Raw genomic sequence first — 72,089 nt, forward strand, 5'->3', positions numbered from 1 at the left:
AGAAAAGATGACTGAGAGGCCCACTCTACAACCACAACTTCACTGTGGAGCACCAGCTGCCCCCTGGAAATGTCCTGGACACCTAAGTTTGGGAAGCCCAGAGCTGGATTCATCACTACCCCTCTACTTCCTGGACTTTCTCCTTGGCAGGGGTCCTACCACACTCCCAGTTGTCTGAGCCAGGAATCCAGGTATCATTTATGATGCCTCTCATGCCCTTACTTCCCACATTGGACCCACCACCAGCACCTGTCCATATTTTCACCTGGATGTTTTTGGATTCTGCTTGCTTTTAATTCCATTGTCTTATCTCTACTCCAGCGTCACTGTCTTAATTCAGGCAACAATCTCTCCCAGACTTCAAACTGATCTTCCTGTCTTTAGTCTGAGCACGATGCTGCTAGATACTTCTCTCCACCCCCCCCTTTTTTTTAAAGATTATTTATTTATTTATTTGACAGAGAGAGAGAGAGACAGTGAGAGTGGGAACACAAGCAGGGGGAGTGGGAGAGGGAGAAGCAGGCTTCCCACCAAGCGGGGAGCCTGATGTGGGGCTCAATCCCAGGATCCAGGAATCATGACCTGAGCCGAAGACAGATGCTTAATGACTGAGCCACCCAGGCGCCCCTCTCACTTTTTTGAACACTTTGGAAGCTACTTATTGTTGACAGGATAAAATAAGATTTTATCTTGCTGAGATATAGTCACTTTCATGTTCTGGCCCCTTCTTCAACATCAAGCTTTATCAGTTCAGATTCTTCAGCTGCAAGTGGCAGAAACTCCTGATGCAAAGGACTTTAATTGCTGATCTCCTAAGTGGCAAAGAGATTATCTAGAGTTTGTGCAAGATGACCCCTTGGAGTACAAGAAAAGAATATTAGAACTTCCTAGAAGTAATAAATCAAAGTTTGCTAGTATTTTAAGTAAGAATTGGCAGTGGTGGATTCATTAAGTCCTTATGATGCACAATAGCCATGAAATCTCCTACAGATATAAAAACCTCGAAGACGAGAATCCAAATTTTGTGTTTTTCGTGTTTGGCTTTTTTTTTTTTTTTCTTGCTTACCATAATGCTTTTGGGATTCATGCATGATGTCATGAGTTGGTACATGTTTGACAATTAGTTTTCCGGAATGTTTGTTCTATTTTTTACTCTCACTAGTGGTCTGTGAGAGTTAGGTAGATCCATATTTTCACTAACATCTGATGTCAACAGTTTTTTTTTCACTTCAGTCATTCTAGTGAGATGGTATTCCATTAGGGTTTACATTTGCCTGATGACTAATGATGTTAATCACCTTTCATATGCTTATTAGCCATCTGTATATCTGCTTTTGTGAAGTATCTTTTTAGGTCTTTTGCCCATTTAAAAATTTGACTATCCTTTGTTATTTGTAGGAGTTCTTTATATAAAATACATAGAAGTACTTTATTAGATATATTTACTATAAATATTTTCTTCTAGTCTGTGACTTGCCTTTACATTCTGTTATTAGTGTCATTGGATAAGCAGAAGTTTTTTCTTTAATTTTGGTAAAGTAGAATTTATGTTTTTTTCTTGTGAGGTTAATACTTTCTATATCCCATCTAAGGAATTTTTGCCTGATTGCGAAGATACTCTCTTATACTTTATTCCAGTATAGAATGAAAGTGAAAAAGGCACATAACCTTTTGGTATTATTATGAAATCAGTTTTGAGATTACAGACTCCCTGAAAGGGTCTCAGGAACCCTTAGTGGTAGCCAGATCACATTTTGAGAACCTATACTCTATATTTTTACTGATTTGGGGGGTATACCTCTTCTACCAGGAGTATGAAAATATACAACTCTGTCAGATTTTACTTCATATGTTTTAAAGCTCTGTTATTTTGTGAATGCAAATTTGGTATTTTTATGTTTCTCAATGAATTGGCGCTTTTATATGTTCCTCTTTATCACTGTCAATGCACTTTGTTTTGAAGTCTAATTTGTCTGATATTCATATAGCCACTCCAGCTTTTGAAAAATACATAAATAATAATTGTATAGTATATCTTTTGTCATTCTTTTAACTGATCTGTGGCTTCATATTTTTTTATTAATCAAAAAATTTATTTATTTCAAGCTTTTATTTAAATTCTAGTTAGTTAACATATATGATAAAATTGGCTTCAGGTATAGAATTTAGTGATTAATCACTTACATATAACACCCAGTGCTCATCACAAGTACCCTCCTTAATACCCATCACCCATTTAGCCCATCTTTAGCTTTTTAAAAATACAGAAATAGTAATTACATAGTATATATTTTTTCATCCTTTTAACTTATCTGTACCTTCATATTTAAAGTGCATTTCTTGAGAAGAATGTGTATTCTGTTGCTTTGGGATGGAATGTTCTGAATATGTCTGTGAAGTCCATTTGGTCCAGTGTGTCATTTAAAGTGTTTATTTCCTTGTTGATCTTTTGCTTAGACGATCTGTCCATTTCAGTGAGGGGGGTGTTAAAGTCCCCCACTATTATTGTATTGTTGTCGATGTGTTTCTTTGCTTTTGTTATTAATTGGCTTATATAATTGGCTGCTCCCATGTTAGGGGCATAGATATTTACAATTGTTAGATCTTCTTGTTGGATAGACCCTTTGAGTAGGATATAGTGTCCTTCCTCATCTCTTATTACAGTCTTTGGTTTAAAATCTAATTTGTCTGATATAAGGATTGCCACCCCAGCTTTCTTTTGGTGTCCATTAGCATGGTAAATGGTTTTCCACCCCCTCACTTTCAATCTGGGGCTGTCTTTGGGTCTGAAATGAGTCTTTTGCAGACAGCATATCAATGGGTCTTGTTATTTAATCCAATCTGATAGCCTGTGTCTTTTGATTGGGGCATTGAGCCCATTTACATTCAGGGTAACTATTGAAAGATATGAACTTAGTGCCATTGTATTACCTGTAAGGTGATTGTTACTGTATATTGTCTGTGTTCCTTTCTGGTCTATGTTGCTTTTAGGCTCTCTCTTTGCTTAGAGGACCCCTTTCAAGATTTCTTGTAGGGCTGGTTTTGTGTTTGCAAATTCCTTTAGTTTTTGTTTGTCCTGGAAGCTTTTTATCTCTCCTTCAATTTTCAATGACAGCCTAGCTGGATATAGTATTCTTGGCTGCATATTTTTCTCATTTAGTGCTCTGAATATATCCTGCCAGTCCTTTCTGGCCTGCCAGGTCTCTGTGGATAGGTCTGTGGCCAATCTAATGTTTCTACCATTGTAGGTTACAGATCTCTTCTCCGGAGCAGCTTTTAGGATTTTCTCTTTGTCTCTGAAACTCGTAATTTTTACTATTAGATGACGGGGCGTTGACCTATTTTTATTGATTTTGAGGGGGGTTCTCTGTGCCTCCAGGATTTCAATGCCTGTTTCCTTCCCCAAATTAGGGAAGTTCTCTGCTATAATTTGCTCCAATATACCTTCTGCTCCTCTCTCTCTTTCTTCTTCTTCTGGGATTCCAATTTTCTAATATTGTTTTGTCTTATGGTATCACTTATCTCTGGAATTCTGCCCTCATGATCCAGTAGTTGTTTATCTCTCTTTTTCTCAGCTTCTTTATTTTCCATCATTGGTTAAAAAAAAAAAAAGAAGAAGAAGAAGAAGATAGCAGGAAGGGAAAAATAAAGGGGGGAAAATCGGAGGGGGAGATGAACCATGAGAGACTATGGACTCTGAGAAACAAACTGAGGATTCTAGAGGGGAAGGGGGGGATGGGTTAGCCTGATGATGGGTATTAAAGAGGGCACGTACTGAATGGAGCACTGGGTGTTATACGCAAACAATGAATCATGGAACACTACATCAAAAACTAATGATGTAATGTATGGTGATTAACATAACATAATAAAAAAATTAAAAAATAAAAAATAAAATAAGATAAAAGAAATAAAGTGCATTTCTTGTAGACAGCATATAGTTGTTCTTGCCTTCTTTTAACTCTGACAATCACTTTAACTTTTTATAAAATTAGAGTGTTTAGTCCATTTACATTTAATGTAATTATTGACAAGGTTTGGTTGAAGTCCACTGTCTTGCTATTTGTTTTATTTGTCCTGTTTTGGGCTTACTTTTCTTCCTTTGCTGATTTCTTTTGGATTAGTTGAATATTGTTTAGTGTTCGGGGTGCCTGGGTGGCTCAGTTGGTTAAGCGGCTGCCTTTGGCTCAGGTCATGATCCCAGGTCCTGGAATCGAGCCCCACATCGGGCTCCCTGCTCAGCAGGGAGTCTGCTTCTCCCTCTCCCTCTGCCTGCTGCTCTGCCTACTTGTGTTCTCTCTCTATCTCTCTGTCAAATAAATAAATAAAAATCTCTAAAAAATATATTGTTTAGTGTTTCCTTTTATATGCTTAATTGGATTTTAGTTACACCTCTTTGTTTTATTTTGTAATGTTGCTTTAGGGATCAAAATAGTCATCCCTAACTAATCATAGTCTACTATGAATTAATGTATATACCACTTCATATACAATTAAGGATCCTTAACAGCATATTTCCATTTATCTCCTTTTTCTTTTGTGCTATTGTTGTCTTACATTTTACTTTTACGTTATAAACCACACACTGCATTGCTTTGATTTGTACTTTAAACATATAATAATTGATCCTTTTTACCATGCATACACAGATTCATCTTCAGGTCAGGAATATTTTCTTCTATGACTTATTTAATTACATTTAACAATGGCCTCAACTCCACCTCTTCTTTTTTCTCCTTCTGGAACTCTCTTGTTTTTCAGTTTGCCTCAGTATACTCTCATCTTTTTGTATTGTAGCTCAGTTTTCGAAAATATTTCTCCCATTCATCTGGCTTGTGATTTGAATCTCAGTGGTGATTCCTTTGTCCATTTATTTATTGACTATATTCATCTAAATCATGTTTTTCAGTGCTGAGAGCCATCTTTGTGTTGTCCTTGAATCTCTTTAATAACTGGTTTTCCTGTCCAATTTGTTGTTAGCCTCCTTCAGTAGCTCTATTTTGCTAAAGACCAGTTCTGAATGTTCTACTTGTTCTCCCCCAATGACTGTCAGACACCCTCATGTAAAATTGTTTTTTGATTTGATAGTCTGCTCACTTAGGCTTCGGTTCAGCTGTTGATGCATTTTAAGTAGGGCTGCCTCATGAGCAATGGAAAGCTTGGTGATCTCTGTTCCTTTGAGCCAGTAGAAGAACTTTATCATCCTCTACTGAGATGGCAGCATCAGGAAGAAGGCTTTCTGTTTCTCAGCCAACTTGGGGTCTCCTACCTTAAGAGTATAGAAAAGAAAGTTCTCTTTTTCATCTTCTCCTAAGCATCTCAGGGGCAGGGAGCCCAAACCTACTTATGTGGACCTAGTTGCCCTTCTCTTGGTAGTGTTATTGGAATGAGAGGTGGGGTGCATAAATCTCATGGATTCAGTTCTCCTTCTGTATCCTTATATTCTAACCTTTGATCTTAAGGTTTCCAACTTTGTTTCTAGGTTCTTACCTGGCTGAGGCAGAGAAAGTCCTGCACATATATTGATCACCACCTTCGCCATTGTTAACTGCATCCATAATACTTGATGCAAGAGAAGTAGCTGTATTGGAATGAAGGGAGTCAGGACATATTCAAGCTGCCATCCTTCCTGAATATTCTACTCTAGAGACAATTGTAAAGCAAAGGAAAACACCACAGAGATCACCAAGGTAACCATTATGTACTCCATTGAGTGGTGTGTGAACAGTGTGGTATAAGGGGGAGACTTTGGAGTCATCCAGCCCTGGGCTGGAATCCCAGCTCTGCTACATACTCATAGTTATGTAGGGTTGGTTAGCCTCACTTTTCCCTTCTATAAAATAAGGAAGAAGAGAATTCTTTTATAGAATTGCTGAATTTAAATTAATGAATACATGTAAAGCTTCTATCACATGCAGGTATAGGGGCCTTGTAGATTCCCTTCCTCCTTTTCCTTAAAGGTGTTTTTGCTAATGTTCTCCTATTTTTGTGTCTCATTTGCCAGCTCATAGACATGTCTCATAGCCCAGAACAAGGTACCCAGAGGATCTCAGTTCCAGCCCAAGTTTTCCTATTTTAACATTTTCCCGGTTGTGTGGCTATGTAATGCTACCACATGTTCTTGTACTGTAAACAGAAGTGCACCACACCCGGCATGTCCTGAAACAGGAAGAACTGATTTCTTACGTAAGAAGCGTGATTTGAAGTAGAGAAAGAATATTTCCCAAAGCTCTGGAGTGAGCTCTGAATATGGCCTGGATAATGTTACATGTGAAAGAGAAACTGGATCTGGACAGGGAGAGAGTGAGGGCAAATGAAAGATGAATTAGGACTGGTAAAAGGACAGGGATAAGGTTAGGGATAGAGAGGGAGAGGGACTGGAATCATGGAAAGAAGTGTGGAGCTGAGTTGCCTTCCTTTCGCATGTGCCTCACAGGGGCGCAGCACCTGCCTCAGGGGCACAGCATACAGGTAGAAAAGGCTACCAGTTGATGGCAGCTTTCTTGTAACCAAAAGCCCACCAGACCATTGGCATGCCCTGCCTTTCTGGAGAACCCAGAAAGGCAACCTGCAAACTGACTGTTAGTTTGCTCCACCCAGGGCCTCTTGACATTGTCCCAGATATTCTTATTTTGCCCTTCTCCTTATCTTTATCTAGTCTCCTGCTATCACCTCTGCTCCTGACCCTGGTGCTCAGTGACTGAATTTGGTTTCCATGGCTTGGCTCTAATGCTTGCTAAGAGGCTTAAAAGTCATCTCTTCCTTTAGCTCCTGGTGGTAACCCCATTCCAGCTTTAGCACCTGCTTTTATTTATTTATTTTTTTTAAAGATTTTATTTATTTATTTGAGACAGAGAGAATGAGAGAGAGAGAGCACATGAGAGGGGGGAGGGTCAGAGGGAGAAGCAGGCTCCCTGCCGAGCAGGGAGCCCGATGCGGGACTCGATCCAGGGACTCCAGGATCATGACCTGAGCCGAAAGCAGTCGCTTAACCAACTGAGCCACTCAGGCGCCCCAAGCACCTGCTTTTAGAATGGAGGTTGACTATCAGTCTGGCCACTAAACTAAGTTTTCCTTTCTAGTGTGCCTGATTATATCTCTTCTGTCCTTCCACGATTTGAAAATGTCCTTGTTTTAAAGTCTAATTTTTCCAAAAGATAATTCCTTACTGTCTACACAATCACCACCCTGATAATGATTACATTAGCAGCTACTGTCTATTGATCACTTACATGTAGCATTCATTATTTCTAGCACTTAGAAAAGATCATATTCTCCTATATAATCAGCAGCAGTTGTTCAGACAGATTAGCTAATCAGTGTAAGTGAATGAAAAGAAGTCAGGATGTAGACTGGAAGTGAAAAAGAAGTTGCAAAAAAAGGCTGACAATTTGTGTCTTCAGGGAAGCCAGGGTTATTAGGTAAGAAAACTGGCTAGAAGTTCACCATATGCTAAGTTTCTTTTACATAACATTTTGCTTAGGGAAGGAAAAAAAGAGCTGGGGAAAAGCTCTTCTTTTACCATTTTCTGTTTATTAATATACAAACAGTTCTTCTAGCTAAGAGACTAGGTTTACCAAACTCCAAGTTGTCCAAAATAGAATTTGTCTTAAAATCAACGTGTGTACTCCAAATTAATAACCTAAGTTTCCACCTTAAGAAACTATAAAAAAAAGGAGTGAATTAAACCCAAAGCAAATAGAAGGTAGAAGTTAAAGGTTAGGATAGACATCAATGAAATGAAAAACAACAAAATAGATAAAATCAATGAAAACAAAAGTTGATTCTTTGAGAAAATCAACAAAATTACAACTTCATCTAGACCAGTGGTTCTAAACCAGGGATGATTTTTCTCCTCAGGGAACACTTTTCAGTATCTGGAGAAATTTTTAATTGTCATACCTTGGTGTATATGCGCATGTGTGCATGCTATTGGTATCTGGTGTGTAGAGGCCAGAGATGCTGCTAAACATTCTACAATGCATGACAGCCCGCTTCATAATAAAAATTGGGCCCAGATATCAATAGTGCTGAGGTTGAGAGCCCAGAAAAAAGTGAAGTCACAAATTACCAGAATAGGAATGAAAGAGGAGACATCAGTACCAACTTTACAGAAATTAAAAGGATTATAAAGGCATCCTATACAAAACTTTATGCTAACATATTAGACAATTTAGAATAGGAAGATTTATAGAAAGACAAAAATTAATGAAACTGACTAAAGAAGAAATATAAAATCTGGGTAGACCCATAGCAAATAATGAATTAGACTAGTAATTGAAAATCTTCCCTCAAAGAAAAGCCTAGGCCCAGATGTCTTTACTGATGAATTCTATAAAATATTCAAAGAGAAGACAATTACCATATGGTTTCTCTTTGAATATTTTATAGAATTCATCACTTATATGTGGAACGTAAGGAATAGCATGAAGACATTAGGAGAAGGAAGGGAACAATGATGGGGGGCAATCAGAGGGGGAGATGAACCATGAGAGACTATGGACCCCGGGAAACAAGCAGGGTTTCAGAGGGGAGGGGGGTGAGAGGATGGGGTAGCCAGGTGATGGGTATTAAGGAGGGCACGTATTGCAATGAACACTGGGTGTTATATGCAAACAATGAGTCATGGAACACTACATCAAAAAATAAATTAAAAAATAAAACTGCCTGTGTGTTTCCTAAAAAATAAATAAATAGGTAAAATAGTCAAAGAAAAAAAAATACCAACTCTTCAGAAACTTTTCCATAAACCCTAAGCGAGAACACTTCCCAACTAATTCCAAAAGGCTAGTATTACCCTGATACCAAAGCCAGAAGACATTACAAGAAAATCATAGACCAATATCCCTCATGAATCTAGATGCAAAAATCCTCAACGAAATAGCAAAATGAATCCATCTACATATAAAAAGGATTATACACCATGACCAAGTAGGATTTCTCCCAGGAATATAAGGTTGGCTTAATATCTCAAAATCAATGTAATATCATATTAATTGAATAATACGAATAAAGGGCAAGCCCATATGATCATCTCAATAGATGATAGATGATCACAAAAAGCATTTGACAAAATGTAACACCCATTCATGATAAAAACTTACAATAAAGTAGGAATAGAAAAAAATGTTCTCAACTTGGTAAAGGATTCTACAAAAAATCTATAGCTAGCATCATACTTACTGGTGAGAGGCTGACTGCTTTCCCCTCTAAATTGGGGAAAAGACCATACATTGTATGATCCCATTTATATAAAATATCCAGAGAAGTAAATCTGTAGACACACAAAGTGGATTAATGTTTGCCCCTCATGGGAATGGGGAATGACTGTAAATGGACACAAGGAATCTTTATGGGGTGATGAAAATGTTCCAAAATTGGGTTGTGGTAATGGTTTCATAACTCCGTAAATTTACCAAAAATTAGTGAATTGTATAATTAATGTGGGTGGATTTTATGGTACCTAAGTTATATTCAACAGAACTCTTAAAATATCACTATATGGGTGTGGTGTATGTGCGTACATGTAAGTAAGAACAATCATCTGAATTTCTGAGGGCTTGGGCCCTAGGCCTGGCCTGATAACTAATTAGCTGTCTCTCTTTGGAAAAATTATGTTATTACTCTGAATCTCAGTTTCTTCATCCATAAACTGAAGGGGCAAGGATATTTGGTTTCTAAAGTTTCTCCAGTTCTTCTGACGTTGTGTGCATCTGTGTGCTTTCATGTGAATTATGGCACATAGGCTAGGTCACAGAGGAATAGATGGTCGCTTCAAAGAAAAGGTGTTACTCTGTGCTTTAGAGAGTAGGAGACTAATAGGGCAGGAGGACCTGTTGGAGCTCAGTTAGGGCTAAGGTTACACCTTCACCATATGAGTGAGAACAGAGTAAGGGATTGTTCAAGCCAAAGCAGCTACTCAAGCAGCCTGGCCAGGATGAGAATCCACATACTGGCCCCTAAGTCAATGTCCTTTCCCAAAGGAAAGCTGTCCTTTTATGTTTCTTTTTCTAGGAGTTGGAGGGAGGTAATCTTGGAGGACAAGTAGGCAAGAAAGGACTGTGCCTGTACATGTGATTTATATCTTCATGCAGGTAGATGTGAGTCTGGGTCTGAGGACAGTGGGAAGGATGTTGCTGTATATATGTCCAGTGTCTTCCTTACACAACAGTTAACACATACCTCCCTTTCCTACCATCTTTTTCCGCCTGTCTCTCTGCCACTGAGTAAGGTCACCATAAGCATCAGCTTCCAGGAAAACCCCATTCGTTATTCAACCGATATTTTATTCCTATAAAAGTCAAACAAAAAAGTAATCATATAAAAATCAGAGTATAGAAAACTCCCTGTAAATTCAGGGCCTAATTTCACGGGTTCTGCCCTGCTGTGTTTCTGGCTGTGAGCATATGGGTCCAGGTTCATTTCTCTCTCCCTTTTCACTGCTGACTGCTTTCTCATGGCTCCTCACCTCCAAGCTAGATCCCAGAGCATGAATTAAGGTGCCAATCTGTCTGCCATCTTGTACTTGCGTTGTAGGTGAAGTTACTTGAATCTGGAGAATTTGGAAAGTTTACATTTGACTATCAGGGTAATAAAAACCCCAGTACTCATGAGCTGCTGTTTATTAAGCATTGTGTGTCAAGCAGAATGTGAAGCTCTATGTACGCATAAGGCATTTATTTCTCAAAACAACCTCATGGGACAGGCACTGTTATCTCCATTTCCTTCTGAAACAACCAAAGCTCGGAGAAGTTAAGCCGAGTGTCCAGTGATTGAGACTCCCAAATAAGTCTGTTTCTAGAACTGAGCTTTTAATGCAACCCAGCACCATCCTGCCCCTGAATTCTATCTCATCCCAATCCAGTGTCATCCCTATGTTCAAATACCCTCTTCCATACACTGTCAACAAACCATCCATCTTAAGCATGGCAAGGAAACTGCTACCACCGGGGCACCCATTCCATACTTGAGTGCCCTTCTGCAGCTCATACCCAGTATTTTGTCCTGAACTTCTACACAAATATGTTATGACCTCAACACTGCCTTTCAAAATGAAAACAAAAAAATCAAACAAAGCATCATGTCCCTTTGCCCCTTGAGAACTCCTCCCCCTCAATGGTCCCAGTCCTTGAACAGTCTCTATGTGACAGGGTTTTGCATTTCCCTTCCACCTGAGTTTCTCTCTCTTGGACATGCCCCAGGTCATCATGACCCCCTCTTAAAATGTGGTGGAAAACTTACAGCACAGAAAGAAATAATAACATTGCTTCCTCTTTCTAGTTTCTATACTTCACACTATTTGGTTAGTTACTTCAGGAAATCAATTTTCATCTGTGTATGGTTCAAATAAAATAGATTTAGAAATTACAGCTGAGTACTTGGTTTGGGCTTCAAGAAATACTTGTTAAATGCCTTATGTATTCATGTCATCTAATTTCAGACTAATTGATTGACTCTATGTCTACTTAAGCTTCCTGATAATTTGATTTCTTGATCTCATAATCCAAATTTAGCCAAAGGTTTTTTTCTGGTCCTTTGAAAAACTGTCCTTTCCTTTAGAGGAGGAAGAAACAAATAGAATCTTCTTGCTGTGAAGAGTCTGGCTGAGCCGTGCGGCTGAGCTGAAGGCGATGAATCCTCTGTGTTCATTCCTCTCCTGACTGATTGCCAAGCTGCATATTTGACCACAGAAAATGTTGAGGAGCTCTGCCCACTCCAAGTTTAGCCTTGATCTTGTTGAGCAGCAAGAATGTCTCTGTGTCAATGGCTAAAATTACCTAGTCAGGCTTTCTCTACCCCTGGCCTGCATTTTCCATCATCTGTTTATTTGTAGTGGGAAGAGATCATCTTCCAAAGTGGGTCGAAGCAGATAGATTCAACCCTACCCCCTGTTGAGGCATAATAATTTTCTAAATCTGCCTGGGGATTCAAATTGGTTCTGGATGCTTTCCTGTCACTTGGGTGGAGGGCTTGTCCCTAGCATTAATATTGATGGAGATAGAAATTATTGTTGCCTATCCAGTTTTGAACTGGCACTTAGAGTTGAGTTTTACAGTCCTGCAAAGATTCAAAAAAAAAAAAAAAAAAAGAAGAAGAAGAAGAAGAAGAAGAAGCAGCAAAATGCTTGCCAATTTCTGCAGTTCTTGAAGCACTCAAGCAGTAGGGTCCTCTATGATGCCCTTAAATCGTAGGAACATTTCCCCAGCGAGGCCCCTGTCCTGTAATTCTACCTGAGAGCAACTTAAGCTCTGTTTGAGGTTGTTGCCTTCTTCCTAAGGTCCTACGCAGAAGGTGATTCAGTGAAATGAAATCTGAGCTGGGCCTGGCATGCCTGATTTTTAACACATGTCTAAAGCATGTATTTAGCTGTCACCGAGAGATCTGACAGTTTATGGGAGAGGTGCTAGGTACAAAGGACCAGCAGTGGGCATTCCCAGCACACACCCACTCAGAACATGCTGTGATCTGAGCTTCCCCTTTCCCCAGAGCCAAACACAACCTATGTAATAAAAAACAACCCCATTTACAAGGCACCAGAATAAGCCACACCATAGTTTTCTTCTGGGGACTCCCTACAAGGATATTGATGCATGTAAAAACAAGTAACGATAAGCAAGTTTGCTCATCAAAAGTATGTTTTTCCTTCTTGGATTAAAATACTGCAGGGAATGTTTGATTCTAGTCATTGCCAGAGATTCTGGAACCAACCAAATTTCTTAGCACTGGGATTTCTCATTCGTTGGACTGCTTCTAGGTGTGGCTCCTAAGACACTTCCTCCTGTCACTATTGAACACCTAATAAGCATCCTCTAAACACAGGGCGTTGCACTTTATTATCTTGTTCCATCTTCACAGATACCATGCAAGGTAGGCATTATTTTAGCCTCTTTTAGAGATGGCAGAAATGAAGCTCAGAGAAGATAAATCTGCTCCAAAGCCACACAACTAGTGGGTTGCAGAGCTGACAAAGTAGCAAAGAGGTCAACAGAGCCTAAGGCCTCCATCTCTAAAGCCTCTGTTCTTAACTGCTATGCCCTAATGCCTCTGTTGGACCTTCTCAGGCCTGCCTCCTATACTGCCCCACCCATCTTTCATCCAAGTTAAGTGTTACAATTACCCTAAATCATCTATTGCTTCCTCCAGGGAAATGAATTGTCAAGCTTAAAAAGAAATGCTACCATTTTCTTTGAGAAAGGAGAAGCCCCCGTGGGTGAGAGATGCTCACCCAGTCACCAGCCATCCCACCCAGGTCCTAGCCAGCCTGCAGAGAACACCAGCCCCGGCGTACCATCTGACCACAGCCGCGTGGAGAGGCCCCAAGTGAGCACTGCTCATTTGAGTATATCAAACCCAGAAACATAAGAAAGAAAATGAAATTGTTGTTTTAAGCCACAGTGTTGGGAAATTTGTTATGCTGCAAAAGATAACCATAGTGAGTTAATATGCTAATTCACTTAATATCTCATAGTACCTAGTGCTAATGCAGAAATATTTCCAGCCTCCCATACACAAAAATAAAGGAAAAAGTTTCCAAACCCAGAGAGGATCACTGGCTGCTGAATTAAATTTTGTTGTCATTAGGCTGAAGGGCAGTGAATGATTGGAGCTTTAAAAAAGAATCCTTATCAGCCTTTCACGCCCATGTTGTGACATAATGCAACAGAACAGGTCTGCTGGGGAGAGGGTGGGGAGTGAGGATTGTCAAAGCTCAGTTACTGTTCGTGTAGTTCATTACTGGCATTTATACTTCTGACTTGTCCAGCATGCTTTTGAATTTGACTTTTCAAATGATTTACTGGGACTACTAGAGAATACTTCACAGCATGAAGGATGGCAAGATGTACGTTCTTTGAATACCAGATGGGTCACTAGTACAGAAATGTGAGTGGGGAATCTTATTTTATAAATGCTTCCTATGTTTGAGGGACTATCCATGAATATCTCATCTGATCTTCATTCAAACACCTAGGGGAGTTGCATTTCTCCCCATTTTGTAGATGGGAAAACTGATTCAGAGAGATTGTACTTTGAAGGTGGCTGGAAGAGCCAGCCACCTCCGTCTGATTCCAGTGTCAGTTCTCTTTTCACTCATTAGAGTCAGATACACAGAGCCACCCAATGTGCAGGATGAATGGGACAGTTGCCCCTCCCACCCTTCTCTGAGGCAGGGGTCATTCTGTGACTTCTCTCCAGCAGTGCATGGCCATCATTGAACCAAATGTGTGCTGCCTGGCTATGCGCTTGTGTTATACTCTCTTCTCCCCCCTATCCAGGCTCAGAATGCCAAGTTCCTGCCCTGGGGTGGGGGGTGGGGAACACTGGTATCTGATAGTGCTGGTGCTCCCTGGGGTGGATATCACTCAGGCTTACTGGCTCTTGGGTCACCATCATGTTTCCAGGGGTTTGGTCATTCAGAGCACAGTCCTAGATGACCTCTTTTCACTTGCAAAGAAAATAGAGGCCTTTGCACATGAACATCCTGGTCTGTAGGGTGCTACTAATCTCTGCCCTCTTACTCCACCACATGTCTACTTGTCATAGCAGAAAAGTCCCAGTCACAGCTTACATGGACAGTCCTATACTTGTCATTATTTATTACTCTATGACTGGACCAGAATTTGTCACAGTTCCCCTTTTCCTCCAATGGTGACATACACTTCTTTTGCTACTTCAAGATGACTCACTTATAGTTTTAGATAAGTCAATGCTGCATTTAACTCTTTCAGTTCAGTTTAAATTCTTGGTAGCTTCCCTGGACCATGGTGGCTGTCCATGTATTGTTCTTTCTTTACTGACCATTGCTCTGCCTTCCCCTGCCCCCAGGCCTGGGCTGTGGCCCGGTGCTTTTTGCATCCTCTGCTGAAGCACTGGTGGGTGGTGTAGTGAATGGATCTCCTCCTGGACCCCATGCCACCCCTGCCCAGCAACACCTCTGCCCAGTAACCCTGAGACTCGCCTTTTCTTCCATTAGCTTCTCATGATTACCTCTGCATCCTGAGCCACCCACCGTTCTAGCTGGTAGAGTGCTCCCTTTTCCCATGGAAGACGTGACCATCATTAGTGTTGCTCCCCAAATATCTCTGAATTATTCTTTCTGGGCCCCCTATGGGTGGCTGGAGCCATGTGGTTCATTTGACCAACTAGCAAAAATGAGGTGAGTCAAGGTAAACATTTAATTGTCTGGGCAAGAGCCTCCCGAATACTCTTTCCTCTGCCAGACCACCCAGCTGTATCCAAGATGGCTATTGATCCATTGCCCTGGGCCCTGAGTGTCAAAGACGAGCTGACGTCTCTGCCAACTAGTGATGGTTGTGTAGTGTGCTCAAAAATATACAAATCTGAGGAGTGCCTAGCTGGCTCAGTCAATAGAGCATGTGATTCTTGATTTCAGGATCGTGAGTTTGGTCCCCATGTTGGGGGTAGCGTTTATTGTAATAAAAAAATTAAAGAAATATAAAAATTTGTTAAGTTTCTTAAATTTCAGGGCTGTTTGTTATAGGATTTTTTTTTTCCACACTTTTTCCCACGCCTACTGGAGGCCAGGAATACTTATGGGGTGGGTGGAGGGGAGCTATTTCAGGCCCTCCCTGCCTAATATGCCATTGCTATTGCCCCATTTTTCTCTACCATGGTGACTGAGGCACACTGGGAAGTACTGCTGTTCTCTAAGTCTATCTGGGTATTTCTGTCCTGTCTCCATCCCCTTGCTGGTTTTGACCTTGAGGGGTGAGGCACAGAGCAGGCCCACCTTGGGGCTCTCCTCTCGTAATCTCTTTGAGATTTCCTCTCAGCCAAGAAAGGGTTTTTATCTCCTTCCTGGGTGATGGGAAAATTAACATATTCTGCCTCCTTCCTATGGCTTCCTCCTGCCGCCCTATGGCTAATTTCATAGGCCTCTGCTCTCATCTCCAGGTCTGCCTTGCACGGTCCAGCCCTGGCTTTTTTCTTTCAACAAGCCCCAGCTCTTACAAATCGAAAACACTCAGCTTTCGGTCTACGGCCATACCACCCTGAACGCGCCCAATCTTGTCTGATCTCAGAAGCTAAGCAGGGTCGGGCCCGGTTCGTACTTGGATGGGAGAACACTCAGCTTGCACACATGCCTTACCAGGGACTTGAGGAACTCTGTCTTGAAGCTGAGAGCTGAGTTTTTTCACTGAGGATTGTGGGAAAGCCATTTATAGGCAGGTAGAGGAAGATAAATAAAACAGATTTTTTAAAAAGATTTTATTTATTTATTTTATTTATTTGAGAGAGAGAGAGAAAGAGCATGAGAGGGGATACGGTCAGAGGGAGAAGCAGGCTCCCCACTGAGCCGAGAGCCCGATGCGGGACTCCATCCCAGGACTCCGGGATCATGACCTGAGCCGAAGGCAGTCGCTTAACCAACTGAGCCACCTAGGCGCCCAATAAAACAGATGTTTAAAAAAAGTTGACATTGAAACTTCCTGTCCCTACATCTGCACACTCATACCTGGCTCTCGCATTCCCTATCATCAGAACTCTGCTCCAGTCTGGCCTTGCCTCTCATTCTCTTCCCAAATGGTAGTGTCTCCCTTTTTACCGGCTCTGTATCCTCAACATTTAACCACCTTTATGTTTTCCCTGTTAAATTTAATGAAGAAGTCATTAGACTGAGGTGCTTCTAATGACTTAGCATCCTACATAGCAAACCAAACCTAAGCCTGTAATGCCTCAAGGTTAAGAAATCAAAACCTAAAGACAAATACAAACAGCCAAGGAGTCTTTCCCAAATAAGGGAACTGCTTAAGATTTGGCCAAATAATTTCCTTGTTTTGCTTGCACATCTTCTCTATAAAAGTCTTGCCTCTAGCTCTTGCCAGTGGAGCACTCCTAACCACTCTGGCTTGTCACTGCCCAATTTGAATAGATTTTTGCTCAAAGAAACTCTTAAAATTTTTAATACACTTCAGTGTATCTTTTAACATCCCCATCAGTACAGACTTACAAACAAAAACTCAACAAAATTCCTGCCTAATTGTATGTCCACTTCTATCTCTATCCTCCATGACACTTTTGAAAGAGGAGCATACTCATCTAGTCTTCACTCCCAACCCCTTCCATTTTGGCTTTTGAATCCAGTGGGCATGTCTTCCTTGACCTCCCAGCAGGATTTGCTCTTCTTGACTTGTGGCCTCTTAAAGCTCTCTCCTCCTCTGGCTCAGGCTCTCCTGGGTTTCCTTCTACTTCTCTGACCATTTGTTGGCCCCCTTAGTGAGCTCGTCCACCTCTGGACATACTTTTGAGGTTGCTGTTGCCTTGGGTTCCACCTGTGGCTCTCTTTACTAACTGCATCCTCCTCCAAGGACTTAGAGACCATGAGACATGTCCTTTGCATCTGCCTTCCAGCCCTTTAGAGTTTCTTCTTTGTTCCTCTGGAAACTGGTGCTTAGACACATGCCTCTTTAGCCTTCTGATGGAAAGCAGGTTGCAGGAGGGTACTTCTTGTCTAGGGAGTGCTGCACCCTCTATTTGCTCTATAAATGATGGTAGGGAGTGCTGGCATGGGGTCTCCGTGCTCTGGGAGACCTCCCTTTGCCTAAGCACACCTTTGATCCTGCCTTTCCAATCCCACAGCTTCTTGCAGGAGTAAATGTAGAGTCTCTTTCATTGTCCACTCCATGATGGTAACAACCCTGCTGCTTCCCATGACTTGAGAGTTCTCCAGTCCAACAAGCACAAGATGTTTTGCTCTGAGGTCTCAAGCATTTCTTTCAGAAAGAACTGCAGTATTTGCCTGGGGCCGGCGGGGAGGGAGTAGGGACAGAATACAGCCTCAGGGAGGCCTTGTCATAGGAGCTGCATTTGGGCGATGGCAGCCTCCGTGTTGGGTAAGGATTGTTCCTAACCGCATCAGCCCTGGCCTCAAACCTTTGCACTAGCAGTTCTCTCTGCCAGGTACATTCTTTCCCTTCCCTTTTTCACTTTGTGTAGGGCTCTGCTTGAGGGTCGTCTTGTCACACCAGCCTGTGTTAGCTAGCACCCCTCCATCACTCTCCGGCAACCCCCATGTTTTCCTTATCAGATATCATCATCTGACACATTTTAATCTATTTGTCTACTACCCTTCTCTCTTTACTGGAATGTAACCTCCCCCGGGCAGGGATTTTTACAACTTTGTTCAGTGCTGCATCCCCAGCATCTTCGACAAGGCCTGGCATACTCAGTCCATGTTTGTTGGTAGATGAATGAATGAAGGAATGACTGAATGAATCATGACATTTCCCATGAGAACAGGTAATTTTAGGCAGTAGATTTTAAACTGCCCTAGATAAACCAAGCCAAAAATCTTGGATGCAACCTTGTGTTTCCTTTCCCCAACATTCAGTATTGTTCACTTAGTTCTACCTACTGGATGCCTCTGAATGCAGTCCCCAGATCTCTGCCCTCACCCCAGCCCACATCCACATCATCCTTCACCAGGGGACAGCCACAGCAGCCTCGTGCCTGTTTTCCTTGACTTTAGGTCCTCACCCTCCAAATCATCCTTCCCACTATAGCGAGAGGGTGTTGCCAACACACAAAACTGCTAATGGCACTCCCTGGATTAAAAGACTTCAGAGTCTTCTCATTTCCTCCAGGGTCAGCCCTACCTCTTTTGCGTAGCATATGCTGCTCTTAAGATCTGACTTCCCCTGAACCCTGCAGCCTTATCTCTAATAGCTTCTCCCCTAGACTCAGGGTTCCACCCACTAGCTCTGCAATTCTCCACACCCTCCCAAGCCCCTTCACCTGGTTCCTGAACCAGGACTTCCAGAGAGGGGAGTGTGGAGAGTGAGGGGCCCTCCTAACCAGAGAGTCTTCAGACTCCAAACCAAACACACAAATGACGCAGCTTCTGCTTCTTCCTTCCTCATCCCCCTTCTGCATTCAAAGATGACCCTCTGTTTTCCTTTGCCAATTATGTAATTATAACACTTCATTTTAATTGTCTGCTTATTAGTCTTTCTCATCCATCAGACTGTGCATTCCTGTAGACAAGGTTTTTTTTTGTTTTGTTGGTATGTCAGGCTCGGGGGGGGGGGTGGGTACTTGCAGGGGAAAGCCTGGCTGAAAAGATCCTGAATCAATATCATTTTAACAAATGTATTCATTTTGTGTGAATAAATTGAAAGGAAAATGCAGTAATCTTCTAAAACGAAGGAAATCCAAGTTATTTTAAAATAACTCCTCTTACTAATTAAACAATTTCATATTTTACATTCCACCTCCTCTGGAGTATGTGATGTTATTGAAAGTAGTATTTTGTATTTGTATACATACCCACCTTTAAAAGTGAATATTTCCAGGACAGAGTCAGAAAAATGTAACTCGGCATCCTGAAAGAAATGATCAGAATAATGCACAAACATTTAAATTGGGGGCTCTGAAAACTGAAGTGTGTTTAACCTGTTCTCTGGTGCAGGTGCAGGGCCAGTGGGGCAGCCCTTTCTCTGGGCCACCTCCCCAGCATCCCTCCTTCCTGCTCTGGGGTTGACGGCACTTAGAAACGGAAGTGGTTATACAGTCTCCAAGGTCTATTTAGTCTTTGGCCTAGTTTTTGAATTTGCCAAAAAGGAGGCCAATTAGTTCCAGGTGTGATGCTGGGGTCTCTGATGTGGAACTTCCCTGTTGGGAAATTGGCTCACACCTGCCGACAAATGGCTCCAACCTCATTAGCAAGCCTGTCTCTTGCCTATGGGCTGGGAAGGGAATTCTGTTCACTGGTTTTATTTCAGAGTCAGTATCCCATATCTCCTTGAGAATCAAGTGTGCATTTGGTAATGTTCCTTTCATAATGTGAGAATTCAAAGGTCTTTAGGTCCTATATGTTATAAGCAAGAAATGACCCCTTGAAAGATTAGATCTCAAAGCACACTTTTATTGAAGAAAAGCATTTCCCTTTAGTTCAAAAAAAGACATCTGTGTTGATAAAGCCTCTCTTGCCCCCTCATTCACGGTGTGGCTCCTTTTGCCCAAATGGGTGATTTGTCCCCAGGGAGAATGATGTAACAGTTTCTTTCTCCATGAAGGAGCATAAAGTAAAAACCGTGCTGAATTTCACGTGCTGTAAAACCCCTTACTTAATGCTTTCCAGTGTAGAATGCTCATCTTATACACCGCTGCAATGTTCCCAATTACAGTGTTCCTTTTTCCAGCCCCTGGGAAAACCAATTTTACTATTAGTCGTACATACTTATGGATCCGTGTTTTCATTCTCAACGAAGAATCATGGCAAATTCTCAGCAGCTGATATATATGTATCAGGAACTAACATTGTTCATTCTTCAAAAAGCTCCCTGTAGTGTCAAATGGAACATGAAAATCATGGGGACAAGAAGGCAGCCCCAACTCCCTAAAAGCCTGTGGCTCACTCTGTTCATTTCCCCAACTCCTGCCAGGCTCTCGGTCCCTATGGTTTAAAAAGAGACCTGTGACCTCAGACTTGAACTTTGGGGAGATTGTCCTGACCCAGATATAAAGAGCATCTATGAGCAAAACATGAGGATTTCATTAGGAAATGTGTTCAGGAGGTCGGACAGCTATGTACCAAGAAACAAACTCTCATTCTTATGTAGTGGATAAAACCGGTGAACGGTTTAGGGTTGATTAACAATTAGTGGCATTTTATAGCATATGCTATGAACTTTTCAAAATGGAAGCAAGGGAGGCACCTTATTTTTAGCAGTAGAGTCTAACTTAGGCATCAAGTGCATTTAAGAGCAGAATCATGGAGCGGTGTATGTTCTGCTCCATGAAGATCACAGTTATAAACCAGGTACCACTTTTTTATAAATGCCAAGATGAACTCCAAAGATCAGATCCTTATGGGAGTTCTAGTAAAACTGTAACACTTTCATAGCATCAACAAGGAACAATGTAACTATTAAACCACATGCTTATACTCTATCTAGGGCATTTACTCTGGGCATCAAATTTTCTAAATTCCCTAAGATCATTATATGCAGTGTGCTTCTAATAAAGTAACCCCTACCCTTTAGAATGGAGGATATATAAAGCATAAAACAGTATGGCAATGTTTGAGAAAGAAAAGAGCCCCTTTTAGAGATAGTTTTTTTTTTAAAGGTAACCGATAATGTTGGTGATTATTGGCTAAATAAAATATATGAGCTCCTGGTTCAAGATTAAATTTATTTAGGAAAGTTAGCATTTGGTCCTTTGTAAATGTTAGATGACACTAGTCCTAAGTGATATACTAAAATTCTTTTGCCTGGAAGTTAGAGATTAAAGGCATTTGCATAGATTATCGGTGTTGCTCCGAACCTACAGGAAGTTCTGGGAAGAATGGCTCAGAAATAATGGGGAGATAGTTGCTATGCCATTTTTCTTCCAAAGGCAGACAAAGCTTTAATTTCTTTTACCTTTGTACATAATTTAGGCACTTACCATTGGATAATTGATGTTCAGAAAAGACAATATCAATGGCAAGATGCATTTCAACAGTCTTCCTTCTGACTACGGAAGTCCTTCATTCAGTTAGTAGTGGTTATTGATTTTGGAAACTTCACCCTCTGGTTATGAATATCAGGGAAAAGAGTAAGACCTATATCATGGGAGGTTGGCAGTGTTTATGTCACAACTATTTAATTGTGCATATCACATGCATCAGATTCTTTTGGAATGAGGTGGAGCATTGGCACAATTTAAGAACATACTTGCGCATAATTGAGCAAAGATTTTTGTTTCAAAAATAAAATTAGTTTTCAGAAAACCTTTGATAATGTTTCTAGATTTTTACTTATTTATAAGCTTTGTTTACTTACAAGATTTTTTTCTCTTACAATCTTTCCTACTTCAACCGAATTAAAAAGGACATTAGTTGTTTGGGAAGTGTGATATGCTACAGTGATTCCCTATAGAAATATGGACAATGTCCCCAGTAGTTAAGCAGGAAGATGCATCATCTGGGGCACATAAGCCCTCCATGGATGATTTTGGACACACGTGTATTTGAGCAGATGTTCTCTTCATTTTAAATGGTCTTATGGTTAATGTTCCAGTAGAAAGCAAAGGTGTTTTCAAAATTTTATACACATTGGATGAGTCATCCTGCACGCATCATGTATGTATACCTTTAAGTCTCAGGAAAGACCTGGAAATTATTTGATTTATCCTGCATCATGTACCCTTGTTAGTCCAGAAGGATTTCCTCAAGTTAAGTTCAGACCTGTAATTGCCTTTTTTATTTCTTTCCTTTTATTACCACATTTCCTTTTCCCCTTTTGCTGTGTTGTTGTTCTTCTTTTCTTCCTTTTGCTTTCTCTCTGGACGAGGGTCTGTCTGGCTGTGGTATCCCACTAGCCACAAATCTTCTCGTTGCCCTCCTCGAATATCCTGCTCACTCTCCCTCTGCAATATTTCAGACCCTTCCCAGCATTCTTTTGGTCTGCAGAGCACTTGGCTTGTTGGAGACCAAGACAAAATGTGCTTGTCTTTGTTTTGGAAGTAATCGGAGGACAGTCTTCCAGCAAATCGGTTTCACCCTCAACCTCTTAGTCACCCACTGTGAGCATCTCCTTTCCTAAAGCAAACATAATAGCCTGTAATGTGGCAGTTACGCTACCTTCTTGATTGAGATCACAGAGTTTTTGAATTTGGTGTTAAGAAAGCAAAGCGGCAGTTCTAAGTTATTTCTCCAACCTTCCTTTAGGTGTTCTCTCCCTTTCCCTCACTTCCACTCAACAAGCAGATGACCTTAGAGGAGGGTTGCAGTGGGACTGGAAGCTCTCCTGGCTCTGCAGTCCAGACACCTAAGCACATTAACCAGTTTATGCCAGATGCCTCTGAGAGAGAGGAAGGGCTGCATCATTCCGGAGTCTCAGAGAGTAACTTCACTGATCTCTGCCTCAAGAAACAGTGGCTTCCTTCCTCCTGGTGTCCCTAGATAAGAAAATACCACCAGGAATTAGGGTGGGGCTGGCGACAGAGGGATGCTGTTACTAGAGCTCTGCAGTTTCCTGATCTATGCTCAGGGCTGGGAGCCAGAGGGGACTCGGGCCTCGCATTACTGTTTGCCTGTGTTTAGCTTCGTCTGTATCGGAGCATGCTGGGGCTTCTCCACAGGCCCACCTGGCCTGGTTTCCTGCTTCTGAGTACCGTCCCAGGGAGCTGCCAAGACACCAGGGAGGGAACTGTTCCTTGACGCTTTTAGGCAGGTAATGCCATGGTCAGCCTCACTGACGGCTGTGTGGCTCAGATGTAGAGTGGGGGAAGAGGAGAAAGCCATCAGATGACATGGGCCATGTGGACATGAACATAGGCTGCGTCAGGACAACTGGCACGGAGAGATGAATTGAGGATCAGATGATCCACCCCTCCCTCCCCCCAACCCCCATACAAATACCTCCCCTATTATGTCAGCCCACGTTCCTGAAATTATGGGAGCCTGGGAAATACATTAAACTGTGTTTAAAAAGCTTTAAAATTTTTATTTATTTATTTTTAAAGATTTTATTTATTTATTTTTTTATTTATTTGTCAGAGAGAGAGGGAGAGAGAGACAGAGAGTAAGCACAAGCAGGGGGAGCGGCAGGCAGAGGGAGAAGCGGGCTCCCCAAGGAGCAAGGAGCTCGATGCGGGGCTCTATCCCAGGACCCCGGGATCATAACCTGAGCCAAAGGCAGATGCTTAACCAACAGAGCCACCCAGGTGTCCCAAAGTTTAAAAAATTTTAAAGAGATTTATGAAATATATATACTTAATATGTTCATGTTTGGCATTTTGTTGCACTTTTACAACAGTGATTTCAATTTATAAAAGTGATAAACCCTTATGACAAAAAAAATTAATAAAGAAAAAAAGAAAAAAACCCACAAAAAACCATCCCACAGAGATAACCTGTATTGACAGTTGGTGAACTTCATTCTAGATATATCTCTATGGGTAATCACAGATAAAAAGATGAATAGATAGATAAATAGAAATTATTTTTTAAAATGGAATCCTATTATGTGTGCTATATTTAAATAAGAAGGATTATACTTAATTTTACGTGAATTTAACGTATGGAAAATGATAGTAAAGCTAAACTAAAGGAATTGCTGTACTTCACATAATTGTTTCTTTACCACATGAGATACTAGTTCATATACGATTCTTTGAAAGTCAAGGGGGAAAAAACATGAAGAGGTTGAAATCATTATGTTTTGTTTATAACAATACCTTTTGATTTTATGAAGTATCAATTGGTTCCTGAGAGAAAACATGAGATTCGTGTTTTTGCATTTCCTCCCACTCCACTGCCCCCAGGTTCCACATTTAGTTAAAATCCAGTCTCAGTGACTTTGGACTTGGCCACATGACCAGCTTTGCCAATATATTGTGATGGAACATGAAGTTTGCCTCTTCTAAGCCAAAGGTGGCTTTTTTTTTTTTTAAGATTTTATTTAGTAATTTTAGAGAGAGAGAATGTGCATGACGTGTGGGGTGGGGGGAGGGTCAGAGGGAGAGGGAGAGAATCTCAAGCAGGCTCCCCACTGAGCACAGAGAGGGACATGGGGCTAATCCCAGGACCCTGAGCTCATTCCCTGAGCTGAAATCAAGAGTCGTACCCTTAACCGACTGAGCCACCCAGGCGCCCCTAAGCCAAAGGTTTTAATGGGAATGTGTGCTTTGATTTGAGACATCTTGCTTCAGCCCTCCACAATGCAAATGGCATGTGCTCAAGAGGGGCTGCCTGGTCAGTGGGGTTTCAGCAAGGGGAGAACATGTGGAGATGGGTCCAGCAGAGCCGCAACTCAGCCCCCACCCTTACCTAATGCGAGCGAAATATAAATGTTAATGTAAGCCTGTAGGATACTGAGTCTGTATGTTACAGCATCAAAAGTGGTAACTAATTTTAAAAACTTTATAGATTTATATTCTGTTCTATAAACGCAATTACTCCAATTGTTAGTGTAATGTTTAAATGGTTTAGTGTTGAGTACCGATTCTACTACTAAGGCTCCTCTATTTCTGTGTGATTTGTTTTGATTCCTCTCTCGAGTCACCTTGATTTCATTATCAAGTAGTTTCTAGAAGAGTTCATGATTACCATATTTTGTGAATTTTTTCAAGTTTGTAGATACTTTCTTGTGGCCCTTCTCTACTTGAATACCAACTTAGCTGGGGTATAATATTCTCATATTATAATTTCTTGACCTTAGAGTTTTGACCATAAATTAAACCAGTAAGTGGAATGATGTGATAAAAACATTCCAAGGCCAGGCTGATGTTTGTCTCCCTATAGGTAACTTCTTGTTTGTTTGTTCATTTGAAGTTCAGTTAAACAACCAGAATATGTCTCTATATGGATCATTATATATCAAGGTTTTTAGATTCTTTTCTATTTTCAGGTTTTTCATGTTATGGAAACTCATTATAGCTTGAATTTTTTTTGTTTGATTTGTTAGATTCTCTATTTCAAATTATCTATGTAATAGATCATTTCTTTTTTTAAGTTTTAATTTTTAAAAGTTGTGGTAAAATATGCATAACAGGAAATGTAGCCTTTTATCCATTTTTTAAAAGATTATATTTATTCATTTGAGAGAGAGAAAGAGAACATGAGCAAGGGGGAGGGGCAGAGGGCGAGAGAGAAGCAGACTCCATGCTGAGCAGGGAGCCAGACGTGGGGCTCCACCCCAGGACCCCGAGATTATGACCTGAGCTGAAGGCAGATGCTTAACTGACAGAGCCACCCAGGTGCCCCACCTTTTACCCATTTTTAAGTGTATAATTCAGTGACATGAAGTACATTCACATTGTCATACCAACATAAACACTCTCCATCTCAGAAATTTTTCATCTCACCAAAGTGCAACTCTCTACTCATTAAACAATAATGCCCTATTCCTTCCTCCGCCTACCCCTTGCAAATACCATTCTACTTTGTCTCTGTGAATATGACAACTCTAGGTACCTCATATAAGCAGACTCATACAGTATTTGTCCTTTTGTGACTGGCTTCTTTCACTTAGCATAATGGCCTCAAAATTCATCTGTGTTGTATGTGTCATGTGTCACAATTTCCTTCTTTTTTAAGGCTGAATAGTATTTTGTTGCTTGTATATATCACGTTTTGTTTATTTATTCATCTGTTGATGAATACTTCGGTTGCTTCCACCTTTTGATTATTGTGAATCATGCTGCTATAAACACAAATATCTATCAACACAAACATGCTTTTACACAAATATCTGTTCAAGTCTCTGCTTTCACTTCTTTTGGGTATGTACCCAGGAGTGGAATTGCTGGATCATATGGTAATTCTAATTTTTTGAGAAACTGCCATGCCATTTTCCATATCAGCTTGACCATTTTACACTCCACTAACAATTTACAATGATTTCAATTTTTTCCATATCCCTGTCAACACTTGCTGTTTTCTGGGTTTTTTTGTTTGCTTGTTTTTATAATATGAAGCGGTGAGTTATTCTTGACTTATTATCTCTATATAGCATCTCTGCTTTATTTGCTATAAACTCTTTGTCATTCTCATCTACATTCATTCTGATTACTTCAAATCTTTCTTTCAAATTAATGAATTCAGCCACATCTATTTTTTTTCTTTGCTCTTATTTACTTTTTAGATATGTTATGCTCTTGTTTGGTAATCCATTAGTCTCCTTAGCTTGGCAGCATGCATTTCTAACACATTTGATAGTTTTACAATCTTCCTTTATTGAATTCAGATATTTTTTTTTCTTTCTTTTTTTTATTCTTATGTTAATCCCCTACATTACATCATCAGTTTTAGATGTAGTGTTCCATGATTCGTTGTTTGTGCATAACACCCAGTGCTCCATGCAGAATGTGCCCTCCTCAATACCCATCACCAGGCTAACCCATCCTCCCACCCCCTCCCCTCTAGAACCCTCAGTTTGTTTTTCAGAGTCCATCGTCTCTCATGGTTCGTCTACCCCTCTGATTTCCCCCGCTTCATTCTTCCCCTCCTGCTACCTTCTTCTTCTTTTTTTTTTTTCTTAACATATATTGCATTATTTGTTTCAGAGGTACAGATCTGAGATTCAACAGTCTTGCACAATTCACAGCACTTACCAGAGCACATACCCTCCCCAGTGTCCATCACCCAGTCACCCCAACCCTCCCACCCCACCCCCCACTCCAGCAACCCTCAGTTTGTTGCCTGCAATCAAGAATTCCTCATATCAGTGAGATCATATGATACATGTCTTTCTCTGTTTGACTTATTTCGCTCAACATAATACCCTCCAGTTCCATCCACGTCGTTGCAAATGGCAAGATCTCATTCCTTTTGATGGCTGCATAATATTCCATTGTATATATATACCACCTCTTCTTTATCCATTCATCTGTCGATGGACATCTTGGCTCTTTCCACAGTTTGGCTATTGTGGACATTGCTGCTATAAACATCGGGGTGCACGTACCCTTTCGGATCCCTACTTTTGTATCTTTGGGGTAAATACCCAGTAGTGCAATTGCTGGATCATATGGTAGTTCTATTTTCAACTTTTTGAGGAACCTCCATACTGTTTTCCAGAGTGGCTGCACCAGCTTGCATTCCCACCAACAGTGTAGGAGGGTTCCCCTTTCTCTGCATCCCCGCCAACATCTGTCATTTCCTGACTTGTTAATTTTAGCCATTCTGACTGGTGTGAGGTGGTATCTCATTGAGGTTTTGATTTGGATTCCCTGATGCTGAGCGATCTTGAGCACTTTTTCATGTGTCTGTTGCCATTTGGATGTCTTCTTTGGAAAAATGTCTGTTCATGTCTTCTGCCCATTTCTTGATTGGATTCTTTGTTCTTTGGGTGTTGAGTTTGATGAGTTCTTTATAGATTCTGGATACTAGCCCTTTATCTGATATGTCATTTGCAAATATCTTCTCCCATTCTGTCGGTTGTCTTTTGGTTTTGTTGACTGTTTCCTTTGCTTTGCAAAAGCTTTTTATCTTGATGAGGTCCCAATAGTTCATTTTTGCCCTTGCTTCCCTTGCCTGTGGCGATGTTTCTGGGAAGAAGTTGCTTCGGCTGAGGTCGAAGAGGTTGCTGCCTGTGTTCTCCTTTAGGATTTTGATGGACTCCTGTCTCACATTGAGGTCTTTCAACCATTTGGAGTCTATTTTTGTGTGTGGTGTAAGGAAATGGTCCAGTTTCATTCTTCTGCATGTGGCTGTCCAATTTTCCCAACACCATTTGTTGAAGAGACTGTCTTTTTTCCATTGGACATTCTTTCCTGCTTTGTCAAAGATGAGTTGACCATAGAGTTGAGGGTCCATTTCTGGGCTCTCTATTCTGTTCCATTGATCTCTGTGTCTGTTTTTGTGCCAGTACCATGCTGTCTTGATGATGACAGCTTTGTAATAGAGCTGGAAGTCCAGAATTGTGATGCCGCCAGCTTTGCTTTTCTTTTTCAACATTCCTCTGGCTATTTGGGGTCTTTTCTGGTTCCATACAAATTTTAGGATTATTTGTTCCATTTCTTTGAAAAAAGTGGATGGTATTTTGATGGGGATTGCATTGAATGTGTAGATTGCTCTAGGTAGCGTTGACATCTTCACAATATTTGTTCTTCCAATCCATGAGCATGGAACGTTTTTCCATTTCTTTGTGTCTTCCTCAATTTCTTTCATGAGTATTTTATAGTTTTCTGAGAACAGATCCTTTGTCTCTTTGGTAAGATTTATTATTATGTTGCTTTTAGAGTCTCTCTTTGCTTAGAGGACCCCTTTCAAGATTTCTTGTAGGGCTGGTTTTGTGTTTGCAGATTCCTTTAGTTTTTGTTTGTCCTGGAAGCTTTTTATCTCTCCTTCAATTTTCAATGACAGCCTAGCTGGATATAGTATTCTTGGCTGCCTATTTTTCTCATTTAGTGCTCTGAATATATCCTGCCAGTCCTTTCTGGCCTGCCAGGTCTCTGTGGATAGGTCTGTTGCCACTCTAATGTTTCTACCATTGTAGGTTACATATCTCTTCTCCCAAGCTGCTTTCAGGATTTTCTCTTTGTCTATGAGACTCGTAAGTTTTACTATTAGATGTCAGGGTGTTGACCTATTTTTATTGATTTTGAGAGGGGTTCTCTGTGCTTCCTGGATTTTGATGCCTGTTTCCTTCCCCAAATTAGGGAAGTTCTCTGCTATAATTTGCTCCATTATACCTTCTGCCTCTCTCTCTTTTTCTTCTTCTTCTGGGATCCCAATTATTCTAATGTTGTTTCGTCTTATGGTATCGCTTATCTCTTGAATTCTGCCCTCGTGATCCAGTAGTTGTTTATCTCTCTTTTTCTCAGCTTCTTTATTTTCCATCATTTGGTCTTCTATATTACTGATTCTCTCTTCTGCCTCATTTATCCTAGCAGTTAGCGCCCCCATTTTTGATTGCACCTCATTAATAGCCTTTTTGATTTCTACTTGGTTAGATTTTAGTTCTTTTACTTCTCCAGAAAGGGTTTCTCTAGTAACTTCCATATTTTTTTCAAGCCCAGCTAGTATCTTTAAAGTGATGATTCTGAACTCTAGATCTGACATCGTAGTAATGTCCGTATTGAGTAGGTCCCTGGCAGTCGGTACTACCTCTTGTTCTTTTTGTTGAGGTGATTTTTTCCATCTTGTCATTTTGTGCAGAGGAGAATAGATTAATGAGAGAACAAAATGCTAGCAGAGTAACAACGTCCCCAGAAAATATCCTCTAAACAAATCAGAAAAGACCTGAAGCAGTGGGAAAAGAAAGGGAAAGAGAGAAAAAAGAAAAAGAAAAAAAAGAAAAAGAAAAAGATAAGGATAAAAACAAACAAAACAAACAAAACAAAAAACAACAACAAAAAAAACCAGAATGTGATGAAATATGATCAGGCTGGTATATAGATCAGTGCCACACACTAGATTTGGGGTGTATTTTGGTCTTTTAGAAGAAAGTGCCTCCCAAAATTTTAAAGAAAGAAAAACTTATATATGTACAAAAATAAGGGTTGATATGATGAAGGGATGGAATATGACTTTAAAGATGGAAATTATAAAAAATTTTATAAAAGGAATTGATAAGAAGTTGTTTGAAAAAAGAAAGAAGAGGATTTAAAAAAAGAAAAAATAAAAAAAAGGGAGAGAATGTGATCAGGCAGGGGAGTAGAAAAAACCATATACTAGAGATTTAGGTTATATTTTAATCTGTTAGAAGAAACTATCTCAAAATTTTAAAGAGAGAACAACTTACATATATATGCCAAAAATATGGGTAACTACTATGAAGGGATAGAATATGACTCTAAAAATGAATAATAAAAATGTTTTTTAAAAAAAGGGATTGATAAGATGTTGGTTGAAAAAGGGAAAAAGAAAAATTAAAAAAAAAAAAGAAGAAAGAAAAAAAGACAGTGAAAAAAAAATTAACTTTTAAAGACTAAAGAATCATGGTAAAAAAGCCATGAATTCTACGTGCAGTATTCCCCTAGCGCTGGAGTTCTGCCGTTCTCATTGATCGGTAAACATGGCCTTGGCTGGCTGTTCTCACTGATCTTCTGGGGAGGGGCCTGTTGCCGTGGTTTCCAAATGTCTCTGCCGGAGGCGGAATTGCCCCGCCCTTGCCCCCTCCCAGCTAAGTAATCTGCTCCGGTTTGCTCTCTGGGGCTTTTGTTCCCTGCGAGCTTTCCGTACAGCTTTGGAGGCGGAGAGTGAAAATGGCGGCCTCCCAATCTCCGCCCTGGAGGAGCCGAGAACTCGGGGCCCTGCTCCTCAGTGCACCCCCAGAGAAAAGCCGTCAGTCACTCCCGTCTCCCCGGTCTCCGGCCGCACTCCGTGCTCACCCGGCCTGTGACCGCGCGTTTCTATCTCTGGCACCCGACCCCGGGTGGAGTCTCCAAACCCAGCAGATCCCTGCGGCGCACTCCCGCGCGGCTCCTCCCAGGGGAGGAAGGTGAGTCTCCCCGGATCTGCCGCTTGTTGGGTCCCTGCTGGAGGAGCAGGGGCCCGACTGTGCCGCGGATCACGGTTTATGGCAACCCCGAGCTGAGAGCCCGCGCCTGGGCTCCGCCTCTGCAGTGGCTTCCCTGCTCCGATACCTGGGAGCTCTGCCACGCTCAGGCACCCCCGGTCTTTCTGTGACCCTGAGGGTCCTGAGACCACACTGTCCCGGAGGGTTCCACCCCCCGCTTAGCCACCAGAGTGACGTCCCTCAGCGGAGCAGACTTTTAAAAGTTCCGATTTTGTGCTCCGCGGCTCTATCACTTGCCAGAAGCGGCCGACGGAGGCCCCTCCCCCTCTGTCTATCCTTCCAAATATTGCCTCGGATTCACTTCTCCGCACGTCCTACCTTCCAGAAAGTGGTCGCTTTTCTGATGAGAGAGTTGTTGCTCTTCTTTTCTTCGACCTCCTGTTGAGTTTGTAGGTGTTCAGAATGGTTTGATCCCTATCCAGCTGAATTCCTGAGAGGAGACGAAATCCAGGTCTCCTACTCCTCTGCCATCTTGCTCTGCCCCCGAATTCAGATATTTTTTTAAAAAGTTAACAATTTTAACAAATTTCCAAGGAGTATCATTCTGTTTTTTGGGGACAGATTTTCTTTGAGACCAGGTTCATCTGTCTTTTGTGTGCTCTGATTCTTTATTTCTTTTTCTTTTTTTTTTTTCCCTTCTAACATGTGTGTAGAGTTGCCAGGCCACTTCTCTTCTTGTTTATATGTAATGTATAATGTAGGCGTCTTTAACCAGTCTTCTCTTTGTGCTGAGAGATTATGAGTACATACTCCTCACCACCCTCCCTTCCTTTTCTAAGCCTACATTTCTTCCTCTCTCAGCTGCAGTGTGAAGAATAAGTGTAGATTTCTGTTCATTTTTCAATAGCCTAAAGCATTGTGGGAAGGAGGGAGTAATGAGCTGGATGTAATCTTTGTCAAAGGACTTGAATTCTCTCTGTTTTAAGAGACCATTAAGTGCCATGTAATAGGACCCATTTCTTCAGGACTGTACCCCTCTCCCATCCCTTTTGGTTGTTTCCCCAGTAAGCCCAGATCCCAAGCAGTGCCTTTCACCTGGGAGTTGGATCCTTCAGGCATGTAGGAGCTTTAAGTCTTCCCCTTGATTTTCTTTTGAGTTGCGTACTCTCTCCCATAATCTGCCTATGTTCAAATTGGGATATATTTCTAAGAAGTACAGAATTTTATCAATCCTTCTTTCTTTAGTATACTTTCTGGAAGGGTAGGGTTAGAAAGCAAGCCACAAAGGAATCTTTTGTTGTCTTTCTTTGCCTGACATTTTCTTAACATTCATGTCATGAAGCTTAACTTTTTTTTTTTTGGCTGTTTTTGTTTATTTGTTTATTAATTTTAATGTGTTTTGTTGGATACCAGAAGAAGATCTTGTAATCAGAATTTGTTCTGCTGTCTTTTCCTGAAATCTAATATATCATATTAGATATCATATCATTTGAAAATTCAAATGATATATTAGATTTCAGGAAAAGACAGCAGAACAAATTCTGATTACAAGATCTTCTCCTTCTAAGGAGAAGCAAGCTGAGGCTCATTAGCATCAAGGGGATGCTTGTTAGAGCTACACTGACCTTACACTATTTACTTGCTGTGAATTTCAGAGAACCTTGCACCCTCTCTACCAATGGATAGAAAGAGGGGTCTATAGTTTTCATTTTCCTCACTGATGTCTGAAACCCCAATTTTCTTTTGACTTCTATTGACGGGGAAACTTGAAGAGCAGGTGAGGACGGGAAGAAGTTTAGAAGAAGTTTAGCCTCAGGCACTGGGGTAGTTGGGGCAGTTATTTAGCTGGCTGAGGCATGGGGCAAGTGCCCCTGGGAGGCTGGGAATGCGGTGGGCTCCTCTGTGGGAAGGAGTGAGGACAAACTAGATCATCTGCTTGTCCTGGTTCTGTTTTGTTCACCCAACTGCCTTCTCTTCCTCTCACATCTGCCTCCTCTGCTCTTGCCCCCCCTCTTTGGAATCTTTAGTTCTGCTCAATCCAGGTCCAATTCCGTGAGAAATTTTAAAATAGTATGAACACAGGAGAACTAGATCTCTTTTGAACATTATTGTATCGTTCCATTTGTATGTGAGTATATACCATTTTTATCAATTATTTTAACCACTTGACAGGCCTTGTCTTAGTCTCTTAAATGATCTGTGGTGTTCGGATCTAGATGTCTCACAAACAAGAAAATAAGAGGGTGCTTTTGACTCATAGAAGAGCTCATTCACTTACAACTAAAATATCACAAATGCCAAAGAGCAGCAACATTTTCACACTGATCCAGAATGAAATGTTAAAAATCTTTTCTGATATGTGAGAAAAATTATACTATAGTATTGTGATCTACCATGTCTGAATTATCTACACCTTTGGGGATCATAAATAATTAAATTTGGAACATGCTGGAAAAGACTCAGAGTCCTAAAAATTTACATAGAGTCCTGGGCAAGGAAACAATCTCAGATCCCACATGGCTTGCTCTGCTGTCGCTGTCTGGGCCTTGCCAGGCTGGTACCCATCACATCTGCTCTTCTGGGATTGCCTTTCAGAGATCCCTTCATCACTTCACTTGACTGCAGTTTGAGACTCCCCTGGTTGACGTGGATGACTGCACAGGCAATATTGTGTTAGTTTTACCCCCTGAAGACTGATTCTGCCAAGAACTTGAATTTCAGTGGCATTCTTGTCTCTCTGTGATAGGGGATCTAAAGGTCCCGGATTGGTGCTTGGAGCCAGTAAGGAAAAGGGCTTTGGGTATTTAGCCACTGTCGCCTGTGGTTTTTGAGAATTCTCCCAGGCAGATCTGGTGACCTGGTCAGGTTTAAATAGACAATATAGTCACACGACATCATTTTGTGTCTAAGGCTCCGTTCTCTTAAAGGGTAGTTTTGTGTCATGCCAGGTAAAATCAACAAGATCATGACTCTGGGTTAATGATTCCTAAAAAAAATTCCATGCCCTCTTGGTGTCATCAGTGCGTGAGTAGCTCATTCCACCATGGGTAATATTTCCGGGCAAATATATTTTATGTGAGGGGATGGAGATGGAATAAGCTCAAGGCCTGAGGTCTGGCCCATTCTCCCTTTGATTCTAATAATAATTATTAGTATAATTAAATAACTGAAATCCCAAGCCAGGATTTCATCCTGATGAGTGGGATTATGTGAGGATTAATTTAAAATAATGTATGCAAAGTACATAGCATAGTTTCTGATACATACTAAATGTTCAAAAATGAAAATAAACAAGGATTTTTGGAAAGTTACTGTAATAAATGTATATGTCTGTATGCTCAAATATATTTATTAGTTACTTTAACCACTTAATAAGTTAACCAAAATGAAACATGTGTAGAATATTTCTTAAACCAACTATGTAGGGTTGCATTTTTCAACAGTTTATAGGAAGTAAATATAATAATATTATGTATGGGGTGAAATATATTATTATGTTATATATTATGTTAAGTAATTACGTTATATTATTTATTCATGTGCCGAATAAAGTATATATTAGTATATTAATGAAAACAATCATTATTTACTAATTTAAAATATTATGGCTGATTTATGGAGATTTGTCTTTATAATGGGTATTACACAAAGCATTTTGCAAATGTGATTTCATTTAATCCTACATCAATAGTAGGTGCTACTGTTATTCTTGCTTTATAGAGGGGGAAGTCGGCTGTGTGTGTGCATGCGTGTGTGTGTGTATGCGCATGTGTGTGTGTGCGCGCGTGCACATCTGTGTGTGGTGCCTTAAGTGTCTTCCCTGTGCTCACAGAGCTACTAATCAGACAAGCCAGAGTTTGAATCCAAGTGTGTAAGAGTCCAACAGCAGTGTTCTGATTCTCTAAGTACCCCTGTTTCACTAATTATTTATTTGCTGGGCTATCCCCCAGGCAGCCAGTCCCAGGTTCTCCCCCGCTCCAAGGGGTTTTCACATTGACTATAGCCCTAAGTTCTTGTTTTCTTTGTCTTGTTTATTCCTCTCAACAACTTGGCAAGGCAACTACTAGTAGTCTCATTTTACAGTCAAAGTAACAGAGGTTGGGGAAATTAAATCACACAGCTCACAGGTGGCAGACCAGAATTGACCAGGAGTGTAACTCCTAAGTCCTTCATCTTCTTTCAACCTCGTCATACCCATGCCCACACCGCCGTCCCCCACCCACTGACTTGGAAGCCTCTCTCTGGTGGGGCAGGCAGGACAGCTACCAGGGTGAGGCCACCCCAGCAGCCCCAGCTTCCTGGTCATGCGTGTGTTGGAGTCTAACTGAAGGGGAAGAGGACCAACCAGTGAGTCAGTGGTTTGGCTCTCTCAGGAAGCTTGCCTTTGACCCTCTGCTCCAGCCCAGCCCTGCTGAGATTCTGAGGCCTGACAGCCTCACAGCTGGAAGTGGGGCCGGCCTGCAGTGGGCTGATGGATGATATTTGTTACAGTTCTAACAGTGGGTGTTATTGTTTTAACACTTCATCTATTTCTCCTTAGATGGCTGGTGCTGAACATTTTTATCCTTGTCTTTTGGTTAACCTCAAATAAAGAGGAAGTTAACAAGCACCAAACATGTTTGGAAGAATTTCAGCCCTAGTTAAGTGTGTACTGTAACATGGTTTGCTTTGTGGGAGAGGCATAATAAGGAATTCAGAATAAATCATATCTAACATGAAACCAGTGACTAAATTTAGATGCTTAACACCATGGAATGTGTAGTTGCCCACCCAGGAACACAGCTATCCCTGCAAATTCTCAGTCTCCTTGAGCTGCCTGACTCTCCAGATGTTCATTGACATCCCAGAAGTCTTTTTCTTTTAGAACCACAAAAGTGGGAATCACCATTTGGGTTCCTGTCCCTCATTATTTGCTAAGAGAACTGTGGTAAGGTGCTGCTGTCTACTCCCTGGTAAAAATGTGCTGCCTCGATGCAAAATAAATCCTCTATCGATGCACACCCTCATTTCTACCTGGCCCTGGGGAAACGCATGCAGACCTGATCTCAGGACACCTGAGGCCCTAGCTTAAAGAACTGTGTGTCAGGTCTAGTCATCCTGTTTGCACACCAATTTGTTTCTTACCTTCTCTCTCCCGTGCCATGAGCCTTTATGTAATGTTCCTCTGTCCTCCAGCCACTTCCTCCCATCACCCTAGCTGTGTGGAGGCTCCATCAGCTCTGTCAGCCTTCTTGCAGACCTCTCTGTTGCATTTCCAACAAATATCTATTGGGCTCTTATTGTATGATACTGTCTTAAACTATTTTAATTTGGGGCTATTCTCAACCTTTTTCTTTATTTCCTATCCAGAGTGAAATTCTGTTCTTCCATGTTTACTATTTTGGCAGTCTCTACCTACTCACCATACATTTTCTCTCATTTGCTGGCTTATCACTTGAGCCCGTTTGTTCACAAAGTGTTTTGCTTCTCTGTCTCTTGTTACTGAGGCTGAGAGATGGTTTTCTAAAATTTCCTTTTGGTTGCTATCATCATTTTCAAATTGTGGTTTATCCTATAAGTCTTTAGAGTTTATGAACCCCCCCAACTTTTTTTTTTTTTTTTTTTGGTCTGACACGTGCGTAGGCCTGATGTTAGTATTTTTTCCTCTTTTCTTATTTTTAAAGAAGGAGAGATGCAATATTTTCCAAAAACAAAGTTTGTGGTTTGTGTTTAGCTTATCCCTCAAATGAGCAGCTGAATAGCATGCTAACATGTACAGCTTCTAGACCCACTCTAGGCTGAGGAATCTCAAGTGCTCCTGTGATGTTGACATTTCCTCACAACTCATTCCCGCCGCCAGACACTGATCCTGATGGAAATCCTAAAGGGCTGTAATTCCTAGTATGTGCCGCTGCTGGGACTGCTTCTGGGAAGCAACCTCACCTGTGGGGATTTGCTTTGGTGCACTGCATCTCCCGTGCACTTTCTGGCATTCCCCTCTATGACTGGATATAGGAAACAGATCCGGGCCAGGATAGAAAGTGAACAGAGGAGGGCATCAGGCTTCTGGGAGCATCCCCCACATAGAGAGATGGCCTCAGTTATCCAGTTAGGACATATCTTACATTTCTGAGCCAGGCATCGGATATTAAGAGGGGGCAGGGACTTCTTACCCACCTCCCATCTAGTTTCAGGATGGGAGGGGAAGAAAGGAAGCTCTGTTTCCAGTGGTTATAGCACAGGAAATCATGAATTGTGTTTTTAATCTCATTTTGCCAGTCTTGCTGTTAATGGAGATTGATCCAAGATTCTAAAAAGAAGTTGTTTAGTTCCGGTTTTGGTGATGGCCTGAGTTTGCATTTTTTTCTATGTTAAAGACATGGGTATTTGGTTGAATTGTTGGGAGAGGCTGAATAAGAGCCTTTAAGCCAAATGCCATTTTAAACCCAACTTTCCCCCAGTCTTCATTTCTTAAAAGTAAAAAAAAAAGCCCTTTAGTCCAAAATATGGTTATGTTGATATCCTTGTAGATAACTCATCATGTACCTGACAGGAAAGAAAGGTCTATTCAGCTGGGACTAGTTCGCTAAGACAGGGAGACTTCTAATTGAGGAGTAGGTTTCCCATAACAAAGTTTCTCATTGTCTGGGGAGACGGCATTGACAGAAAGACTACATTGATGAAACCATCTGATCTTTTAACCCATTCACCTTATGTTGGATAGATTCTGTAAATTATAATGATCTAATAGCAGAGCTTAGGAACACCTGAATGAGAAAGCCACACAACCCCGAGAGCAGATTGTGTTCTCCCCGCTCAGGGGTCAGTTACTGTGGGAGGCAGACCAGTTTCCCTGTCTCCCCCGAGGATCAGCACTGCAGATCATTTTGAGCATGTGCATCCAGCCGTCGATGACTTCATTACCAGGGGACACTTCCCACATGTGGGATGGGAGGAGGAGTACCTTCCTCCAGTCACAGGGATGTTGACAGAGCTGAGTCTTTGCTGCATGGGAACAGCGTGTGGACAAATGTTTGGCACTGGAACGGGGCTTGGGCTCCAACACTGGAATTGCTGGAGCCCAGCAAAGTCCTAGAGCCAAAACTGCAGAGTCCTCACAGCTTGCTTTACAAAATCCGAATTCAACAAGTGTCAGTCTAGACTCTATTTGATGGACTGCCCTGCACACTGGTGATTTCCCTTCAGGGCCTCAGGATGTGTTTGGTTGGGTGGAATAGAAAGATAGTGTGCGAGTGGATTTGTTTCTGTTGTCCTGCTTCTTTCTCACCAGAACTCAAGGGCTCTGAGCCTGGCCGTCTGTAGTTTTAGTAGAACAGCATGGCTGAGAGGCAGGATCAAATCAAGGGTATAAAATATCTTTAAAAGTCTTTTTGCTGAAGCTGCAGACTGATATTTGAATGCATTAAAGTAATTAGGTGTTGGGGTGTGCTAATGAGGAGCTGGTGGTCATCTGTCTGCTCACGGGTGCTCTGTCATACACACAACTCTCAGTAGAGAATTAACCTATGAGAGAATGCTAATTAGACCACATCAGGATTGGCGTTGAGATTGTGCAGCCTATAACTGAAGCAATGTTCTCACACAAATGATTGGTAAAGAGCAAAAATGCATATGCTCGTTTCTATATGTATATATGGATTCTAAAAATACAACATGTTCTCAGTTATTCGGAGTCTAGTTGTCAACTTTGTGAACTGCCTAAGAGCTTGTCATTTTCCTATATGTTTCTGTCTTATATCCGTCTTACCTCCCTCCTCTACATTGAGAACAAGGAAGAGAAGGGAAAACCCACAGCTGAATGCTTGAGTTGATTTCTATCAGTGAGAATTTCTAGCTCTAATCCAGAGCTAAGTCCTCAAATGATGTTTAGCCTCCTACCATCTCCCTGGAGGCTGGGGCCTATGCTGACAGGATGGGGAAATAAGAGGCTAAGAATCCTACTTGTACATGTTATTATTCCTGACTGGAAACGCCAGTTACTTCAGGTTAGTTCTAGAATTATCTCTGATGTTATTTGAATTTCTCTGGTGAGACTTAGACTCTTGGTTCATTTTAAAATCTTGAGGCCATGCTGGACCAACTAGCAAAAGCCAGTATTTTCTGTGCTAACAACTTCAAAATCTCGATTAGTTACTACAATAAATATTCACTTCTTACTCATAGTTCTACAAGTCAGCTCCAGCTCTGCTGGTTTAACTGGGCTCAGCTGGAATTGCCTCCAGGCTACAGACTGAGTCCCTATCTGCTCCACATATCTTCTCATTCTATAGTCCAGGCTGATGGGGCCAGCTACTGTCTGTGATGTTATGGAGGAGAGCAGAAGATCAGAAGGAGGAAGAGAACACACCCCTCCTAGAAGCCTCTGCTCCAAACTGTCATACTGACACTTCCATCCACACTCCATTGGTCAGAGCAATTAATTCACAAGGCCAAATCCAAGGTCAATGGGGTGGCGATGTGTACTCTGCCTGCTAGGACATATGGGCAAATCACATGAAAAATCATATTATGTTATTACAGGGACAGAACAAAAAGGTGAAAACAATAATCCTGTCCCACCACACCAACTGTATATAAGGGCCTGGAAAAAAATTCAGAATTCACACCAAATTTACTATATGTCCTTAGTTCATAGGTAACATATTAACAGTAGAGTGCCAATCTCAATCATGGCCTCATTTAACTTAATTTTGCTAGAGAGCTAGAAGAGTTCTTCTATTATCCTCACCCCCAAATTCTCTATCAGATCATGTATGTGCATTAGAAAACATAGTCACTAGATTACAGAAGATTTATCATCTCTCCTCTTCAATAGTGTGTAGAGGAAGTAGCTGGGATCTATTTTCATAAAAACATGAGTTTCAATCCAGCTTAGGAATTAAATAGCTGAGAGGGATCTTGGGCAATTTATTAAGCTTCTCTGATCTCCATTTCTCTCTCATGGAGAGCACAGTAACTCCTTCACTGAATTGCTGTGTAGATGAAATTAAATGACATATGAATTACTTACGTCTCTCATAAAGATTCATTTCCTTTCCTTTCTACTAAATTTCATCCACCATCCAAGATAAATTGTAAACCCCGATGCCTTCCCTAAACCCCTTTAGATTTCTCTGAATTAAATGAGCTCCTTCTCCTCTGAACTTCTATAGTTCTGAGGGGAGTGATTCATAAACTACTCCTGCATTCGTTAATGGATTTGAGGAAGTTCATGGACCATTGTCCTCTCCTTTGTAGAAAGGAGAAATTATGTGAAATTATGTGTGTATGAACTATATGCATATTTCTGGGGAGAAACTGAAAAGCCTTTACCTGAACTTCAAAGTGCTGCTGGACCCAGGAGAGGTTCTGAGCCATTGACACTAGATGAACTGGATAACTCAACCATCATGATATATCATCTTGTATGCTGGTTATTGCTTCATGCTGTTAGCCTTCTTTTCCTAACTTAATTATGAGCTTCTTGAGGGGGAACAAACATATTTTCCCTGGCTTATATATCTTCTACAACTCATAGCACAAGATGAATACTTGGTGAGAATTCAAGAAATATTTGTTGATTAATTACTCAGGTGAGGGTTTAAAAAATACCACCACCATGACCAGTAGGGTGAATCCAAAATGTCAACCGTTTAACAACAGTGTTTTCAGCATGTAGAGAAAAATATTAAAAAACAAAAGCAAACAAAAAACTGTGGTGGTAGCAGAATTCTTCTGTCTGTGAACTCATTCTGCCACGTGAAACATTGCATCAGATGTGATTGAAACTCATCTCCTTACTTCATTTCCCAGAAGAAATGTGGAATATCTTGGTAATTATGAGGGTGTCTACAGGTTATTGCTGGTAGGGGGAGGCCATTGGAGAAGTGACATTTTGAGAGTATGTTGGAAGGTAACAAATCCTATTAGAAAGCTCTTGGTTCTCTTTGCAAAAGGAGCTTCTCCTAATCTGTTGGTTGATGCTTGGGTCCAAATATAATCTGAAAAGGAAAGAAGAAAAAGGGGCACCTGGGTGGCTCAGCCGTTAAGTGTCTGCCTTCGACTCAGGTCATGATCCCAGGGTCCTGGGATCGAGCCCCGCATCAGGCTCCCTGCTCTGCGGGAAGCCTGCTTCTCCCTCTCCCACTCCCCCTGCTTGTGTTCCCTCTTTCCCTCTGTCTCTCTCTGTCAAATAAGTAAATAAAATCTTTAAAAAAAAAAAAGAAAAGAAGAAAAGAAGAAATAAAGATAAATGAACTTGCTGAGCTTCTTCCTCTTTGTCTGGGAAGCAAAACAAATATAGGGTTGAGATCATTAACCAGAAATATAAACACCATCCAAAGATATTTCTCAGAAAGTGAATTTCTAAACATTTAAGAACTTTTACCCCATTGGAAGTGTGGGGTAGGCTTGGGCGGAGAAAGAAAGATTAGGAAATTCTTCATGGGAGATGCAAGCACGTCAAAAGTCAAGGAGCTCTTGCTGGTCCTCCGGTTTCTTCTTATTGGATATGACTTCACCGATTCAAGTCTTTGATTCTCTAAGATTTGCACAATAATTTTAGGGGACATCATTGTCAAGTGCAGCGTGGCCATAGAATTCACAAGACACACTCCTACATAAAAATTCACAAGCGTACATTTTCACAAGTCAATCCTCTAACACTTTCAGAGGGCCAGATTCCGTATGCCTAGCAACAATTCTATTTTTTGTGTGTTTTATCCTTCTTCTCAGCTTCCTTGCTAGGCTTTAGGGAATTAGCAAGACTTACCACCAATTGAATTGCAGAACTTTTTGGCCCACAGTAAGGCTTGCTATCATCAGGTATGTAAAATCTTGCCCAGTGTAGTCAGAAGTTAAAACCAAACCATCATAAACCTGCAGGACTTATGACCCTGAAAGCCCTGGGGGACTTTCCTGGACCAGACCTCAATGGAACTTTGCCCAAAACCCCAAATGGGAAATATATATGAACTGATTCTGTGCGGTGTGAAGGCTGAGGCAGCAGCAGAATGCTTTTATAGACTGATACAGTGATAGATTAGTACACATTTAATCTTAGGCTAGGGGTTTGGAGGAGTCAGTCTTCCTCAACCCCTCCTCCTTCTCTGAGCATGGGTTTAATGGTAATGGGCATTTTTCTTTTGTGACACAATTATTCTATATTTAAGCCACTTAGAAAGTCATTCCATTAGGAAAAGAAGTGTCAGTGGGACACCATTGTGCACTGTGACTAAGATTTGCTGCAGAATTGTAGATTTCTAGTGTAATTGGGATCAGAGAAAAAAAGAGAGATCATGAGTAGTTTACTAGTTCTTTGATAACAAAAATAACATCATATTTTAAAGTATATAGATATCATTGACTTTAAGAAAGCCTGCTTACATACAAACTTACAGAACTAATGAATTAGGGACTATTTTTTTACATTACAAAATTTCTTTGCTTTTTTGCTTAGATTTCCATAAAGTGTAAGTTTCCTGGTTACAATTAATACTTGTTTGATTTGCAAACACCTAATGGGTATATTGCTTTTTCAGTAGTCAACATATTGTGAAAAGCAAGGTACTTTGCAAAAGTATTAGGACAAAAAGATGCCATGTTGGAAAATAGTTAGGATATAAACACAAAGTTCTTGTCTACAGTTTATGAATAAGGTAAGAATTATAGGCTGTCTTGAGAAAAGCTGAAGAAACAGCTCCATGTGGTTGAGTCTGTCAATCTGATGTCTGGTCTGTACACATAATGAGGTATTTTGATCATGAAAATGATGTAGTTGCACATCCTAAGCAGAAAATCCAGATGACACCAAAGTTGTAGGGTTTAGCCCTCCTTGTTAGATTCCTTATCAGATTCTACATTCCATTTGAGCTTAAGCAAAAAAACTAAAGCAAAAAAAAATTTTAAATTACAAGTCCTGAAGGAATATCAGATACTTCCTTTAGATAAAGAATTTGTCTCTAACAATGAAGAGCTTGTTCCAATTTGATATCTCAAAGACCTCCAACACACCCTTACCTTGACTTACAGATATTTTAAGTTATCTGACATGTCAGAGGCTCTGAAGATGAGCACTTGTAGCAGAAGACTTCCACATCCTATTCCCATGCTAATGGAATGGGAAGTAAATATATTTACATGTATAGTGATCCTGACTGAAGAACTAGAAGCGATGGAAGTTTCTCCCCAAGGCATTGGAAAATTGCGCAGGGATCTCTCTTAATAGAGAGAGGTTGTTTGCTCAAGACCTGCGATTTACCTGATATTTTCTTCTGAGACTTTTCTTCTCATCTCTGAGAAATCCCTGGAAGGTATTAAGGGGAATGGAAGGGGGCACCTGGGTGGCTCAGTCGTTAAGCATCTGCCTTCGGCTCAGGTCATGATCTCAGGGTCCTGGGATTGAGCCCCGCATCAGGCTCCCTGCTCGGCGAGAAGCCTGCTTCTCCCTCTCCAACTCCCCCTGCTTGTGTTCCCTCTCTCGCTGTCTCTCTCTCTCTCTGTCAAATAAATAAATAAATAAATAAATAAATAAATAAATAAATAAATAAATAAATAAAATCTTAAAAAAAGAAGGGGGGGAATGGACAAAAACAAAAAACGAAACCCTAAACACCTAGGATTTGGAACTGTTGTAAGAGCGACAGTGAGGGTTCAGGGTGCTCTATTTATTTACCTCAGCGTGTAGACCCAGATTTCAGCTGCTTCTGGCTGTGTCCAAGACCTCCAATTGCTTGCGCTACTTTGCCCTGTAAGATTTAGGTGCAATTGCTTTGAACCCCATGAGATATATAATGGTATATCTGGTGTGTTTTCTAGCATATCTGGAGGTTCTTGATGGTGATGATGATAAATGGTGATGGTGGTGGTGGTGGTGGCAGTGACGCTTTCTCTTCGTAAGCTCTGACTCTGAATTTGTATGTGCAATGAAGTCTTTGGGCCATCTTGGATTTTTACTCCTGTTCCTTCACAGCATCATATCATCCCACAGAGCACAATCCTAATCCCTGCTTGTCCAAAGTGCATGAACCCAAGGCTGTGTATGGCAGTCTTAACTAAAGTTTTGGGACTAGGACTGTATGATATAAAAATCCAAAATGGAAACTTGACATTCCTCCTCTTAAAATATTGTGGCAATTCCTGAAACCAGGAACTTTCCTCCCCCATGTTGCCCTCTGTCTCCAACTCAGTCTTTGTTGTTCCTTCTCCTCTCCAGCTCATTTATTCATTCACTTCCCCTTAAATTCCTATTCACGTTGATATAGAGATCAGTTTAACTGATCTCTGTGTCTCAGTTACCATCTTAGTTTATCTTTAACTTCACCCCCCCAAAAACTCCATTAAGCCTAAACAAAGATGGTTCTTTCCCTCGAAGGAATTCTCTTATTTAGCAAGGGTGAAATAACTATGTTTAGTGAATTCTCACTTCATTTCAGTGCTTCAATGCACACCAATCACTCAGTCAATAAAAGTACCTTTTGTGCACGTTAAGCCCTTCTCCACTCCCTCTGTGGGAATATAAGATCGATGGCCCTTTCTCATTGAACCACACCAGAGCTGGAAATGGAATCATGGAGGCCCTGGAATTTCTCCTCTGCCAAATCACTCTCCTTCTCTGCTAAAAGGTAGAATTAAGAAGAATGCATAGGCCCTTCTTTTCAACTCTTTCCCTAAAATCTCCTCATGATTACAAGAGACTCCTTCTCTTGCCCTTTTAGCTCCCTGTTCCCTCTGCCTTGCTACTGCCAAGACGGGGTGGGGTGGGGGGGCAAATATTCTACTTAGAACTGCCACTTGTTCTCATCCCAGTTGGGATTGACATCTCCCTGCAGTGGGCCATCCCCAGTGATGACACCTCTATTAGAGCACCCCAAGAGAATTTTAATCCATCCCAAACACCTCTACTTTCACAAAGGGTGAGCTTTAAAAGTCTGTTATGGATCCATTTGTTCCTAAGTCCTTCATGATTAAGGATTTAAGTGTTAAAACCAGGCATGTTATTTTCTTTTTTGCCGATATGTGTCCTTTTGGGCATCTTTTTGAAAAAGTAAACCACTTTTAACCATACTGAACTCCTACTGCAGCATGACCCCCCTCCATTTCTGCCCAGTCTTACCTTACCCCATGACCTCTGCAAGTGATTCACACAGCAGCCTTATCAACACTCACTCTGATGTTGTGCAGACTCGAACGGGCCTGGAAACAATGGAATCATAGGAAACATTGAGACAAAAGGTTTGTGCAACAGACTTTCATAGTTAAGTTCTTCAACACCCTCTTAGCCTTCTCCTGAATTAGTATTAGGCTAACAGACTTTTGATGTTAAGGCTTAATATTCCATTTCATTGATCATTTTTACTTGTCTCTTGCTAACTACTGCCTTTTGCGTATACTCAGAGGTTTTTACTTTGCATGATTTGCTTTTTGTTCTTCAAAACTGTTCCCACTGATGAATGACTCAGCCCATGAATCTCTGGACATTCGTCATCTTCTTGCCACTTTCAATTTTTTTGAAGTTTTGATTTTTGTTTTCATTGGCATCATAACCTTTTATTAATTGCACTTTCAAAGTTCTCAGTACCTTTTGTGCTCACCAGAAATTAAACACTTATCAGTAATGATGGAAATAGGAGAAATCACAGTGTGGACTAACAAACCAAAGATTGATGGAGCCTAAAATGACCAACATGACCAATGACAGCATCTGTGGGGGCAGGCAGAGTTTATAGTCTTTTGCTTTATGGGATCATTTGTTTATGATTTGGAAGTACATAAGTTGGAAGTTTGTAAGTAGATTATGTCTGTATGTCTCTCTTGCTATTGAGGAGTCCATCCTTAGAGGCTGGGTAATAGTGCCTGTCAGCCTGGGATACATAATTACTGTGTCTAGTTTCATCTCTATTCCGAGATGGACTCAATAATCCTATGCCTTAGTGTAGCTAGTTTGTTTCTCAGGGACCTTCCCCTCAGGAGCTGGCAAAGGTTGACTCTGCCTTTCTTTGTTCAAGGGCCCTTATCATTGTGAGGAAGAGTCTTCCTCACTCTTTCTTCAGAGTGGGGAGTGAGGAGAGGGGTTGGAATGAAGATTATCAGCATTTCTGCTGAAGTACCCTTCACTGTCCTTGTCTAGATGCCCTCAAGGACACAACTTTCCTGGTCCCCAAACTCCTCATCCTAGACTTCCCAAGTAAGATTTCCAGATTAACTTCCTCCTTGTGGTCTTTGCTAAAGTGGTATGAATTAATATCAGGATTTGCAAATGGGGTTTTCCTTCTATTCCTCTCTATACTAGCCAGTCCCTAGTGGTGAAATACATTCTGAAGATTCAGGGAAACCTTTGCTACTCCACTGCCTCTCCATTCCAGAGGAATCACAGAGAGGGTGGAGAGCCTGGGAGTAGAGAAGCTAGATGTGGTCCTAAAGCCAGACTTTGGCTTGGGCTGCTTGATAGACTCAAAGACCTCAAAAGAGCTCTGCTCCACTAATTTTATAGGATTTTGCCCTATAACTTAACCCAAAAGATGCCAAGACTTTACAATAAATCGTTACCCTGGCAACTCAGGGAAACCCAGGATAAACCCAAAGTATGAAATCATTGTTTAGAATGTCCCTGGCCTACTCTTTCTAATTCTTGGTTAACGTTTTTTGGACAGGCTATCTGTTGCTGAGGAGGAGGCCTGAAACTATACATGCTTCATAAACAGATGAGAACTCAAACTGCTTCAGAGGCGACCCAGCCTAACAGGCAGTGGGCCCTGCTTTGAACTTCATCAAAGTGCTTTGTTTTGCTTGAATTCTATCTCAAATCAGATGCAAACCTCTGCCTGTCTCTCTTATAAACTCTCAATCTGATACCAGCTAGCATTCTCTGTTCCTCAGTTGTTTTTTCCCCAGATATCTTGGTTTTGTTTTTCTGTTTTTTTGTTTGTTTGTTTTGAGAGAGAGAGTGTGTTTGAGAGGGGAGGGGCAGAAGGAGGGGGGAGAGAGAGAATCCCAAGCAGGCTCCATGCCCAGCACAGAGCCTGACTCAGGACTTGATCTCACAACCCTGAGATCATGACCTGGGCCAAAATCAACAGTTGGACACTTAACCGACTGAGCCACCCAGGCACCCCTCTGTTCCTCACTTTTAAAGGTGTCACATGCACATTTGTTAGACCCATTTTTGTTCTGGAAGTTATTGCACAGCAGCACCTCATATAAAAAACAAGAAAGAAAATACAATAAGCTGTTTGCTGTCATGATCAAGATTAACGTTTCTGTGGCGGATATTTTCCATCCTTTTATATTCAGATTTATCTCTTGTCTATAGACAATGCTTACTTGTACTTGCTTTTTTATTCATTATGAAAATCTCTGCTTTTATTGTAATTTGCATTCTTCACACTTAAGGTGGTCTAGTCCGATTTAAGTTAACCATTTTATTTGTTTTTATTTATCTTTGTTCCTTGTTTTCCTTTTTTTCTTTCCTTCTTTGGGACTGGGAATTTTTCATGATATCATTTTATGGCCATTATTGGCTTAAAGGCTTATGTAAGTAGACCTTGTTGATTTGGCTTTTAGTGGTTGCTCTCAGTTTACAGTACTTCTCCTTAACTTTTCACATTCTATTTAAAAATATTATAGCATTTCTTGTATAATGAAAGAAACTTACAACAATCTATATTCATTTCTATTATCCTGTCCCGTTTGGCTATTGTGTTCATGCGTATTATAAACCCACAATACATAGTGATTATTTTTGCTTTAAACATACATATGTTATTAATTCCATAATAGATTGTTGCTAGTTTTTCTTTATCTCTTAAATAAAACAAAAATGGAAAACTTTTAAATATTTATCTATATTTTTATCATTGCTGGTGTGCTTCATTGGTTTGTGAAGATCCCAGTTCCTATCTCTTTCATTTTCCTTTCATTTCCTTCCTAACTTTAACAAATCATGTAATGCTGAAATGAAGTTATCTCTGAAATTTTGCTTCTCTGAACATCTTGATTTTTCCTTCATTTTGAAATATATTTTTGCTGGATTTAGAATTTTACATTGATAGGCTTTCCTGCCCCCAACCTCCCTTTAGAACTTAGAAGATGTTCCATTGTTTTCTGGCTCACATGGTTAAAGGACAAGAAACCTTTTTCTTATCGTAGTTCTACTTAAGTAATGTATCTTCAGAAATTTGATTATTGTGTGCTTTGTTTTTTTCTCTCTTTTAAAAAATCCTTCTTTGGGTTAATTGGGCTTTGTGTATCATCAAATTTAGAAAAATTTCGGCAGTTATACCTTCCAACATTTTTATTCTGTCACCCCAGTCCTCTCTAGGACTCCAAATATGCATATATTAGGCCACTTGCTATCGTCTCACAGGTCACTGAAACAGTCATCTCTTGGTCTGTTTCTATAGAAAAATTTTAATCTTGGTTATGGGTACATTTTCTTCCTTCTTGGAATGTCTAATAATTTTGTTGTTACATTGCTGGACTTCGGGAATATTATATTATCAAGGGTCTGGATTTCATTGTCATCCTTTAAAGAGTGTTAGCTTTTCTCCTGGTGTTTAGTTCGGTTTGCTGTTCATTTTGATCCTCGTGAGACTTTTAAAAACCTTCCTTAAGGTGGTTCTAGAGTATCCTATACTTTAGGAATATTTTAACCCTTCTAATATGTAGCCTTTCTTGGGTTTCTACTGAGTACCCGAAGTGATAAAACAAGACTCACCACCTCATATGGTCAGAAACAGAACATCTCCCAGCCCTGTGTGAGCTCTGTGAACCAGTCCGTCCATAGCTCCTAAGGTGCAACTTTCCTAGATGCCTGAATTTTTACCCTATGCATGCAGATCTTAGTATTTCAGCAGAGACTCCAGCTTACCCAAGTGAAGATTTCTGAAGCTATTTTTCTGCTCTTAGAACTTTGCCCTGCGGCTTCTAATCATCTCACTCTTCCAGAAGTTGGATCTCTGTTTTCTGTATTTAACAAGTCTGTGATGCTCTGGTTGGGACTGCAGTATGCCTTTTGGCAGAAAGTAAGCATGACTGTAGGAATCATCTCTTTTGTTTCTCATCTCTCAGGGATCAGAATCCTGATGTGCCCATTGGCCAATGACTGAAAGCAGCTGTTTTGTTCCCCACCCCTCACCCTCATCTTGTTTTCTAGTTATCTATTTGGGGAACGTAAATCAAATCTTTGCTACTTCTTCAGAGTTGGAAGTAGACCTTCTCAAATAAATCTTTTTACAGTTAGTTTGCTTGAATCGGGACCTAAAAAAGGTTCATGTATTACATAAAGAAGTTTTGTCTGTAAAAATCTCTTGTTCTATAACTCATCCCCTCTTTTTTTTATGCCCTTTATTTCTTAGATAAACTGGATAGTTGTACTTTGACATTCTGGATTTGACTGATTTCTTCTTAGTGTTGTCATTTAACTTGTCTCTGTTTCTGGAGAACTGTAGTTAGATATAGAGACTCAATGATTCAGGTGAAAGTTTTCAGGCAATAATACTTCATTGGTACTATGTACACTCCTAATGCATTACATTGTGAAGCAAATAACATTTGGCTTTCCAACTTTCAGTAATGCTTAGATGGGTCACTGAGTTCAGATATAACCAGTCCATTCTGGTCATATAAATTCTACCAATCAAAAAGTTCCCTTTTAACTAATAGCTTTGGCATTTGTGATATAGGACATTATTTCATTAGGATCATAAATCATAATTTTTTAAATTCTATCATTTGTCCTGCATTTAATTAGCTAGAATTCTACTTTATAGTAGGTACTTCTCATGAAATGTCTAAATGTTGTTCTGCCATCTTAAAGAGCATCAAGTTGGAACTTGGCAAGGGGAATTTGTAGAAAAAAGGCATATATGGTGTTATATAAACCAAACCATTGTTTTTCAATTTTAATAACATTTTAGGAGTTAGGAAGAGCTTAGAGAAGGCATGCCCAAGGGAAATAACATAATTTTTCCATTTTTGCTTGTCACTACCTGTGATAACTTTAGTGACTCTGAAGATGACTTTGGAGGTAATACCAACCTACAGTTTCATGTTTTAAAAGTCTATTTAAAGGTACAAAAAGATTTAAAAAATAATAAGAAAATAAAGGTATAAAAAGAATGGTTCCTCAAACTGGAAAGGACCTCAGAGATCACCTACTCTATTCCTCTATTTTTGTTGATGGGGAAAATGAAGCTTGGAGTGGTTAAATGAAATAGAATAAAGTAGTGGCAAAGCAAAGGCACTGAGATCATTACAGACCTGTGCTTGTTTCTTGACTCCACAATTGACTACTCATTTGAACTTAGTGATGTCATATAACCTCTCAAGTTTTTAGCTGCTTCATTTGGGTCAGAAGGAATGGGCATGAAAAGTAGCTAATGAAGTCTTGAAATCTTAGACAACTATAACAACAAAACTATCATTTAAATGCATTTAACAGGGGCGCCTGGGTGTCTCAGTCGGTTGATCGACCAACTTTTGGTTTCTGCTCGGGTTGTGATCTCAGGATCCTGGGATCGGACCCCGTGCTGGACACTGTCAGCACAGAGTCTGTTTGTCCCTCTCCCTCTCCGCACTTGTGCACTCTCTGTCTTTCTCTGAAATAAATGGGTAAATAAAATCTTTAAAAATAAAATAAAATGTATATAACAGACTTTTGTTGAGAGTTTGTGTTGCACCAGGCACTATGTTCCATACTAGAGATACAATTTTTGTGGAAGGTAGAAAAATGGCCTGCAAAGATGTCCACATCTTAGTCCTCAGGCTCTATGAATATGTTACTTTACATGGCCAAAGAGACTTTGCAGCTGTGATTGAGCCCAGGCTCTTGAGATGAAGAGATTATCCTGGGTTATCCAGGTGGGACCAGTGTAGGCACAGGTGTGCAAGAGGAAGATAAGAGAGTTAGAGTCAAAAAGAAAGATATGATGGAAGCAGAGGTTGGAGTGATATGGTCATGAGCAAAGGAATGCGGGCAACTTCTAGAAGCTGGAAAAGACAAGTAACAGATTCACCCCTAGAGCCAACAGCAGGAATACAGCTTTGCCAACACCATGATTTTCACCCCGTAAAATCTATTCCTGACTCTTTCTTCCAGAACTGTGAGATAATAGATTGGTGTTGCTTTAAGCCACTAAGTTTGCGGTTATTTGGTAGAGCAGCAATGGGAAACTAATGTAACTTTAGTTAAGACACCGTCCCTATCTTCAGGGACACTATTATTCCTGCTTAACCAACTCAGTTGGCTGATGTTAATCATTCTCAATTTTGTGTTCTTTGTGCTACCTTGTTATTTCCTGATTACCAGCTATTAGTACATCACCATCATGACTTTTTATTATAACATCCTATCACCACACCTGTGATTTTGGGGGTTAGTATAAGGCAAATTATGATGTTGTTACTGGCTTCAACCTCTCTCTGAGCAAGTATGTTTATAAAAATCACAAGTTTGATATACTAATTATATTTTTGAATATGAATTAAGATCATATCCACTAAAATTATTCTTCCACATGCCTCCTCCCCCTAACTTACTTTACAAACTATCAATGATGCCCATCAGTATTTTGGGAAACCTAGCCATACTTCATTCAGCATTTAGGAAAATTTTCATTTGGTGACTGTTAGCTTGCTTCAATGAGGCATGGGTTAAGCAGCATGACCATGAACCAGCATAGCAGCGATGGTGGAAAGATTCCAGAAACTTGGTTCCTTGCTGATCTATGATGTTATTAAGCATCAGTCTTTAATAAAGTCTCCTGAGAGCTAGTAGATATGTGTAATTTGGAAAAGGAGCATAGTTTCTTGAACTGTTTTGAACACTCCCTCACAAGGGCAGCCCCTCTCAGTCACTGCTTGCTAATACTTTTCTTGAATGAAGAACATTTAAAAAGAACCCCCCCCCTTTTGTAAAGAGGTCTTATGTCAGCATTCAAACTCCTGGAATTTAGTGTTGATTTAGGTAAATTTGCCAAATTCTTGCATATCCTAAGTAACATGACAATCTAGAGACGGAGGAAGACACAGCCCAATTGAACACAGGACATGAATCCTCCAAATTGTGTGCAGTTGCAGGATTGAGCTGGAATGGTGGACGGAGTCTTTCTATTGCAACTTCAGCAATTACACAGCTGATCAGACCAGGCCAAATGGAATTTGGCAGTGCTTGGAGGGCTGCAGTTTTCGTATTTTTTTCCCTCCATTTGGGGTAAGACATTCTCTCCACTGCATATGCCACACTTACTTTTCCATTTCAGGAACACGGGCCTCTCTTCTCCCTCGGCCCTGATGTCTTCCAGACAGACATTAGTGAGGCAGACATCCCGGGACCCCATCCTGTCCTTCTTGGTCTAGTTTAGCAGAAGGAAGATAAGAGCCATAAAATCTGGCTTATATGCCTAGCTTGGTCACATACTCACTAGGTCATTTTGAATAAGCCCCCAAACTTTTGTGAGCCTTTTTCCCCCTTATCTGTATAATGGCAATAAGGACGCCTTAAAATGTTAGCAGTTCAAATAAAATTATACTACGAACAAAGGACAAATTCATGCGAAAGCTATTTGTAAATTGTAAAGTGCCTGTCTTTGCTGCATTGTTGGCTTGAAACACACTGTCCTCTAGCATGTCTTCAGACAAATATCCTAGCTAGCCATTCCTTTACTCTCACAAATATAGGGGAGAGTGGAGAAATGTCATTATATCCTGTTGCTGGCATCTTAAAACCCTTAAAGAATCTCACATTTCTTTTTTTTTAAAAAAAGATTTTATTTATTTGAGAGAGAGAGAGAGCATGAGAAGGGGGAGGGTCAGAGGGAGAAGCAGACTCCCTGCCGAACAGGGAGCCCGATGTGGGACTCGATCCCGGGACTCCAGGATCATGACCTGACCCAAAGGCAGTCACTTAACAGAGTGAGCCACCCAGGTGCCCCAAGAATCTCATATTTCACATTGAATCAACATCACCCAGCCACTGCTTACCTCTATGATTTTATTTCCCTTTGGCTTATCCCATTTTAGCCATACTGGCTTCTGATATTTTCCTGGATGTACCAAGGTCATAGCCTTGGTTTGACTGGAACTCTCTTCCTCCTGCATACCTGGCTCCTTGCTCCTTCACGGGGGCCTCCTCAGAGACCCTTTTCTCAGCTGTTTTATCTAAAGGGATCCTCTTGTTTCATAATTCTTTATCGTAGTAGTCTGTATATTTCCTTCATATAGCTTATCATAAACTATAATTACTCTGCAGGTCAAGTTGATGCCAGTTTATTGTCTGTTGAGAGTAAAATATAAGCTCCATAAGGACAAGGGCCATTTCCTCTTGAGACATAAAGAATAAACCTCCACAAAGGAGGCATTCATTTTGGCAAAAACCATGTCAGTGCTTTATTTAGGGCCATAAGGCCGTGGTGGGGTCAGCTGAGCAATAGATTTGAATCCTCATCTGGGCTTCTGTTTAAGAGGATATGGTCCCTAGGAAATGAGGCTAATATTTGGTTCTTTTTCAACACCCTCAGCATCTAGCATAGAGCCTGGCACAAAGGCAAGTTGTAGTCTGTGTTGGTTTGGAGAGCATGAAACTTGCTTGTTTTCTGAGATGGACAAGTGGGTGAGCATATGGCCGCTCCCTTGATCCAAGAGAGCTGGCATCTCATGTTAACCTCTCTATCCACTTCAGCAACTCATCCTTTGATTACGTGACATTCCTGGGAATGCCTTCCTCTTCCCCTCATCCACCAGTTTGGACAGAATCCCTCTGACTTTGAGTTTGATAGACAGTAGGGACTTTCCAACTTCTATACTACTTGCTGAAGGAAACCCTTATGAGAACTTGTTAAAAATAAAAATAATGGTAACACTCAATAATATGAATTAAAACATATAGTATAACATGCACGAGACACTATTTCAGTGGTTTTACATATTGGTCTTTGAATATTAACTTATTTATTCCTTACCTCCCGGGAGTTAGATTACAATTATTTCCTCCATTTTATAGCTGAGGAAAATGACATGTTGAGGGGCTGAGTAACTTGTCAGTGACAGAGTTGGCACATGAGCCTGGTCAGTCTGGCTGAGGGGCTCTGTGCTTAGCTGTTCAGTTGTAAATATTGCAGTCCTTAAAGACAGATCTTCTGGGCCTATCATTAGCTTTCCCTAGGCCAGATGACATATTTAGCCTCTAATTGTTTAATGTTTTGTTACATAAATAATGCATGAAATAAATTCCTCGGTAAATCAGTTAATTCACCCATTCATTCATTCAAAGAAAATAAAAGTCCCTCTTAGACATCATTTTATAACCCTGAACTACTTCTCCCTTTTCTAGGGGTAGATATTATATACAATTTTGTGTCTATTCTTCCATCCATTGTTACCTCTGCCTAAGATGGGTCAATCTTCTCATACACCACTACTAATATAATTTCCCCATTCCTGGGGGTAGCAACCCATAATCCCTTCCAGCTAATGCATGCAAAGTCATGTCACAGGGCCAAGGCTCTTGGAATCCATTATCTCCTGGTGATGTTTGTTCCTGAGTCCAAATTAACTTTGAAAAGTGATTAGCTGATGATCAGTTTAACTGCCATATAAAAAAGAAAAGGATAAAGTAGAAATGTCAAATGTATAGTCAATCTTTGTATACTTTAGCAGCAAACATAGACGTATAGGTGGAGGTTAAAGGCCCTATCACTGTAACTAGTCATAAGGCTCTGGCTGGTATTTTGGCTTTAAAGGAAATTGTACATTAAAAGAACATTCTAGAAGGAAGCCCTTAGAAACTGTTCAGGTTTGTAATGAAAATATTAAGCAACCAATTGCTCTTTCACAGGAGTTGACTTTTTTTCTTTCAAAGTACTTTCATAACTTCCTTGAAATGAATTTGCTTTAGCTTAGCCTCTCTTGGGAAGTACTGTAATTTGGATTCTAAAACCGTCATTTTGTCTGTGTTAATAGCTTGGAAAGTCACTAATCTTTTTACTCTCTTAGGACCAAATCAATAAAACCTCAGTGATTATTCTAGGGAATCTGTGGTTTATTCTAGGTATCCACTCAGAAAGAAGGGAGAACTGACCTGACATAGGAGGCTCTACCTCCCCTGACATGTGGGTTGACTAAGGACTTTAAATATTGCAGTCCTTAAAGACAGATCTTCTGGGCCTATCATTAGGTTTCCCTAGGCCAGATGACATATTTAGCCTCTAATTGTTTAATGTTTTGTTACATAAATAATGCATGAAATAAATTCCTCGGTAAATCAGTTAATTCACCCATTCATTCATTCAAAGAAAATAAAAGTCCCTCTTAGACATCATTTTATAACCCTGAACTACTTCTCCCTTTTCTAGGGGTAGATATTATATACAATTTTGTATATTTACAAATGTATATTTACAATTATATACAATTCATGTCTATAGGGCTAATAAATCAAAGGTGGGAATGGGATGAACACTCAATAAAGACAGAACATACAAGTTTGAAGGACTTCCTAACTATAAATGACAATATAGGAGAATAACTCAAGCTGTCTAAAACATACAGCTGAATGCAATTATTTTATTAATTACCTATAACTACTTGAATATGATACCATATATTTATTGAGGAAGCAGTTTATAAGATAAAAACTCAGATCTAAAAAAATTATAATTCAGGCATCACAATTCTAGACTTCAAGTTATATTACAAAGCTGTAGTTATCAAAACAGTGTGGTACTGGCACAAAAATAAACACGTAGTTCAACGGAACAGAATAGAAAATACAGAAATAACAATTACATGGTCAATTAATCTTTAACAAAGCAGGAAAGCATATCTAGTGGAAAAAAAGACCATTTCCTCAACAATTGGTGTTGGGAAAACTGGACAGCTATGTGCAAAAGAATGAAACTGGACCGCTTTCTTACACCATACACAGAAATAAATTCAAAATGGATGAAAGACCTAAATGTGAAACCTGAAACCATAAAAATTGTAGAGGAGAACATAGGCAGTAACTTCTTTGACATCATCTGTAGCAACTTCTTTCTAGATATGTCTCTTGAGGCAAGGGAAACAAAAGCAAAAATAAACTATGGGGACTACATCAAAATACAAAGCTCCCACACAGTGAAGGAAATAATCAACAAAACTAAAAGGCAAACTATGGAATGCAGGAAGATATTTGCAAATGACATATCTGATAAAGAGTTAGTATTCAAAATATATAAAGAACTTATACAACCCAACATCCAGAAAAGAAATAATCAAATTAAAAAATGGGCAGGAGGCATGAATAGATATTTCTCCAAAGAAGACATACAGATGGCCAACAGACGCATGAAAAGATGCTCATCATCACATATCATTGGGGAAATGCAAATCAAAACTACAATGAGATATCACCTCACACCTGTCAGAATGGCTAAAATCAACAACACAAGAAACAACAGGTGTTGGTGAGGATGTGGAGAAAAAGGAACCCTTGTTCACTGTTGGTAGGAAAGCAAATTGCTGTAGCCACTGTGGAAAGCAGTATGAGGTTTCCTTAAAATTTAAAAACAGAACTATGCTGTGAACCAGGAATCTCACTACTGGGTATTTACCCTAAGAACACAAAAATACTAATTCAAAGGGATACATGTACTCCTAAATTTATAGCAGAATTATTTATAATAGCCAAGATGTGGAAGCAGCCCAAGTGTCCATTGACTGATGAATGGATAAAAAAAGATATATATATATATATATATATATATATATATATATATCTTGTGATATATATACAATGGAATATTATTCAAACATAAAAAAGAATGAAATCTTGCCATGTGCATCATGGGTGGAGCTAGAGAGTATAATGCTAAGTGAAGTAAGTCAGTCCGAGAAAGAGAAATACTATTTGATTTCACTCATATGTGGAATTCAAGAAACAAAACACATGAATAAAGGGGAAAAAACAGAAAGAAAGAGAGGCAAACCAAGGAACAGGCTCTTAACTATAGAGAACAAATGGATGGTGACCAGAGGGGTAGAGGTTGGGGGTGTGGGTGAAATAGGTGATGGGGATTAAGGAGTGTGCTTGTGATGAGCACTGGGTGATTAAAATAAAAACTTAAGAAATAAATAATTTAAAAAATTATAATCCAGTAGTCTATGGAATCTGCAACTTAACCAAAAAGATGAAGATAGCACTTGAATATAATAATATCTATTGTTTTGATTTTTTCATTTTAGAGAGAGAGTGTGCATGTGTGTGCTTGAGTGGGGGTGAGGAGCAGAGGAAGAGGGAGAAAGAGAATCTTAAGCAGGCTCCACCCGGGTTCAATCTCACGACCCTGAGACCATGACATGAGCCGCTTAACTGACTGAACCACCAAGGCACCCCTACTTGAACTTTTAATTTTTAAATTTACTCAGATCATGTTCTATTCTGATCCAGATCTATTTATATACACAAAATAACATGTTACGACAACCAAAAGAAAAAAATCCCAGAGCGTCCCCTAACACAGATGGTGCCACATAACTCTGTAATGAAGGGTAATGCTGTAGGATAAAGTCTTGGTGGAAGTACTCTTCTTTGTTTTCCCACGAGGACAGAATGAATATGGAATGTAAGTAACATTATTTTTTTTTTTTAAAGATTTTATTTATTTATTTGAGACAGAGAATGAGAGACAGAGAGCATGAGAGGGGATAGGGTCAGAGGGAGAAGCAGACTCCCCGCCGAGCAGGGAGCCCGATGCGGGACTCGATCCAGGGACTCCAGGTTCATGACCTGAGCCGAAGGCAGTCGCTTAACCGACTGAGCCACCCAGGCGCCCTTATTTTTTAGATTTTATTTATTTATTTGAGAGAGAGAGAATGAGAGAGAGCAAGCACATGAGAGGGGGGAGGGTCAGAGGGAGGAGCAGACTCCCCGCTGAGCAGGGAGCCGGATGCGGGACTCGATCCCGGGACTCCAGGATCATGACCTGAGCTGAAGGCAGTCGCTTAACCAACTGAGCCACCCAGGCGCCCTGTAAGTAACATTATTATAAGACCACATGTGCTGCAGTGACTTGGCACAAGGCAGCTGGCTTACAGGTGCTCTGGCAAGTTGTGCTGGGAGGGCTTTTTTTCCTTTTGTATTTCTAATATCATGTGCATGCAATGATTTTAATGTGGTTGTGTGTGTGTGTGTGTGTGTGTGTGCACGCATGCTGGGGTAGACACTGCCGGCATTCCCTTGGGCTGAGCAGTTTATCTTTGAATGGGGTTTCCGGAAACAGGTGACGGTTCTATTTTCTTTCTTAAGAGGAGCCTTTGTTGTGAGTCATGTCAGGGATTGTTAGCTGGAGCAGGTCTCATTGCCTTTGCATCAAATTGAGAAAAGGAAACTTAAAGACAATATGGGCCAACAAGTTACCTTAGAAAAGCCAGCTTCAGCCATGGAGCGCTAGTAAGATCATTTGGACCAAGGCAAGTGGGCCAGAAAAGATACAAAGAGGTAATTATTACACATTCTTAATGACTTTTAATCCAGAAACGTCCCAGGGTTTATTTTTGAATCAGATATACACAACTTTTGCTGCTGGAACACAATCAGCCTGCAGTAAAGAGAATGGTCCCGTATCAAGAGAGCCCAGTGTGGGGCGCCTGGGTGGCTCAGTTGGTTAAGCGACTGCCTTCAGCTCAGGTCATGATCCTGGAGTCCCGGGATCGAGTCCCGCATCGGGCTCCCTGCTCGGCAGGGAGTCTGCTTCTCCTTCTGACTCTCCCCCCTCTCATGCTCTCTGTCTCTCATTCTCTGTCTCAAATAAATAAAAAAAAAAAAAAAAAAGAGAGCCCAGTGTGAGTTACTTGGGAATGTAGAAGGCATTTCCTTACCTAGATGCTTCACTGCTTTGTCAGGAATGTAGCTCCTTGGAACATGGTCATCAAAGGGTTGCTCTTTTAGCTCATGAAATAAAGAGAGGAGGGAGTAAAAAATAGCCACCCATACAACTGTGCTGAAATAAAACTGTTCTTCGTTAGATTCTGACCATTCCCCGTTGTGCATTCTCCTTCGATGATGTAAAGTCGTTCGGGTGTGGGAAGCCATACCATGAAGCACAGGAAATGGTTTAAATCTTTGGAAATGTTTCTAAGGTTAAATAAATGGGAAATGACTGTAGTTAAAGTTGCCAGCCACTTCAGAGTAATTTTTACTGGCAGATATTTGTTGATTGTCAGTGTTCCTCTGAAAACATACACAACCAAGTTATACTGGAATAGTCTGCTTCCTGGGTATAGGATGTGCTTTTTAAAGATGCTGTGGTCAGTTCATTGATTTCTCTCGGACTCAACTTGGACTTAGGCAGGCTTCTGGGAATCAGTCAGTGAGAATTAGGTACATCTTACTGATCTAATAGTATGACTGGGATTTATAGATGGATGATGATAAGCAGATGAGCGTTTTAGGAGTTTTTGGTAAATAACTATTGTTGCCTTCAATAAAACCAATAGGGGCACCTGGGTGGCTCAGTATGTTAAGCAGCCAACTCTTGATTTCAGCTCAGGTCATGATCTCAGGGTCTTGGGATCAAATACCACCCCCCGCTCCAGGTCAGGCTCCATGCTCGGTAGGGAGTCAGCTTGGGATTCTCTCTCTCTCCCTCTGACCCTCCCCCTGTGCACTCTCTCTCTCAAATAAATAAATCAATCTTTAAAAAAATATTTTAAAAAACCCAATAGACACATGTCTAAGCTGCTTTGGTGGAAATGTTACACCAATTCCATCAGCTGCTAGATATGATGATTGTAAGGAAATCATGGGATGTGCGTCTTGATATCAAAATATGAATTTAAATCAAGACTGAAAGTAAAGCTCACTGGCTAAAAATGCCTGACAAGCTGTACTATTCTATAAGGTAAAAGAAGTAGCCAAAATGCTTATGTGGCCTACAACCAGCAGTTTGTATGCAATCCTCATGACCACCACGAGGATCTGGGAAAAGTAGGCTTCTTGGCTTCCTGTTTCTCGTTTGTCTCTGCAGTTTCCTGACATTTGATTGCTTGATCTCCAAAGAGTAAGGCAAAAGAATTAATTTCAAGGTACTCTTTTGTCATAGGTTAGAATCTTAGCCAGTGTTCTGTTCATGTGATTATTATGGTTTATGGCACATATCATATACTATTATAACTACATGTCAATGTTTCTGTTAGCCCAACTAATGTATTTGTTCCTTAGGGCACTCTATCATGTTCAACTCTCTATTCCCAGTACCTAGAAGATTGCCTAATAAATAGCAGGCTCTTTTTTTTTTTTTTTAAGATTTTATTTATTTGCGAGAGAGAGAATGAGAGACAGAGAACATGAGAGGGAGGGTCAGAGGGAGAAGCAGACTCCCTGCTGAGCAGGGAGCCTGATGTGGGACTCGATCCCAGGACTCCAGGATCATGACCTGAGCCGAAGGCAGTCACTTAACCAACTGAGCCACCCAGGCGCCCAATAGCAGGCTCTTAATTCATGATTTTTGAATAACTAAATGAATAATAAAAGGTCATGTAATATTTTAAATATGGCTGAATAATTATGTCAACCCATTACGATGTCTAAATAGTTTGTGTTTTTTTTAAGATTTTATTCATTTATTTGCCAGAGAGAGAGTGAGAGAGAGAAAGAGAGAGCATAAGCAGGGGGAGCGGCTGGCAGAGGGAGAGGGAGAAGCAGGCTTCCAGCTGAGCAGGAAGCCCAATGCGGGGCTCAATCCCAGGACCCTGGGATCATGACCTGAGCCGAAGGCAGATGCTTAATGACTGAGCCACCCAGGCACCCAATGTCTAAATAGCTTTAAAAACAGCTTTATTGAGATATAATTCACATATAATAAAATTTACCTTATAAAAATATACAATTCAGTGGTTTTGAGTATATTTACAAATGTTGCGCAATTATCAGTACTCTCTAAATTTAGAGCATTTTCATCATCTCAAAAAGAAGTCCTGTACCCGTTAGTGTTTGGTTTCCAAACCCACCTCCCTTTAGGCCCTAGCAACCACTAGTAAATCACTAGTTTACTTTCTGTCTCTGTGGATTTGCTCTTCTGGTTATTTTATATAATTAGAATCATATGATATGTGGGTTTTTTGTGTCATGTTCCTTCCAGTCAGCATAATGTTTTCAAGGTTTATCCATGCTGTATCATGAATCAATATTTCATACCTTTTTATGGCTGAATAATAGATCATTGTATGGACATATCCATTCATCAGTTCATGGACATTTTGGTTGTTTCTACTTTGTGGCCATTATGAATAATGCTGCTATAAACATTCATGTACAAGTTTTTGTGTGAACATATATTTTTCAGTTCTCTTGGGTATATACCCAGTAATTCTGGTAATTACTGGGTCAAATGCTAGCTCTCTCCCTCTTTAACTTTTGGAGGAAGTGCCAAGCTGCTTTCTAAAGTGACTGCACCATTTTACAATCCCACAGTGTATGAAGATTTAAATTTTTCCCCATCGTCACCGATACTTGGTATTATTTGTCTTTTTGATTTTAGCCACCCTACTGTATATGAAATGGTATCTCATTGTGGTTTTGATTTGCATTTCCCTGGTGACTAATGATGTTGAGCATCTTTTTATCTACTTATTGGCTATTTGTGTATCTTCTTTGGAGAAATGTGTATTCAAACCTTTTGCCCATTTTTAAATTGGGTTATTTTTCCTTTTATTGTTTAGTTTTAAGAGTTCTTTATATATTCTGGATACAAGTTCTTTATGAGATAAATGATTTTAAAATATTTTCTCCCAATTGTTGGGTTTTCTTTTCACTCTTTTGATGGTGACCTTTGAAGCACATCAGTTCCTAATTTTGATGAAGTCCAATGTATCTGTATTTTCCTTTGGCTGCCTATGCTTTATTGTCATAGTTAAGAAACTGGTATCTAATTCAAAGTCAAAATGGTCACATATGTTTTCTTCTAAGATTTGTATAGTCTCCTCTCTTAAGTTTAGGTTTTAATCCACTTTGAGTTAATTTTTGTATGTGGCATGAGATAGGGGTCTAACTTCATTCTTTTGCATGTGGTTACTCAGTCGTCCAAGTATGCTTTTAACACGTAGTGTCAGCAGAAGTTGAGTGGTATTTGAGAACATAGTGGAATCTCAATAACTCAGACTATGCTACACTCAAACCTAATGATAATTTGGATATTGACTTTTTGTGTTAGTTATAAAGAAAGGCTTTATCAAGAAAATTATTAATAAACAGAATATTCATATACTTAGGAAATTCTACTGAAAATCTATTAACAGCACCATTCACTCGTATGTTATCTATAATATTTATATTTTTTTATTTAAACAATTATTGAAAACCTTGGTTTAGTTGGGCTTTTTGAATTGCAGAGAACAGAAAAGTTTAACATTAACCTAAAAGAAAAGAAAAGGAGTTTGCTTGCATGAATGTGCAAAGCTAGCATAATCCAAGTCTGGTGGCCATATTCTTAAGAGGGCTCTTTGTTACTTAGTTCAAGTTTGAGAAAGAAGGAAGAACTTTTAGTACAATGTAGGAAGGAGATTAGCTTCTCTTGGTGGAATGTTCTGTTTTTCTTTAGATATCTCATTCTGAGAGAGAGTGCCTTAATGTCTGTCCTTTTCTCTCCATCCTTAGGAATAAAAGCATTCCCATTCTAGCAATAGAAATGGAGCACACAGAGTAAGTAGGACTTACAGCTTAGAAAGTGTATACTTCATGGGAAGGATAAGTGCTGAAAAAGAACAAGGGTTATTAAGAGGGCCCAAGGGAGAAGTTCTCTACCCTGCTTAAGGAGTGGCCATGTGGGATAACCTGAGCTCTGGAACCAGGATCCCCTGTTGTAGAAAGAATAGGAGCATCAGATCTGACTTCTCCCTACCTTCCCAACTCTGTATAGGTTCAATTTTATCATTTGATGCTGAAGTAAGGAATCACTAGTCTAGATTTGGGGTCTTTGTATGTGTCTACCTGACCTGACCTGTTTTCTCATGCATACAAAGACATGGAAAGGGGTGAGCAGGGTGAGAGGTGATGTACCTTCCCTCTTTAATGGATGGATTGGATGCTTCCATCAGTGGGGCATGCAAAGAGAGTTATTAGCTAACCAATTAGTCAGGCTTTTTTTTTTTTTTTTTCCCCTAACTGTTCTTCCTCCCCTCCGTACTCCTTATCTCTGAGTTAAGGGGCACCATGCCTGATTACATTAAGACACATGGGGAATTTAGTACTTTCCTTGTGACTTACATGTATGTTTCTCCCTAAACTGCTTCAGTGTCTTCTTGCTTCTGACTTTGCTTCCTTATCTTCTCAATGCAATTTCTCTGACTCAGAGATTCTGCATACTTATGGTTATTAATTTATCAAAACAACTTGGCATAACAACTGTCACCCTTGATTCTGCTTCATAGTCCCTATGCTGTCTTTGAACTTCAGTTCCCATGGCTCATTTCCATTTCCTGCAAGAGGGAATCAGGTTGGACCAGCTCAGCCTTTCACCTCAGATGACCTCATGTGTGTGTGACAGGCTTTCAGATTGTCTTTGGCTTGCTACCTTACCCTGTAATGGCTGGGTCTTAGACTCATGTGGCTTACAGCTGGCCATCTAAAGGCCAGGGAGGAGGATTCACCATTTAGGAGAACCTGGGAACATGGAAAGCCCTATGATTTTTTAAATCTAAAAATTGCCTACTCTGGTATGGAAAACAAATACTTGTAACTTCCAGGTAAGTATATATAAATAAATGTAGATATGTTCCATTCTTTTAAACTAATAATTGAAAAAAACCCCAGTAACTTGCTTATTCAGATTCAAACATTTCACAGATTCTCCAATGAATACCAATTAGTAAAATTTTTATATTTTTAAGAACTTATTTTAACCAACTGTATTCTTTAATATTATAGGAGAACTGGGTTTCTGTGTTTTTGCTATTTTCTCTAATGTTCCTATAGAAGGACTTATTTTTTCTCCCCCCACCGTGTTATGAAATTCTTTAAGAGGTCGAAGACTGCTATAGGCTGAATTGTGTCCCCCATCCCCAAATTCCTGTGTTGGGTGTGTTCATACAGTCACACACAATATGACTGTATTTGGAGATAAGGTCTTTAGGGAGACATTAAGGTTAAATGAAGTCGTAAATGTGGGGACCTAATCTGATAGACTGGTATCCTTGTTGGAAGAGGAAGAGACACCAGAGTTCTCTTTCTTTCCGCATGCACACACAGAAGAGAGACTGTGAGGACACAGCAAGAAGATACCCACCTAAGAGAGACTGTGAGGACACAAGAAGAAGATAACCATCTACAGCCAGGAAGAGGAGTCTCATAAGAAACCAACCTTGAGGGCATCTTGATCATGGACTTCCAGCTCCAGAGCTGAGAGAGGGTAAATCCCTATTGAAGCCAACCAGTCTGTGGTATCTTGTGACGGCCCTCACTGACTAAGACAAAGAATGAAGCAAATGTTGCATGGGGTCAATCCTAATTATCTCTAGTGCTGCACTCAGTTTTATTTTTGTCCCAATACTCATGAAATGACATAAATTAAGCATTTGTTTACATGTTTTTGGCCATTCCCTTCTCCCTTTTACAATATAAACTCCACAAGGAGAGGACTTGTCTGTCTTGGTCCCTGCTGTCCTCGTAGGCACAGAGTCAACAAATACATATTTACTGAGTGAATGAATTGATGATGAAATCATTTTGGTACACTTTTATGAATGAGAACCTGCGTTATTTTTTCCCTAAATTAACACTTGACCCAGCTGATTATTCTTTTCTTCTCACGATGCTGTCTACATTTGGCTTTTAGGAGGCTGTGTGCTTTTGAATTAACCTTTTACCTTAAGGGCTGCTCCATCACGATCTCCTTTACTAGCCCCTCTTACTTCTGGATGTAAAGGTTGGAGCTTCAGGTCTCAGTTCAGTTCCCCATCTCTTCCCACAGAAGATGCAATATTGAATAGTGATTAGGTGTGTAGATTCTTGAACTAGCTCCACTACTTAAATAGCAGCATGAGTTTGGACAGGTAAATTAACCTCTCAGTGCCATGCCTCAGTATCCTTATTTGTGAAATGAGGATTGTAGGTACCTCAAAGCTTTGCTGTGAGAGTTAAATGAGTAATATGTGTCAAGAACTTAGAATGGTGCCTGGCACATAGAATGCACTTGGCAAATATTGAGATATAGTTATTTTTGTAGTAATTTCATTTTTTTCTCATCCACAATCTCTCTGTAGGTGATTTTATCCAATCCCATGGCTTTAACGGCCCTGAACTGCCTCTCAGCCCCAAACTCATACAACCATCATAGATTCAACTGTGTAGGCAGGATTCTAAGACGGACCCTAAGGTTCCTGTCCCTTGGTATATACATGCTGTATAACCCTCCCCACCCCGCCCCCCACATGTGGGTGGATCCTGTGAATATGATATGATATCCCTCCTGTTATTAGGATAGTAATCAGTTGACCTTGAGACAATCAAAAGGGAGATTATCTTGACTGGGTCACACCTAATCAGGTGAGCCTTTAAAAGAAGATGAGGCATCAGAGAGGTGCACTCCTGCTGGCCTGGAAGACAGCAAACAGCGATGGTGTGAACTGCCCATGGGAGCTACACAGCAAGGAGCTGAGAGCAGCCACCAGTTGCTAAGAGCAATCTCTGTCCGACAGCCAGCAAGAGAATGGGGACCTCAGTAATACAGCTGCAAGGAAATGAATTCTGCCAACAACCAGTGAGCTTGGAAGAGCATCCCAAGCCTCAGATGAGAATCACAGCCCTGGCCGACACCTTTACTTCATCCTGGTTGAGACCCTAAGCAAATGGCCCTGCTAACCCATAATTGGAATTCTGATTTACAGAAACTGAGAGATAATAAGTGGATGTTGTTTTCAGCTGCTGAATTCGTGGTAATTTGTTACACAGCAATAGAAAACACATACACCAAGTGCCAAGTTTACTTCTCTACGTCAATGGGGAGGAAGAATCTCACACTTCGCATAACCAAAAAGAACTTTTGACTTCTTTCCACGATTCTACATTTTCCTTTCCTCCTCTCAGTAATATGCTCATGCCTAAAAACTAGAATGATCCTTGATGCCTCTCCTTCCCTCAGACTGCACATACAGTACAGGAGCAAATCTTATAGGTTCTGCCATTAAAATATAATCTGCATCAGACCACTTCTCACTGGCTCCCCTGCAGTCCTCTTGGTCCAAGCCACCTCCATCTTTTGCCTGGATCTCTGCAATAGCACCTAGCTGCTCCCCTCATTCCACGAAGTTAACTCTATCACTGTAGCCACAGTGAGTGTTTTAATGTAAATCAGGCCATGTCACTCTGTGTGGGATGCACCCAGGATTTGTCATGACACTGAATAAAATCCAGATTCCTCACCATGAGCTCAAGGCCCTGCATGACTTGGTACCTGGCTACCGCTCTGATCTCATTTCCCACCAATATTCTCTTTCCTCATTGTGCTCCAGCTACATTGGCCTTTTTCCTTTTCCATTATGTTGCCAAGTAAGGTTGCATTCCAGGACCTTTAGAATTGCTTTTCCCTTTGCCTGGAACATTCTGCCCTATATCTTCCATGACTCCTTCCCTCATTTCATTAGGTTTCTGCCCAAATGTTACCTCCTCTGGCAGCCTTCCCTGATTGTTCTATCTAAAATAGCCAACCCCTCCCCCTCCTATCACTGTCTATTTGTCTTCATTCCACTTAGCACTCCTGGCATTGTTACACATAGTGTGTTCTCTATTTGTTAGCTTATTTGTTTATTGCCTATCTCTGTGTCAGAATATAAGTTTCACTGGAGCAAGGACTTTGACTTGATCACCACTCAGTCCTCAGGCCTTATAACAGTGTCTGGCATACATAAAGTAAGCACTTAAAAATGAGTGAAGAGCATAGAGAGATATTTGATAAGTTTACCTTAAAAGCAGAATTGAAACTTCTAAAAAGTCCTGATCATGACACCTGTTAAGAACAGGCATTGAGAAAACATTCTTTATTAAATTCAGAAATATTTGTGCTACCAAATTATATAGTATTTTAGAGAAGTTTAATGCTATTGAAACAATACTAATGATATTGCTGATGCCATTTTTGCTGATGCAAGGTTATGGGGGTTGAACTTTAAGAGATAACGTTCTCATTATGTCCTCTCTCTCTCTTTTTTTTTTTTTTTTGTTTGGCAAGGAAGAACCGATTTTGGTAATCCAAATGCTGAAATCAAAATTCTAACCCTGATCAAGACAGACATGAAAATGGGGCTCTGATGAGACCATGTCCTAGGTCAAATACAAACCACCTTACTAATCGATGGCAAACAGAGCTAGAAAATATCCAAAATTTTTGTGACATGGAAAATGGAGTTATTCAGAGCTCATCTCATATTTTAGATATCTGGACAGATCCTGAGTTCACAGTTTCAGCACAACAAATAGATGCCATTATGATGTAGTTTGAGATGTTGGAAGGTTTTTCCCAGTATCAAAAGGACTTCAGTGATCCAAGATGTATCAGTGTTTAAGGCCAAATTTCCAGGTTTGCTATGATCCGTTCCTACATAGAGATATCATCATTACCTTTCTTCCCTCTCACAATGGAGGTTATTTTAAAGCTTATTGGTAAATAGTCTCCACCAGGCTAATAATGAGTTAGCTTTTCTGCAATGTAGAATATGGCAGACTGATTACAAAGAAAGCCAGTACAATTTGGTGTTGGTATCTTAGGTTTCTACTCTTTCAAAACTATTATATCTGCTAAAATAATGCACTTGTTTCTTTTTCCCTAGCATGTCATCTCCTTGCCAAGTTGAGACTTTTTAAACGATGTAAATATCTCTTAATTTATAAAAGTTTATAGTAATTTAGAATGGTTTAATCAAGCAAATCAAATTCAACTTCCTTCTAAATTATCCTCAAAAGAAAAGAAATAAATGCAATAATTTCTTAAAGCTTTAAAATAGATATGAGAATATTTATTATTTACTAAAAAAGGCCCTTTTTGAACTCTAGTCAAGTATGGAAGTATGCTGCAAATTAAAAATTTGATTTGATAAATTGACATAAATATTTTAGCAGGAATTTTGGTCCTAATGCCCAGGAGATGGCTGTAAATCTGCCTGCAATACAAAGTTCTCTCGTGTTTGATAACTTCAGAGAGTCAACTATTTGGGTATTAAAAACTCCTGCCCAGATTACTGTTAATGCTAATCCTGATGGAATTACTTAATGAGTATGAATTTTATCCCTTTTATAATGTCATAACTGTATGACTGTTATATTGCATGTCCTCACTTTGACTGGATTCTGGCTTTTTCCATTGTGCACATGGATAGAAATTACGGTCTGTTTCTCATGAAGGTAAGTTTAGTTCTATTTGAATGAACATTATAAAAGAATTATTTCTTTTCAGGGAATGTCAGTGTTGTGCCCATGACCTAAAAAAAAATCATAAATTTTATCTAAATACAGAGACAGGGCAATAATTTTAAGATTAAAAAAAAAAAATCCATGTTGACCAGAACAGTTCAAATAATCAAAGCTTCAGTTAAGCAAGTGGTTTAGAGACTAGGGATGTCTGAGAACTTTCTAAATTGTACTCACATCACACAATAGCAGTTGTCCTGGGGGAGGTGAAAGGGAGAGAGACTTCCAGGAGCTAACAGGGTGGGATGAAATGTTGACAAATAGACCAACAGAACATTAGCAGCGACTCTCCCTTTGTCACCCACCTTCCCACTCATTTCATGGATGAATAAAGAGCTATTCTTCATTCTGTCTCACTGTGTGTAAGAACATATGCCTTATTTAGGTCACAGGTTAATGACCACATTAAAATGCATGATATGATGCGCTACAGCAACAGTAATCCATAGTGTTTAAATGGAGTCATTGGATTAAATGCCTCAGCACCTCAGTGCTTCCCTATTATTTTCTCATTAATTTTCCTACTACTCCTATGGTGTGGGGGGGGTGGAAGCTCTGATATCCATTTGACAAATAAAGACCCTGATGAAAGGAGAGAGCCAAATATCACACACAAAAAGTCCAGATAGGAAAATGGCAAAAGAATCCAGATTTAAAGACTCTCTGTTACTAGATCCACAATGGCACAATCCATTGAACTTCACATTAAAAATAAGTACCTTTCCCTGAATAGAAATAGAACAGGCACCCTGGGCTTCTGTTGGCTTCTTCTTTGAGAAGCATTTTTTTTTTTTCTGTTTTTCACAGGGGACCTGAAAAGCCTTCATTATGGAATTTGCTGTTTAATTATGTAAAATGTTCATTTATAGGATTTAAATGTGCACAGTTGGGCACCTTAGAAGACAATTTAGATTGCTAGAGCGGCACTATATGCACTCGTGGTCAGCCAGGCCCTCAGCCTCACGCCAGTCCCGCTGACCTTGGCACACAGAGCCCCTCACCACTCCTCTAGCAATTCCTCTTAAATTGTTTCTGAGCTCAAGACCTTTTGCTGATGCTTGATTACAAAGTGCCATCTCCTAACTAACAAAATTGGCCATCAAGACTCTCCACTAACTCTCCTTTTCTACACTTTGCTCTCATTCATTCATTCATTCATTCAATGAATATTCATTGGTTGTCCATGTATCTGAGGCACTATTTTAGCCTTGTTATCCAAACCATCATCTTTCATCCCCAGAGGAACTCACATTTAGTAAAGGGAGAATAAACAATTATTTAACAACAAAACAGATGAAATTGGAGGTATAACAAGAGGGCTGTGTCTATATAAAGAATAAAAAATAAAAGAAGTAGATTATTATATTGAAAGAAGTTTTTAATATGGAAGGGAAAAGGATTTGGAAAAAGATTTAGCTGTAAGGCTGTTCATCACAGGCTTATTTATCATAGAAATGGATTTAAAAAATATATATGCAAAGCTCATAGAATGGAAAATAGTTTAAATCATTATGGTACATTCACAGGTTGGAATGTTAGGCAGTTTGAAGTGGAATGCTCCTAATCTCTTTACAGTCTCTAGGAGTGAGACAGAATCTTCTTCCACCATTACTGTATGGTTCTCTACCAGGTGCAATGCATGGAGTGTCTGATGATGGACCAACCTCTTCCTGGCTTGGGAGAGCTTTTCACAATGCTCCTTTCTACTTCCTGCCCATGAGCTTTCTAGGAGGTGTAGTCTTTGGCTGGTAGAGGTGTACTTAGGGGAATCAAACATAGACTCTTCTCCTTCCCACAAAAAAATAACCACTTGGAACAAGGATGGTTCCTCAATGTTGTGCTTGGAATAGGCTTTAAAGTGGACTAACAGTGAAAAGGATTCTCTTACAGAGCCTCAGGTAGGCATAGCACATTATTCTGCTGTCTAGCTCCATCTATCTTGTAAGTGGAGGTTCTTTTCAAATAGCTTGAGTGATAGTACTGTTTTTCACCATAGTTGTTGGTTTTTGGCTTTTTTTTTCTCCTTCTGAATCACTGTAGGTATTTTAGGGAGAAGTTTAGGAAAGCATTTTCAGGGATACATGCCAGGAGTATTTAAAACCCAGTGTTTTATTTGGCTTGCACAATTTTTAAGAATTCCTTCAGGCTGGACATCAATTCTCCACTTTGCCATAGGTTTTACCACTTCCTCCTATCTTAAAACGGCTTGTTCACTCAAATTCCTTTTCTGGCCATTGAAGCTATCAGTGTTTGCCATTCTGGTTTTATAAGCATAACTGAAGAAAAAGAAAACAAAAAAAAAAAAGCACAATCACCTGGACAGGTATTAGGCTGCTATCAGAGATTTCTAACATTTCCAACTTAGAAGTCAGTAGGAACCAATAATAAGTTCATACAAGGAACCCTTAAGAAATCCTAGAATTGCCCATTCATTCCTACATACAGGGAGGGAACTTCTTTTGTAGACCTGTAAAGTCTGTCTTTAGTCCTTGAATGGGAGAAAGGAATGTGAGGCCTAACAAAATTGATGTATATGAAAGAACTAGGAAATGCAAGCTATAAGGAGTGACATGCGATGGGAATTTTGCCAAGTAATAAAGCAATTGCCTTTCAAGCCAGGCACGGGGCCCAAATCAACTAGCTGAATCCTTCATGGTTCAGATCCTCTTCATTTTCTCTCTAACTCTCCATCTTGCTAGTCAACTCTGATGTTTTCCAAACATTTAGAAACTGGAATGTAATCCCAGAAAGTGAGGGATTTCCTCTGGGCAGCCACCCTGATCTTGGAAAGAAACAAGATTTCAGATTCCACACCCTCTTCCTGGAAAGCCCATTTCAGATTCCTTTCTAATAAGCCTCTGGGGGGAATGCAGATGACATTAGGGAAGACCTAGACCTTCCCATCCTTCAGTGGAATCCCAAACAGTGAACCCTGCTGGTCTCATTTGGGAGAATTATTCTTAGACTGAACTAATTGGAGAGGTGTAGAATTATCTATGATCTATGTTGACCAGATAATCCATTTTTATTCAAATTGTTACTCTTTTGTCTCAAAAATATTAAAACACAGAAGGGAGACTCTGAGACCTGGGAATATGCATTTTTAACAAGCATGTCAGGTGATTCTGTTGCAGATGGTCCCCAGACCACACCTTGAGAAGCACTAAGACTTTATTCACCTGAAATGTATCTGCAAACTTTCCACTGTGAACATGCAATTATTCTTGATTACAAGGGCCCCAGGTAATATAAATCTGCCAATAATTCAGAACTCTCCTTTTAGCCATCGATTCCAACAACTTCCCAAATCTCTATGCCCTGTCAGAAAGAATTTCTTCACTTGAACAAGGAAGAGAAGCAAATGGATCTTCTGTTCATCAACTGGATAATCCAAGTTCACTACTGAGATCAATGTAAAGTTCTTTGGGTGTTAATGTTTCAAGGGCACAAAAATTCAAAAAGGAAAAATCAGTTTATTGAAACATGACTTAATTCAGGGTTTTATCAATAGAAAAAGAACACAGGAAAGTAATTGGGAATGTGAGTTTATTTGTTACAAAAAAAAAAAAAAGAAGAACAAAGAAATATATTACCTCTAATGAAATTTAAGGGATATAGTGGATTATATAAAAATCACTTACAGAAATGTAAATATAGAGTTGGCAAATTAGGCAGAGTATTTCAAGATCATGTATTTATACTTCTGTGAAACTTGTGTCGGTCATGCTAAATAAAACTACATCCTAAAGATACATAAATTAAAAGTGTAA

The sequence above is a fragment of the Neomonachus schauinslandi genome, chromosome 13 (genome assembly GCF_002201575.2).
Source record: "Neomonachus schauinslandi chromosome 13, ASM220157v2, whole genome shotgun sequence".
In the NCBI taxonomy this organism is placed as follows: domain Eukaryota; kingdom Metazoa; phylum Chordata; class Mammalia; order Carnivora; family Phocidae; genus Neomonachus; species Neomonachus schauinslandi.